Source organism: Triticum dicoccoides, chromosome 3B (assembly GCF_002162155.2).
Source record: "Triticum dicoccoides isolate Atlit2015 ecotype Zavitan chromosome 3B, WEW_v2.0, whole genome shotgun sequence".
Taxonomy (NCBI): Eukaryota; Viridiplantae; Streptophyta; class Magnoliopsida; order Poales; family Poaceae; genus Triticum; species Triticum dicoccoides.
The window spans coordinates 360,332,289-360,404,377 of NC_041385.1; positions in this window are offsets into that span (position 1 = coordinate 360,332,289).

A 72,089-nucleotide genomic window follows, 5' to 3' on the forward strand; every position below is an offset into this window, starting at 1 on the left:
GTCTGGAAAATTATGGCTAGGCAGTTTTTAGACCATTTGTAGACTTTTTCGAAAAAAATTTGTTGCGGAGCAAAAAAAAAGACGAAAAAAAAGTGCAAAAAAAAGAGAAAAAAAAATTCAGAGTGTGCTCCTCCCTTGTTTACGTGCCGCGCCGTGATTTTGTTGGTGTTCTAGGCTCGTGTCTCTAGCACAGTCTAGCCTAGGACCAACACAGTACCGTCGTTGAGCGTTTATTCAACTTTGCATCTCTGAATTGATTATTGCTGACCCTTTTTGCTACCATATTATAAGCCTTCCCAGCTCCACATACATCTACGTCGTGCGTTCGCTTGGATCATTGTGTGAGAAACACCGGGAACCATACATATATAGCATACTTGGGATAGAAAGTTTATCCATTTTGCATCTTAGAGGTTGTGCACAAGTGTCGTATCTGCCTATTGAGCAATCGTGCTAGCGTCTCTCTTGAGTTGTGCAACACTAGCGTTTTCTGTGGATTCCACATTCTGTGCTTATTCCTTGGTTGCCCTACCCCATTTATCTATCTGTGTGTGTGTTTCCGTGTGCCGCATATTGCTATTGGTCTACTTGTTTCGCTTGCGAATTTGTGAATCTCTTTCAACATTATTGACTCTTGCTAACATTTTGCATCAAATTTTTGTGCCACTATCCTCACCGACCTCTACCATAAGCTTTACTTGATAGGTGTGAGTGAACAAGTCTGGTACCAATTCCACTATTCTTTCATTCACATTGAGTGAAACGGGATACATCCTCAACTTTGGGAAAAGGTAACTTGGTATTGTTTATCTCATTTCCTACTCACCTCTACTCGAGTCTTGTGATGGATAGGCAAGGCATTTCACCTTCGGTCTACAACAACAACGACGCGTTCGATGCCAAAAACAACTCCGACGCCAAGATGCAAGCTTAAATGGAGGAGATCAAAGCCCTCATCAAGTCCTACAAGCGATCTTCCTCATCTTTGAGAAGACGCTCAAGAGCACATGCTTCCGAGCTACAATCTCCGGCAAGATCACATCGGCATCGACACCATCACCAACAAGAACGTGAAGGTTAAGAGCTCAACACCAACAACCACTCAATGACTTCTCCATCTCCCTTGGCATCTTGGCCAGGTGACTTCAAGGCATCTTCGCCAACAAGCACCCAAGACTACGCTCAAGAGAAGCTCCCCAAGCTCAAGTCCACGACTTCCATGAGCTACTAGGACCTCGACATCGACCATGCGATTCCTTTCTATGGGACTCACGAACCCGAGGAGTATCTCGAGTGGGAGCGTTTGATGGACGACAACCTCAAGCTACATCAAGTTCATCCCGAAGATCAAGTGAAGTGCGCCACAAGAAACTTCCACGACTACGCCTCGTCTTGGTGGCTTCACACACCTTCGGAGTACTACGACATGAGTTGGCCCAAGACGAAGAGAGCTTTGTGGCGAGAGTTCGTGCCTCCAACCTACACGGAACAACTTTGACGCCAACTGGAGAATACCATCCAAGGATCCAAGTCCATCGACAAGTACTTCAAGGAGATGAAGATTGCCTTGCGACGAGCCGGCGTGGACGACCCCATTGCGATGAAGTTCCACTTCATGATCGGATTGAACAACGACATCTCCAAGACTATCTTCCTCGAGAACTACAAGTCCATCGACGACTACTACATTGGTGCTCTCAAGGCGGAACATGAACTCATGAAGGCCAAGGCTTCTCCACCCCAAGCACACTTCGCGGCGACCAAGCTCTACGACAAGCATGAGGCTAGTACCACCACGATGTCCAAGCCCGACGAGCTCCAAGATGATGCTCCCAAGTTCGACTTCACCGCCATCCCTCTTTGTGGCATTGATGGTGCCGAGTCTACTTTGACTCTTTTTCAAGATGGTGCGGCGACGAGTATGACTACGGAGACCCTCAAGGACCAAGCTTTGGAGGCGAGCGACAAGGTGGCAAGCAAGGATGATGCTTCCATCTTTGGAGGCGAGAGTGATGATGCGCCATCTTCGGCCTTCATCCACGGCGACGGTGACGAGATGATCGAGCATGGGATTTTCCCTTCGGTCATGGAGGAGAGCGATGATGTGCCATCTTCGGCCTTCATCCACGGCGACAGCAAAGAAATGGTTGAGCATGGGATTTTCCCTTCGACCACGATGATGTATGATGACTTGAGTGACTTGTGCCATCATATTGAGAGTGAGAGTGACTTCACCACTAGCCCCATATATGATGTGTTGCCACAAATCCCATGTGAGGAGAGACACAACCCCCACCACTTGAGTGAGATGAGTGACGCCACCATATGTGACTTCGAGTGCACCTACTTTGAGGGAGTGAGTGAACCACCACATAGAGAGAGTGAGATAGTTGATAGGTCTCGTGAGGCCATTTGCATTTCTAACAACTTGACCTCTACCTCTATTGTGTCTTCTCATTTGGTGCTAGGTCCCATTTATGATGACGCGCCAATCCTCGACGACTTCGTCCTCCCTTTGGACAAGACGATGGCCATGGTGGAATATGATGCACCCCCCCACATGGTTCCATCAAGATGAAGATGACCACCATTCGGTCTTTCCCACCTAACCTACACCACTTAAGTGGAATGACAACGGTACCATAGGTGACGGTGATGCTCTAGTCCCACTAGTGGACATTCTTGACATTGATTGCGTGCATGATGTTGATCCACCTAGTACATTGCTTCATGCTAGTATGATTTCCCCATGTGATGATTTGCCCATTTATGATGAATATGATGATTCTCATGTGGAGTCTATTAGTAGTGATGCCATGTTACACAGGATTTCTTCTGACAATTCTTTAGGTCACATCATGTTTGATAATCCGCTTGACTTGTCATATGCTATGCATGAGATCCACCATATGTACTATTTGCAATCTCTTTGTAGTGACTATGCATATGCCATTAAAATGAACCCAATTTGCACATATGGCATAGATGACAAGCCCATGGTTATTGGCATTTGTTTTTATTGTGATGATATTGATATGCTCCCTTTGCATCATATATCTCATATGCCATGCCATGACCACCTAGCTTCGGATATGCATTGTTTTGGATGTTGCCCATTTTCTCCATATGATATTTCCACTATTGCTCATGAGGAGGCCCCCATAGTTTCCTCATACATTTTAGGAGATTTTGATATATCCCATTCATTGCATGATCCCAATACTTGTGTGCACCATATGCTTCCCATGAACAAACATGCTATTGATGTGCCATATACTTGCATTCTCAATTTGTGTCCACATCGTGTCATACACAATAACTATTCTTTCATGATGGATAACATGTTCTTATACCATGCATCAAATTTCTTTGAGCGATGCTTATCTTGTGCTAACTCACACGTGCACATACACATCATGATGGATGATGTCTACATTTACCATGTGCACAATTTCTTTGGTTTGTGTCTCTTTTGTGTAGGTACCCATGAATACTTGTCAACCTCGCAATCCCACGAGTTGACAAAACGAGCTCTAGAGAGCAACAATCATTTGGGATCTCATGGATTGTTCTTCCCACTGCTCTCTTCGCGCAAAGACTTTGCGCATTTCTTCTACATGGCCCTCACTTGGCTATGGGTTATTGTTCATTACATATCATATGCCCATCTTGCCATGTTCACTTTGCATGATATGCTCATTCCTATGCCTTTGACATGCATTTGTGACCCATGCTTTACATTACACATGATGATTGATTCTAGTACTTCTATGTATATTTGCAAGCTTGGTGGAGATATTGCTTGTTCTTGCCATGTTCCTTTTGTGCACCATTCCTATGATGATACTTCCATCTTGCTTTGTGTTCGTGCTTGCGATATGTCATGTGCACTCCCTATGCCTATTATTTTCTCACATGACATGATTGTCATGATTTATTCTAATGTGTTGCATCTTCGCTCCACTAGTTTGCACGACTTGATTACTATGCTTGCTTATGTTGCATCACCAATGACTCATACTTGCTCATTTCATGCCGTTGATGACAACCATCTATATGCTTTGCACATGATTGTTATTGCTTCTTGTCACATATCGCCATATGTTGCATCTCTCATTCTAGATGATTTCACATGTATTGAGTGCAACAATACTCTTATTCTTGCTCATGAGATTGCGCCAATAGCATTCTCGCATATATTTGCAGGTTTTGACATAATTCCCGTGAAGCATGCTTGTCTTACTTCTTTGCACCATATACCTAGTGCCATGAATATAGCCATTATTGCATCATATTATTCATGCACATGGGCTTCTAATGTTTTTGTGCAAAAGATGAGAACCATCATGATGGATGATATGTTTGTCTACCATGCGCATACGTTCATTGTTTTGTTTTGTACGTGTGTAGGATACTTGGACTTTGTGTCGACTTCCACTTCACTTGAGTTGACCATTCGAGCACTTGTCATCGAGCCTCTTACATTCTACCATGACTCGCTTCTACACCACATTTCCTACCACTTCGGCATTGTGAAGAATGCACAAGGACACTCCTTCAAGGTGACATCCTTCTTGAGCTTGGATATTGTGGATCATACTTCATGTGTTGCTTGCACCATTTGCACACATGTTCGAGATATTCCTTTCAACCATGTTTGCCACATTTCCATGCTCCATGACATATATACCTTGTGTGTTGCATCCAATTCTTGGACTACTTGCTACTATCATATGGTTGGTTGCACCAATATCATTTCTTCACATATGCCATGTCCCTTTACTTGTCACATGATTCACTTGATTGCCTCACACATGATGAACAATTGCTCTTTCTATTGTGTTGAGTGCCACACTATATTCACTACACCCTATGCACATTATGCTTGGATTGTCTTGCACTTGACCCATGTGTTTAGACATCTCATCTTATTTGGTGTTGTGAATGATTCCTATGCCTACCATCGACCATTTGTTGAGCGCTTTATGCATGCTTGCTATGACCTTGAGGTAGATGCTTATGCTCTTGTCACACATATTTGCATCTCTACCTCACATTTACATGCTTGTCCCCATGATATCTTTGCTTGTGCTCAACTTATGTGCTTACATGTCATGTCACAACCCTTTGTCAAACCATATGCTATGCTTGATGACAACACTTGTTTGGTGAATCACCTCTTGAATGCTTGGTTTTGCACTAATGCTAACCACATTTATTTTTCCAAGTGTTTGTTGTATTTGCTCATTTTGAAGGAATCACAAGACGGTGCGACATTGGAGAGTGCCCATTTCGAGTTACTAGACGATGAGTGCTTAGTGATCGACCACTTCTTTTCCAAGGGGGAGGGGATGATGCGGAGCATCCTACGGTCATCACCATGTCAAGAGTCCGTTTGGCAAGTGACACGTGCGACTTCTACTTCTCATACATAAAGGTGAATCTTCTCCTTTACACGTGCTCACTTGACCCCTTCGAGGATGGTGTACTACTTGACACTTCTGCCGTGTGCATGCATAGGTATTGTTGGAGCTTCACGGATGTCAAGGAGGAGTGCAAGCGCCAAGGAACAACTACACCATCCGCGAGGGAGGCATGGAAGCAAAGACGAAAGAAGAAGGTGTTGCAGAGTCTACAGCGACCGGACGACCAGAAGCCTCCGGACGTCTGACCCTCTACAGCGCCCAGACGACCGGCGTCCATCAGACGTCCGCTACCTGACGCATCCCAGAGTCCAGCCGACGAGATCTACAGCGACCGGATGACCGACCAAGGCCGGACGTCCGACACCTCCCAGGCCATGGACGACCGAACGCCTCCGGACGACCGGTGCCACGGCGACAGAACGATATTTACGAAAATCCGAAGACATTCGGACGTCCGGACCGTCCCGAGCTTACGTACATCCGACCCCCACCGAACGTCCTACTCCTGTGTGCGCAGCCACGGGCCTTTGGCCTTGTATCCCTCTCCCACTTACCCCTTCGTGGCTTAGACTATAAATAGACCACCTCCACCTCCTTTCTAGGGTAAGCAAAGAGATAGCTCATTTGTATGTGAGCTTTGCTCCTACCTATCTCTACTCTTGAGAGAGAGAGAGAGAGAGACCACTACTCCATTGGAGGCCAAGACCTCCATCTAGGAGAAGATCCCGCGGGATATCATCAAGCCCCCCTCGTGGGAAGATCCTTCTAGAATATCATCAAGACCTCCTGTTGGAGATGAACCTTACCTTGTATATTTCCCTTTGTTTTTCATGTACCTTGTGATCTTGTGTGTTTGATTGTCTAATGGATGTGTGATTGGACTTGTTATTGAGTGTTTCCCCTTGTGATTTCTCCCCGTTGTTCCCCGTGTTCTTCGTGTTCTTCGAGGGATCCCACTACAAACATGAAAGATCGGCCTACACCGGGTTAGCCCCGTATCACGCTTGGAGGTCCCTTCCCCTTATGTTCGGTGTTTAACTTACCGCACTGTTTAAAAACCCTAGCAATTTTGTTGGTGTGGTTAGCAGGCTTGTCGGGGGTACCATGAATCTGACAGGGCTTCTCGAAGATTTTGTCCAAGTTGGATGGACCATCCCTGTTGCCTTCGAAAGATTTCTTCCACTGACTGATTTAGAACCACTTAATCCAGCATTGACTATCCTCTTCGGTGATGTCATTGTTATTCTGTCGTTTGTTTTTTTGCCTCGTGCCCTGCCACTGCCGTCCCTGGCCTCAGAGGTGCCGGGATCGCTGGAACTATTACTTGTATGAGGTACTACCTATCTTCGCCTGCACAGAAGTGGGTCATAAGTGTTTATAAAGGCAAAGGTGTCCCGTCTTTCGATGAGCTGATGGATATCGCTTTGGTGGAAGTCTACTTTGACGATCCGACTACGAACATGCGAGGACGTCGCGCCTTAGCAATCGCTAAACCAACTCCGAGAGGTAATTGACCACGCCGGGGCACGATCAACCTGACCACGAAGGTCTGTTTCCTGCGAGCAAACAAAGAACAAGCAAGAAACTGAGATTGCAATCTCGATATTGCGAATATAAGATGAAAGCTTTATTGATCAAGGTGGGGTTCTGAGACGTCTTTGTCTGGTCGTTGAACACAAACGAAGTACGCGAAGTTGCAGCTATGGCGAACTTTAATCTAAACAAAACCCAAAGTCTAAATGACGCCCTAAGGGCTGTATATATGGAGAACAGGGGGAATTTCGTGGCCCTTGGGGAAGGGGTCCTAAACCAACCCTATCTCTTGTTTCCCCACACATACGGACTCTAAAAATGGCCTATACTCAAATATTTCGAAAATACATGGGCCTGGCCCAATAATGACGTGACGCAGCACCTAGAATAGCCTCTGGACGAAAGGTATGAAGTAGCATCTTGGATATTTCGTCCAAGGCTTCATGCACTCATTATGGTGGCTTCAACGTCCTGAAATCGTCACTTGTAACTCCGTTCTTGTTCCCCTTGCCCATGCCATCATCTCCATGCCTGTTCTTGCTCCAATGGTCATCCTTCTCCAAGCTAGGCCCTTCATTTGTAAGCAAAACAAAAGTATCCAATTTAGGCAACATCATATTTTCATGAACATTAGAATCATTACCAAGAAACGAAAGTGATGAGGAAATCAATACAATTGTTACACCCACAGCCCCTGCTGCTATACATACTGGACCAATTACTAGAGCTCGTGGATGCCAACTAAATTACCAGGTACTTTCGTTTCTTGGTAATGATTCTAATGTTCATGAGAATATGATGCTGCCTAAATTGGATACATTTGTTTTGCTTACAAATGAAGGGCCTAGCTTGGAGAAGGATGAACATTGGAGCAAGAACAAGCATGGAGATGATGGCATGTGCAAGGGGAACAAGAACGGAGTTACAAGTGATGATTTCAGGACTTTGAAGCCACCATAATGGGTGCATGAAGCCTTGGACGAAATATACAAGATGCCACTTCATAAATTTCGTCCCGAGGCTATTTTAGGTGCTGCGTCACCTTATTATTGGGCCAGGCCCATGTAATTTCGAAATACATAAGTATAGGCTATTTTTAGAGTCCGTATGTGTGGGGAAACAAGAGATAGGGTTGATTTCGGAACCCTCCACCAAGGGCCACGAAATTCCCCCCCCCCCTCTTCCTCCATATATACAGCCCGTAGGGCATCGTTTAGACTTTGGGTTTTGTTTAGATTAAAAGTTCGCCATAGCTGCAACTTCGCGTACTTCGTTTGTGTTCAACGACCAGACAAAGGCGTCACAGAACCCCACCTTGATCAATAAAGCTTTCATCTTATATTCGCAATATCCAGATTGCAATCTCAGTTTCTTGCTTGTTCTTCGTTTGCTCGCAGGAAACAGACCCTCGTGGTCAGGTTGATCGTGCTCCGGCGTGGTCAATAACCTCTCGGAGTTGGTTTAGCGATTGCTAAGGCGCGACGTCCTCGCACGTTCGTAGTCGAATCGTCAAAGTCGACTGCCACCAAAGCGATATCCATCATCTCATCGAAAGACGGGACACCTTTGCCTCTATCAAGTGGTATCAGATTTCCAGGTTGCTCGGTGAGATTTTACAGTTTTTCGTAGTTTAGATCGAGTCTGTTCTTCATACCTACAGTCCACGAAAAAACCACAAAAAAAATTAGGGTTAGTTCATCATATCCGAACCAATCTGAGCCTTTGCATAATCTTTTTAGGGTTTTGCTTTGTTGAATTTGCGGTTGCATCATCGTGTCTAGTTGCTGGTCTTAGAGTCTAGTCTTTTAGAGTTTCGAGTTCTAGTCATAAGTTGTCAGGCCGCCGCCGCACCATCATCATCGCCCCTGCCATCTACCACCCCCGCTTATCCGCCACCGCTTCGAATCCGTATCCATATACCACCACCGCTGTCATATACCACCACCGCTGCCATCTACTACCATATATCCACCACCAATCCGAGTTCTTGTCATATTAGGTTTGTTTTCGAGATCCATCTAGATTCCGATTCGTGTTTCCTTGCCGGAGTAGGTTTCGAAAAAAAAAGAGTCCGGAAACCACCCTCCGTTTAGGCCCAAAATTTTTTGAAAACGCATTTTTCGAAAAAATTTCTGGCAATCCTATTTTTAGATTTTTCTGAGTGTTTTGAGACAGGTGCCATTATGGGAAGTTTTTTTTGACCCGTTTCCAGTTTTTGGGTCTGGGCAGTCAAAAAAAAAATTGGTCGAAAAAATTTCGTGCCCATCCTGTCAGTTTGACCTAGGAAGAGTTTTGAGACACTCGCCATTATAGTGATTTTTCGCAAAAAAAGCAGCGCAAAAAAAAGAGCGAAAAAAAAAATTCCAGAGTGTGCTTTTCCCTTGTTTACGTGCCGCGCCGTGATTTTGTTGGTGTTCTAGGCTCGCGTCTCTAGCACAGTCTAGCCTAGGACCAGCACAGTACCGTCGTTGAGCGTTTATTCAACTTTGCATCTCTGAATTGATTATTGCTGACCCTTTTGCTACCATATTATAAGCCTTCCCAGCTCCACGTACATCTACGTCGTGCGTTTGACTCTCCATGGTAATCGCTCTATCCAAGCTTTGAGAGTTTTTGACTACAACGGTTGCCGATCACCGCCTGCTGCTGGGTAAGAACTGGTAAGAATTTGAGATTTGCTTGACGGATTTGTGACACCCACCACCACCTCTTGTTAGTAGTCTGTAGGATCATATTCTTTTGTGTTTCTATTGCTGCTAACCATGCCAGGATCACAAGCCGACGAGACTGACTGGGAGAACATGACGAATAAGGATTTGCAAGATAAATTTCAGCAAATGATGAGTGGACAGGTGCAAGACGTGCTAAACAGATTTGAAGAGGCCATGGAGAAGATAGATGGCATGGAGAAGACGTTTGAAACAAAGCTCGATAACAAGTTTAATGAATTGCTCGCGCGTCTTCCACCACCACCACCCGCTGCACCTAACGCACCTCTCCAACAACAACAACAACGACTACCTCCACGTCGCGAAATAGACCTCCGCCGAGCGAGCCGTGTTCCTCTTGCGTTTGGCCAAACTGTTGGTGCTGCTGTTGATACTTCTGTGGCTCCTGCTGCTGATGCGGAGTAGGATGATTATGTGGGAGATTATGAGGATGAGGTTGCTCAAAATCAGAACTACGTGCAACCACCAGCACCACCACCAGCAGGTCGACCTCAGGTATATATTCGTAATGGTAGGCCTGCACCACCACCTTAGGTACGAGATGATGTCCATATTCCTAAACTGAAATTGAATATTCCACCATTTGAGGGTAGATATGTTCCTGATATATATCTTACTTAGGAGTTAGAAACTGAAAAACGTTTTACATGTTTACAATATCCCGAGGAGAGACGGGTTGCTGCTGCTGTTTGTGCTTTCACTAGTTTTGCATGTGTCTGGTGGTCTGAACATTGTAGATTACATCCTATTCCAACTACTTGGGCTGCTTTGAAAACTGCTATGCGTACGCGTTGGGTTCCACCATATTATCAACGTGAATTGCTTCAAAAATTGCAGCGTTTAAGACAAGGAAAAAATTTTGTAGAAGAATATTATCAGGAATTACAAACTGGCATGATTCGATGTGGTATTGTTGAGGAGAATGAAGCTATGCTTGCACGTTTACTGGGTGGATTAAATAGAGAGATTCAGACCATTCTAGACTATAAGGAGTATACTAATATCACTCGTTTATTCCATCTTGCTTGTAAAGCTAAACGTGAAGTGTAGGATCGACAAGCATTGGCGCGAACTAACTTTTCTGCAGGCCAACCTTCATCATGGACACCGCGTGCATCTTCTACTTCAACTGCACCAGCACCTCAATCAGGTGCCTCCTACAGCCGTGATACAAGAAAACAGGAACAACCACCATTATCTGCCAAGAGCGCACCTGCCGGGCCTGCACAGAGTTCTTCTTCTTCCAGGGCATCAACAGGGCACACAAGTGATATTATTTGTCGTCGTTGTAAGGGAGGAGGTCATTATGCGAGAGAATGCAAATCTCTGCCTGTGATGATTGCTACCGAGGGTGGTGGATATGAGTCCGCTAGTGACTATGATGAGGAGACATTGGCTCTTATTACACGTGAAGAACATGGTGGAGATGATTCTGATCATGAGACGCAATACATGGCTCCTGAAGACGCTGACAGGTATGAATGTTTAGTTGCTCAACGTGTTTTGAGTGTGCAGATCACACAAGCTGAGCAAAATCAGAGGCACAATTTGTTCCATACCAAGGGAGTTGTGAAGGAACGTTCTATGCGTGTCATAATAGACGGAGGGAGCTGCAACAACTTGGCTAGCATGGAGATGGTGGAGAAGCTTTCTCTCACCACAAGACCACATCCACATCCTTACTACATCCAATGGTTCAACAACAGCGGCAAGGTTAAGGTAACACGTACTGTTCGTGTGCATTTTAGTATCTCTACATATGCTAATTATGTTGACTGTGATGTGGTACCTATGCAAGCATGTTCCTTATTACTTGGTAGACCATGGCAATTTGATAAAAATTCTGTACACCATGGTAGAAACAATCACTATACTCTTGTTCATAAGGATAAAAATATTACTTTGCTTCCTATGACTCCTGATTCCATTTTGAAAGATGATATTAATAGAGCTAATAAAGCAAAATAGGAGACGAATAAGAGTGAAAATCAGATTGTGGCAAAAGAATTTGAGCAACAAATGAAGCCTAATAATAAACCATCTAGTGTTGCTTCTGAAATTAAATTGAAAAGTGCATGTTTATTTGCCACCAAATCTGATATTGATGAGCTAGATTTCAGCAAATCTGTTTGCTATGCTTTTGTGTGCAAAGAGGCATTATTTTCATTCGAGGACGTGCCTTCCTCTTTGCCTCCTGCTGTCACTAACATTTTGCAGGAGTTCACTGACGTTCTTCCACAAGACGTGCCACCGGGATTACCGCCTATTCGAGGGATTGAGCATCAGATTGACTTAATTCCCGGTGCTTCACTGCCAAACCGTGCACCATACCGTACCAATCCAGAGGAGACGAAGGAGATTATGCGTCAAGTACAAGAGCTTCTCGACAAAGTTTATATACGCGAATCCCTTAGTCCTTGTGCTGTTCCTATTATTCTAGTGCCGAAAAAGGATGGTACATCACGTATGTGTGTTGATTGTAGAGGCATTAATAATATTACTATTCGTTATCGTCATCCTATTCCTAGGCTAGATGATATGCTTGATGAATTGAGTGGCTCTACAATATTCTCCAAAGTTGATTTGCGTAGTGGATACCATCAAATTCGTATGAGATTGGGAGATGAATGGAAAACAGCATTCAAAACTAAGTTTGGATTATATGAGTGGTTAGTCATGCCTTTTGGGTTAACTAATGCACCTAGTACTTTCATGAGATTAATGAACGAAGTTTTACGTGCTTTCATTGGACGATTTGTGGTAGTTTACTTTGATGACATATTGATTTATAGCAGATCTTTGGAAGAACATTTGGAACATTTACGTGCTGTTTTTATTGCTCTACGTGATGCACGTTTGTTTGGTAACCTTGGGAAGTGCACCTTTTGCACCGACCGAGTATCTTTTCTTGGCTATGTTGTTACTCCACAGGGAATTGAAGTTGATAAAGCCAAGATTGAAGCTATTGAGAGTTGGCCGCAGCCTAAAACGGTCACACAAGTGAGGAGTTTTCTTGGCCTCGCTGGATTCTATAGGCGTTTTGTGATGAGGACATCAATACAATTGTTACACCCACAGCCCCTGCTGCTATACATACTGGACCAATTACTAGAGCTCGTGCACGCCAACTAAATTATCAGGTACTTTCGTTTCTTGGTAATGATTCTAATGTTCATGAGAATATGATGCTGCCTAAATTGGATACATTTGTTTTGCTTACAAATGAAGGGCCTAGCTTGGAGAAGGATGAACATTGGAGCAAGAACAAGCATGGAGATGATGGCATGCGCAAGGGGAACAAGAACGGAGTTACAAGTGATGATTTCAGGACTTTGAAGCCACCATAATGTGTGCATGAAGCCTTGGACGAAATATACAAGATGCCACTTCATAAATTTCGTCCCGAGGCATTTTAGGTGCTGCGTCACCTTATTATTGGGCCAGGCCCATGTAATTTCGAAATACATAAGTATAGGCTATTTTTAGAGTCCGTATGTGTGGGGAAACAAGAGATAGGGTTGATTTCGGACCCCTCCACCAAGGGCCACGAAATCCACCCCCTCTTCCTCCATATATATAGCCCTTAGGGCATCGTTTAGACCTTGGGTTTTGTTTAGATTAAAAGTTCGCCATAGCTGCAACTTCGCGTACTTCGTTTGTGTTCAACGACCAGACAAAGGCGTCACAGAACCCCACCTTGATCAATAAAGCTTTCATCTTATATTCGCAATATCCAGATTGCAATCTTAGTTTCTTGCTTGTTCTTCGTTTGCTCGCAGGAAACAGACCCTCGTGGTCAGGTTGATCGTGCTCCGGCGTGGTCAATAACCTCTCGGAGTTGGTTTAGCGATTGCTAAGGCGCGACGTCCTCACACGTTCGTAGTCGGATCGTCAAAGTCGACTTCCACCAAAGCGAAATCCACCATCTCATCGAAAGACGGGACACCTTTGCCTCTATCACAATCCAGAGGAGACGAAGGAGATTATGCGTCAAGTACAAGAGCTTCTCGACAAAGGTTATATACGCGAATCCCTTAGTCCTTGTGCTGTTCCTATTATTCTAGTGCCGAAAAAGGATGGTACATCACGTATGTGTGTTGATTGTAGAGGCATTAATAATATTACTATTCGTTATCGTCATCCTATTCCTAGGCTAGATGATATGCTTGATGAATTGAGTGGCTCTACAATATTCTCCAAAGTTGATTTGCGTAGTGGCTACCATCAAATTCGTATGAAATTGGGAGATGAATGGAAAACAGCATTTAAAACTAAGTTTTGATTATATGAGTGGTTAGTCATGCCTTTTGGGTTAACTAATGCACCTAGTACTTTCATGAGATTAATGAACGAAGTTTTACGTGCTTTCATTGGACGATTTGTGGTAGTTTACTTTGATGACATACTGATTTATAGCAGATCTTTGGTAGAACATTTGGAACATTTACGTGCTGTTTTTATTGCTCTACGTGATGCACGTTTGTTTGGTAACCTTGGGAAGTGCACCTTTTGCACCGACCGAGTATCTTTTCTTGGCTATGTTGTTACTCCACAGGGAATTGAAGTTGATAAAGCCAAGATTGAAGCTATTGAGAGTTGGCCGCAGCCCAAAACGGTCACACAAGTGAGGAGTTTTCTTGGCCTCGCTGGATTCTATTGGCGTTTTGTGAGAGATTTCAGCACCATTGCTGCACCTCTCAATGAGCTTACAAAGAAAGATGTGCCTTTTCTTTGGGGTACTGCACAGGAAGAAGCCTTCACGGTATTGAAAGATAAGTTGACACATGCTCCTTTACTCCAACTTCCTGATTTTAATAAGACTTTTGAGCTTGAATGTGATGCTAGTGGAATTGGATTAGGAGGTGTGTTATTACAAGATGGCAAACCTGTTGCATACTTTTCTGAAAAATTGAGTGGGCCTAGTCTGAATTATTCTACTTATGATAAAGAATTATATGCTCTTCTTCGGACTTTAGAAACATGGCAACATTATTTATGGCCCAAAGAATTTGTTATACATTCTGATCATGAATCTTTGAAACATATTAAAAGTCAAGCTAAACTGAATCGTAGACATGCTAAATGGGTTGAATTCATTGAGACTTTCCCTTATGTCATTAAACACAAGAAGGGAAAAGAAAATGTTATTGCTGATGCTTTGTCTCGTCGCTATACTATGCTTTCACAACTTGACTTCAAAATATTTGGTTTGGAGACCATCAAAGATCAATATGTGCATGATGCTGATTTTAAAGATGTAATGCATAACTGTAAAGAAGGAAGAATGTGGAACAAGTTTGTTGTTAACGATGGATTTGTGTTTCGTGCTAACAAGCTATGCATTCCAGCTAGCTCCGTTCGTCTTTTGTTGTTGCAGGAGGCGCATGGAGGAGGATTAATGGGACACTTTGGCGTGAAGAAGACGGAGGACGTACTTGCTACACATTTCTTTTGGCCAAAGATGAGACGGGATGTTGAGCGTTTTATTGCTCGCTGCACTACATGTCAAAAAGCTAAGTCACGCCTCAATCCTCATGGTTTATATATGCCTTTGCCTGTACCTAGTGTTCCTTGGGAGGATATATCTATGGACTTTGTTTTAGGTTTACCTCGAACAAAGAAGGGGAGGGATAGCATATTTGTTGTCGTGGATAGATTCTCGAAAATGGCACACTTTATACCATGTCATAAAAGCGATGATGCTGTTAATGTTGCTGATTTGTTCTTTCGTGAAATTATTCGCTTGCATGGTGTGCCAAATACTATTGTTTCAGATCGTGATACTACATTTCTTAGCCACTTTTGGAGATGTTTATGGGCTAAGTTGGGGACTAAACTGCTTTTTAGTACTACTTGTCACCCCCAAACTGATGGACAAACTGAAGTAGTCAATAGAACGTTGTCTACTATGCTTAGGGCTGTTTTGAAGAATAATAAGAAAATGTGGGAGGAATGCTTGCCTCATATTGAATTTGCTTATAATCGTTCATTGCATTCTACTACTAAGATGTGCCCTTTTGAAGTTGTGTATGGTTTCCTACCTCGTGCACCTATTGATTTGTTGCCTCTTCCATCTTCGGAGAAGGTTAATTTTGATGCTAAACAACGTGCTGAATTGATTTTAAAAATGCATGAGTTAACCAAGGAAAACATTGAGCGTATGAATGCTAAATATAAACTTGCTGGAGATAAGGGTAGAAAACATGTTGTGTTTGCACCTGGAGATCTTGTTTGGTTACATTTGCGTAAGGATAGATTTCCTTATTTGCGCAAATCAAAGCTAATGCCACGTGCTGATGGTCCCTTTAAGGTGTTAGAGAAAATAAATGATAATGCATATAAACTTGAGCTGCCTGCAGATTTTGGGGTTAGTCCCACTTTTAACATTGCAGATTTGAAGCCTTATTTGGGTGAGGAAGATGAACTTCCGTCGAGGACGACTTCATTTCAAGAAGGGGAGGATGATGAGGACATCAATACAATTGTTACACCCACAGCCCCTGCTGCTATACATACTGGACCAATTACTAGAGCTCGTGCACGCCAACTAAATTACCAGGTACTTTCGTTTCTTGGTAATGATTCTAATGTTCATGAGAATATGATGCTGCCTAAATTGGATACATTTGTTTTGCTTACAAATGAAGGGCCTAGCTTGGAGAAGGATGAACATTGGAGCAAGAACAAGCATGGAGATGATGGCATGCGCAAGGGGAACAAGAACAGAGTTACAAGTGATGATTTCAGGACTTTGAAGCCACCATAATGGGTGCATGAAGCCTTGGACGAAATATACAAGATGCCACTTCATAAATTTCATCCCGAGGCTATTTTAGGTGCTGCGTCACCTTATTATTGGGCCAGGCCCATGTAATTTCGAAATACATAAGTATAGGCTATTTTTAGAGTCCATATGTGTGGGGAAACAAGAGATAGGGTTGATTTCGGAACCCTCCACCAAGGGCCACGAAATCCCCCCCCCCCTCTTCCTCCATATATACAGCCCATAGGGCACCGTTTAGACTTTGGGTTTTGTTTAGATTAAAAGTTCGCCATAGCTGCAACTTCGCGTACTTCGTTTGTGTTCAACGACCAGACAAAGGCGTCACAGAACCCCACCTTGATCAATAAAGCTTTCATCTTATATTCGCAATATCCAGATTGCAATCTTAGTTTCTTGCTTGTTTTCGTTTGCTCGCAGGAAACAGACCCTCGTGGTCAGGTTGATCGTGCTCCGGCGTGGTCAATAACCTCTCGGAGTTGGTTTAGCGATTGCTAAGGCGCGACGTCCTCGCACGTTCGTAGTCGAATCGTCAAAGTCGACTGCCACCAAAGCGATATCCATCATCTCATCGAAAGACGGGACACCTTTGCCTCTATCAGAAAGTACCTGGTAATTTAATTAGTGTGTGCGAGCTCTAGTAATTGGTCCAGTATGTAAAGCAGCAGGGGATGTGGGTGTAACAATGGTATTGATGTCCTCATCATCCTCCCCTTCTTGAAATGAAGTCGTCCTCGATAGAAGCTCATCTTCCTCACCCAATTAAGGCCTCAAATCTGCAATGTTAAAAGTGGGACTAACCCCAAAATCTGCAAGCAGCTCAAGTTTATATGCATTATCATTTATTTTCTCTAACACCTTAAAAGGACCATCAGCACGTGGCATTAGCTTTGATTTGTGCAAATCAGGAAATCTATCCTTACGCAAATGTAACCAAACAAGATCTCCAGGTGCAAACACAACATGTTTTATACCCTTATCTCCAGCAAGTTTATATTTAGCTTTCATACGCTCAATGTTTTCCTTAGTTAACTCATGCATTTTTAAAATCAATTCAGGATGTTGTTTAGCATCAAAATTAACCTTCTGCGAAGATGGAAGAGGCAACAAATCAATAGGTGCACGAGGTAGGAAACCATACACAATTTCAAAAGGGCACATCTTAGTAGTAGAATGCAATGAACGATTAAAAGCAAATTCAATATGAGGCAAGCATTCTTACCATATTTTCTTATTATTCTTCAAAACAACCCTAAGCATAGTAGACAATGTTCTATTGACTACTTCAGTTTGTCCATCAGTTTGGGGGTGACAAGTAGTACTAAAAAGCAGTTTAGTCCCCAACTTAGCCCATAAACATCTCCAAAAGGGCTAAGAAATTTAGTATCACAATCTGAAACAATAGTATTTAGCACACCATGCAAGCGAATAATTTCACGAAAGAACAAATCAGCGACATTAGCAGCATCATCGCTTTTATGACATGGTATAAAGTGTGCCATTTTTGAGAATCTATCCACGACAACAAATATGTTATCCCTCCCCTTCTTTGTTCGAGGTAAACCTAAAACAAAGTCCATAGATATATCCTCCCAAGGAACACTAGGTATAGGCAAAGGCATATATAAACCATGAGGATTGAGTCGTGACTTAGCTTTTTGACATGTAGTGCAGCGAGCAACAAAGCGCTCAACATCCCTTCTCATCTTTGGCCAAAAGAAATGTGTAGCAAGTACGTCCTCCGTCTTCTTCACGCCAAAGTGTCCCATTAGTCCTCCTCCATGCGCCTCCTTCAACAACAAAAGACGAACGGAGCTAGCTGGAATGCATAGCTTGTTAGCACAGAACACAAATCCATCATTAACGACAAACTTGTTCCATGTTCTTCCTTCTTTACAATTCTGCAATACATCTTTAAAATCAGCATCATGCACATATTGATCTTTGATGGTCTCCAAACCAAATATTTTGAAGTCAAGTTGTGAAAGCATAGTATAGCGACGAGACAATGCATCAGCTATAACATTTTCTTTACCCTTCTTGTGTTTAATGACATAAGGGAAATTCTCAATGAATTCACCCCATTTAGCATGTCTACAATTCAGTTTAGCTTGACTTTTAATATGTTTCAAAGATTCATGGTCAGAATGTATGACAAATTCTTTGGGCCATAAATAATGTTGCCATGTTTCTAAAGTCCGAACAAGAGCATATAATTTTTTATCATAAGTAGAATAATTCAGACTAGGCCCACTCAATTTTTCAGAAAAGTATGAAACAAGTTTGCCATCTTGTAATAACACACCTCCTAATCCAATTCCACTAGCATCACATTCAAGCTCAAATGTCTTATTAAAATCAGGAAGTTGGAGTAAAGGAGCATGTGTCAACTTATCTTTCAACACCGTGAAGGCTTCTTCCTGTGCGGTACCCCAAACAAAAGGCACATCCTTCTTTGTATGCTCATTGAGAGGTGCAGCAATGGTGCTGAAATCTCTCATAAAACGCCTATAAAATCCAGCGAGGCCAAGAAAACTCCTCACTTGTGTGACCGTTTTGGGCTGCGGCCAACTCTCAATAGCTTCAATCTTGGCTTTATCAACTTCAATTCCCTGTGGAGTAACAACATAGCCAAGGAAAGACACTCGGTTGGTGCAAAAGGTGCACTTCCCAAGGTTACCAAACAAACGTGCATCACGTAGAGCAATAAAAACAACACGTAAATGTTCCAAATGTTCCTCCAAAGATCTGCTATAAATCAATATGTCATCAATGTAAACTACCACAAATCATCCAATGAAAGCACGTAAAACTTCGTTCATTAATCTCATGAAAGTACTAGGTGCATTAGTTAACCCAAAAGGCATGACTAACCACTCATATAATACAAACTTAGTTTTAAATGTTGTTTTCCATTCATCCCCCAATTTCGTACGAATTTGATGGTATCCACTACGCAAATCAACTTTGGAGAATATTGTAGAGCCACTCAATTCATCAAGCATATTATCTAGCCTAGGAATAGGATGACAATAACGAATAGTAATATTATTAATGCCTCTACAATCAATACACATACGCGATGTACCATCCTTTTTCGGCACTAGAATAATAGGAACAACACAAGGACTAAGGGGTCCGCGTATATAACCTTTGTCGAGAAGCTCTTGTACTTGACGCATAATCTCCTTCATCTCCTCTGGATTGGTACAGTATGGCGCACGGTTTGGCAGTGAAGCACCGGGAATTAAGTCAATCTGATGCTCAATCTCTTGAATAGGTGGTAATCCCGGTGGCACATCTTGTGGAAAGACGTCAGCGAACTCTTGCAAAATGTTAGTGATAGCAGGAGGCAAAGAGGAAGGCACGTCCTCGAATGAAAATAATACCTCTTTGCACACAAAAGCATAGCAAACAGATTTGCTGAAATCTAGCTCATCAATATCAGATTTGGTGGCAAATAAACATGCACTTTTCAATTTAATTTCAGAAGCAACACTAGAAGGTTTATTATTAGGCTTCATTTGTTGTTCAAATTCTTTTGCCACAATCTGATTTTCACTCTTATTCTGCTCCTGTTTTGCTTTATTAGCTCTATTAATATCATCTTTCAAAATGGAATCAAGAGTCATAGGAAGCAAGGTACTATTTTTATCCTTATGAACAAGAGTATACTGATTATTCTACCATGGTGTACAGAATTTTTATCAAATTGCCATGGTCTACCAAGTAATAAGGAACATGCTTGCATAGGTACCACATCACAATGAACATAATCAGCATATGTAGAGATACTAAAATGCACACGAACAATACATGTTACCTTAACCTTGCCGTTGTTGTTGAACAATTGGATGTAGTAACGATGTGGATGTGGTCTTGTGGTGAGAGGGAGCTTCTCCACCATGTCCATGCTAGCCAAGTTGTTGCAGCTCCCTCCGTCTATGATGACGCGCACAGAATGTTCCTTCACAACTCCCTTTGTATGGAGCAAATTATGCCTCTGATTTTGCTCAGCTTGTGTGACCTGCACACTCAAAACACGTTGAGCAACTAAACATTCATACCTATCAGCGTCTTCAGGACCCATGTATTGCGTCTCATGACCAGAATCATCTCCAACGTGTTCTTCACGTGTAATAAGAGCCAACGTCTCCTCATCATAGTCACTAGTGGACTCATACCCACCATCCTCAGTAGCAATCATCACACGCTGAGATTTGCATTCTCTCGCATAATGACCTCTACCCTTACAATGACGACAAATAATATCACTTGTGTGCCCAGTTGATGCCATGGAAGAAGAAGAGCTCTGTGCAGTCCCGGCAGGTGCGCTCTTGGTAGATAGTGGTGGTTGTGCCTGCTTTCTTCTATCACGGCTGGAGGTGGCACCTAATGGAGGTGTTGGTGCAGTGGAAGTAGAAGATGCACGCAGTGTCCATGATGAAAGTCGACCTGCAGAAAAGTTAGTTCGCCCCAATGCTTGTCGATCATGCACTTCACGTTCATCTTTACAAGAAAGATGAAATAAACGAGTGATATTAGTATACTCCTTATACTCTAGAATGGTCTGAATCTCTCTATTTAATCCACCCATAAAACGTGCAAGCATAGCTTCATTCTCCTCAACAATACCATATCTAATCATGCCAGTTTGTAATTCCTGATAATATTCTTCTACAGAATTTTTTCCTTGTCTTAAACGCTGCAATTTTTGAAGCAATTCACGTTGATAATATGGTGGAACCCAATGAGTACGCATAGCAGTTTTTAAAGTAGCCCAAGTAGTTGGAATAGGATATTATCTGCAATGTTCAGACCACCATACACATGCAAAACTAGTGAAAGCACAAACAGCAGCAGCAACCCGTCTCTCCTCGGGATATTGTAAACATGTAAAACATTGTTCAGTTTCTAACTCCCAAGTAAGATATATATCAGGAACATATCTACCCTCAAATGGTGGAATATTCAATTTCAGTTTAGGAATATGGCCATTTTCTCGTACCTGAGGTGGTGGTGCAGGCCTACCATTGCGAATATATACCTGAGGTCGACCTGCTGGTGGTGGTGCTGGTGGCTGCACATAGTTCTGATTTTGATCAACCTCATCCTCGTAATAGTCCTCCACCTCTGCTATGGCAGTAGCGGCAGGAACTACAAAAGCACCAACATCAGTAGCAGCGGCACCATAATTTTGCCCAGGCTCAATAGGAATACACTATGCTCGCCCTACTATATCGCGGCGTGAGACTGGTGGTGGGAGACTTTTGAGTAATTCATCGAACTTGGCGTCCAACTTGGTGTGAATTGTCTTCTCAATGTTATCCATCTTCTCCATTTCCTTTCCAAAGCTGGCCATCACGTCTTCCACCTGTTGACCCAACATTTCATGAAACTTATCATGAAGCTCCTTGTTCGTCATGTTCTCCCAGTCAATCTCGTCGGCTTGTGAACCTGGCATGGTTAGCAGCAATAGAAACACACAAGAATATGATCCTATAGGCTACTAACAAGTGGTGGTGGTGGGTGTCACAAATCCGTCAAGCAAAACTCAAATTCTTGCCAGTTCTTACCCAGCAGCATGTGGTGATCGGTAACCGTTGTAGTCAAAACTCACAAAGCTTGGATAGAGCGATTACCAGGGAGAGTCAAACGCACGACGTAGATGTATGTGGAGCTGGGAAGGCTTATGATATGGTAGCAAAAAGGGTCAGCAATAATCAATTCAGAGATGCAAAGTTGAATAAACGCTCAACGACGGTACTGTGCTGGTCCTAGGCTAGACCGTGCTAGAGACGCGAGCCCAGAACACTAACAAAATCACGGCGTGGCACGTAATCAAGGGAGGAGCACACTCTGAATTTTTTTCTCTTCTTTTTTTCACTTTTTTTTGCACTTTTTTTCCTCTTTTTTTTTTGCTCCGTAACAATTTTTTTTCGAAAAAGTCTACAAATGTCCTAAAAACTGCCTAGCCAGAATTTTCCAGACTTAGTTTTTTTCAAACTCGAACTATTTTTCTTGTATGGGTAGCACGGAAGTTGAGGAATCCGACTTGTTCACGACTCGTAGTATCACGTGCTCTGGAACTCGAAGATAAAGGAACAAATACTAGACTCGGACTGGTGGCGGAGATGGATCTGGTGGCACTCGCACTGGTGATGGTATATGACGGTGGTATATGTGGACTCGTATTGGTGGTGGTATATGAACTCGGACTGGTGGTGGTATATGGACTCGAATCGGTGATGGTATATGGACTCGGATTGGTGCTGGTATATGGACTCGGATCAGTGGTGGTGGTGCGGCGGCGGCGTGACGAACTTGTGAACAGAACTTGAAACTCGAAGAACTAGACCTAAGACCAGCAACTTGACACGACGAAGCAATCGAAAATTCAACAACGCAAATACTGAAAAGATTATGCAAGGGCTCAGACTGGTTCAGATATGATGAACTAACCCCAAAAAAAAATTCTGGCTTTTTCGTGGACTATAGGTATGAAGAACAGACTCGATCTAAACTACGAAAAACTGTAAAATCTCACCGAGCAACCTGGAAATCTGATACCACCTGATAGAGGCAAAGGTGTCCCGTCTTTCGATGAGATGATGGATATCGCTTTGGTGGAAGTTGACTTTGATGATCCGACTACGAACATGCGAGGACGTCGCGCCTTAGCAATCGCTAAACCAACTCCAAGAGGTTATTAACCACGCCGGAGCATGATCAACCTGACCACGAGGGTCTATTTCCTGCGAGCAAACAAAGAACAAGCAAGAAACTGAGATTGCAATCTGGATATTGCGAATATAAGATGAAAACTTTATTGATCAAGGTGGGGTTCTGAGACGTCTTTGTCTGGTCGTTGAACGCCAACGAAGTACGCGAAGTTGCAGCTATGGAGAACTTTAATCTAAACAAAACCCAAAGTCTAAACGACGCCCTAAGGGCTGTATATATGGAGGAACAGGGGGAATTTCGTGGCCCTTGGGGAAGGGGTCCAAAACAAACCCTATCTCTTGTTTCCCCACACATACGGATTCTAAAAACAGCCTATAGTCAAGTATTTCGAAAATACATGGGCCTGGCCCAATAATGACGTGATGTAGCACCTAGAATAGCCTCTCGACGAAAGGTATGAAGTAGCATGTTGGATATTTCATCCAGGCTTCATGCACTCATTATGGTGGCTTCAACGTCCTGAAATCGTCACTTGTAACTCCGTTCTTGTTCCGCTTGCGCATGCCATCATCTCCATGCTTGTTCTTGCTCCAATGTTCATCCTTCTCCAAGCTAGGCCCCTCATTTGTAAGCAAAACAAAAGTATCCAATTTAGGCATCATCATATTCTCATGAACATTAGAATCATTACCAAGAAACGAAAGTACCTGGTAATTTAATTGGCGTGTGCGAGCTCTAGTAATTGGTCCAGTATGTATAGCAATAGGGGCTGTGGGTGTAACAATGGTATTGATGTCCTCATCAAGTGTTGTCAGGGCTGCCATGGTTTTCGGCTTTTCTTACCCGAGGTGTCGGGCTAGCCATTCACCACGGACGCTATGTTTAAAGGCCGCTAAGGCTTCGGCGTCCGGACAGTCCATGATTTGGTTCTTCTTAATGAGGAACCGATTCCAAAGTTTGTGGGCTAACTCTCTGGTTTGTTGGATTATGTGACTGAGGTCATCGTCATCCGGAGGCTGGACATAAGTGCCTTGAAAGTTGTCCAGGAAAGCGTCTTCTAAATCTTCCCAGCTCCCTATGAAGCTCTCTAGGAGGATATTTAACTAGTGTCGTGCTGGTCCCTTCAACTTCAAAGGGAGGTATTTGATGGCGTGGAGGTCATCTTGACGAGCCATGTGAATGTTGAGAAGAAAGTCCTCAATCCATACAACAGGGTCTATCGTTCCATCATATTGTTTGATGTTTACAGGTTTAAACCCTTCCGGAAATTGGTGCTGCATTACTTCATTAGTAAAGCACATAGGGTGTGTGGCACCTCTATACCTGGCTACATTGCGACGTAGTTCAGATGACATCTATGTTCGATGCTGACCTCGAACTTGATGATGTTGATCGCGCCAGGTTTGGTGGCCGTCATCTCGTGTCGGAGCATGTCCTCTGGATCCATAGATCGATCTAGTCTGGCCGGCTTTATTGGCCAGGTCCTGACGTAGGTCATAAGTGTAGTCCGGCGCACTGTCTCCTTGCCTCTACGGCGAGGTGGTGCGGGCTGGTGTTCGGCATGATAGGCCATTTTGCCCCGCCCACGTGGTGGTTGGTTTCACTGATTAGCATAATTGTATCTTGACGGAATTGGCTCGATGGCTTCATCGTCGAATTGTGGCAGTAGACTGTCCTTGGGTAACTTTCTACCGGTCGCTCAAGGCCGTACTCTTCGCCGGCTAGGACTTTAGTCCATCTATAGTTGAGCGTGTCCTATTCAACTTGAAGCTATTGTTGTTTCTTTTTCAGGCTCCGCGCAGTGGCGATGAGTTGTCGCTTGAAGCATTCATGTTCGAGGGGTTCCTCTAGGACGATGAAATCTTCGTCACCGAGGCTCACATCCTCTTCGGAGGCAGGTAAGTAATTGTTGTCCTCTGAGTTCTCGTGATCGGCATGCTCAGGGGTGTACTGACCCTCCTCTCTCTCGTCCTATACGGACGTGGGCTCGACATGGTGGTCTTCGGCATTGTCCACGGTTTCATTGTGTCCGGTGCCGGTAGTTCTATCCTTTGCCCGACGCGATCGTAAGTGGCGCCGCTGACGTTGGCGCTTTGGTGGTTCGTTGATGGGCTTGTCCTCGCCTAGATCTTGAACACCTTAGTCGTCCTTTTCCTTAGGAGTGTCCACCATGTATACGTCGTAGGTAGAAGTGGCTGTCCACCTCCCTGTAGTAGGCGGGTTTTGGCTTTGCTCGGCGTCGACATTGTCGTCCATGATGTCGATGTCTTCGGAGGCGTAGTCTAGCATGTCGGTTAAATCCTCGACAATGGTTATTAAGGGGGTGGTGGGTGGGGTGTAAAATTCCCCAACCTCAGCCCCCAGCTTGTGCTGGCTATATTTCAGAGACGAAGCTTCCGTAATGGCGAGAGATTGTATTAAGCCTAGGGCTTCATCTAAAAGCGAAAGATGGATGGGAGTCTGCAGATCTGCGGGGCCGGGCACTTGATCGAGTCCGGGGGCGCAGACCTCAATAGTCCAGAATTGTCTTCCAGAGGCGAGTCTGGCTCTCCAATGATTGGGAGAGTTCCATTTGACTTCGATGGCGCGATCGCGTCTGGTTCTCCGGTTGAGAGGTCCTTGGTAGAAGGGAGTCCGGCGGGGTCAATCCTCCCGTCGTCGAAAAACGTGTTCTGCTCCGGATTTAAGGCCGAGACAGTTGTGAGAATTGGCCCCTAGACAGGATGTGATAGCGGATCCGAAGGGCCCTCTTTATGAGAGTGGGGAGCAGCAGTCGGGGCCGCGAACCCCTTGAAGATCAAACCCCCTCGGATATCAATGACATAGTTCAAGTTCCCAAACTTGATCTGGTGACAAGGGGCGTAGATATCGACCTGCTCGAGGTGGCCGGTCGAGTTGGCGCATAGCACGAAGCCTCCGAACACAAAGACAAGTCTAGGGAGAAAAGTCTCCCTGGATACATGTATCATTGCTAGTGAGGATATGTGCCATCAATCCTTTTGTTGACAACACAGCAGAGCTCTCAATGAAAGCACCAATGTTGGTGTCAAAACCGGCAGATCTCGGGTAGGGGGGGCCAAGCTATGTGTCTAGGGATTAATGGTAACAGAGGACAGAGGGACATGATGTTTACCCAGGTTCGGGCCCTCTTAACGAAGGAAAAACCCTACATCCTGCTTGATTGTCTTCGATGAGTATAGCGGTTACAAGAGTTGATCTACCTCGAGATCAGGGTGGCTAAACCCTAGATTGTCTAGCCAATGAATGTTATGATCCTGCCTCCGGTCTAAGCCCTTCGGTTTATATAGATACCGGAGGGGCCGATGGTTGTACAGAGTCGGTTTATAGAGAAAGGAAATAGTATATCCGAGCACCCAATCTTTCCGTTCACGCATACAGGAGTCCCAACCGGACATGGGAGGTGGTCTTATTCCTTCATCTTTATGACCCATCAGTCCGGCCCATATCGAATAGACCGGACGCCCGAGGACCCCTTAGTCCAGGACTCCCACAAACTCCATGTCTCCTATCCTATTCAACATAGTAGCAGATATATTGGCCCTCTAATGCGGAGCATCCTACGATCATCACCATGTCAAGAGTCCGTTTGGCAAGTGACACGTGCGTCCTCTACTTCTCATACATAAAGGTGAATCTTCTCCTTTACACGTGCTCACATGACCCCTTCGAGGATGGTGTACTACTTGACACTTCTCCCGTGTACATGCATAGGTATTGTCGGAGCTTCATGGATGTCAAGGAGGAGTGCAAGCGCCGAGGAACGACTACACCATCCACGAGGGAGGCATGGAAGCGAAGTCGGAAGAAGAAGGTGTTGCGGAGTCTACAGCGACCGGACGAACGGAAGCCTCCGGACGTCCGACCCTCTACAGCGCCCGGATGACCGGCGTCCACCGGACGTCCGCTACCTGATGCATCCCAGAGTCTAGCCAACGAGATCTACAGCGATCGGACGATCGACCAAGACCAGACGTCCGACACCTCCCAGGCCACGGACGACCGAGCGCCTCCGGACGACCGGTGCCACAGCGACAGAACCATATTTACGAATGTCTGAAGTCTTCCGGACGTCCGGACCGTCCCGAGCTTCCGGACGTGCGACCCCCACTGGACGTCCGACGCCTGTGTGCGCAGCCGCGGGCCTTTGGCTTTGTATCCCTCTCCGACTTACCCCTTTGTGGCTTAGACTATAAATATATCACCTCCACCTCCTTTCTAGGGTTAGCAAAATGATAGCTCATTTGTATGTGAGCTTTGCTCCTACCTATCTCTACTCTTGAGAGAGAGAGAGAGACCACTACTCCATTGGAGGCCAAGACCTCCATCTAGGAGAAGATCCTACGGGATATCATCAAGACCCCCTCGTGGGAAGATCCGTCTATGATATCATCAAGACCTCCTCTTGGAGATGAACCTTACCTTGTATCTTTCCCTTTGTTGTTCATGTACCTTGTGATCTTGTGTGTTTGATTGTCGAGTGGATGTGTGATTGGACTTGTTCTTGAGTGTTTCCCCTTGTGATTTCTCCCCGTTCTTCCCCGTGTTCTTCATGCTCTTCGAGGGATCCCACTCCTAACGTGAAAGATCGGCCTACACCGGGTTAGCCCCGCATCATATGGTATCATGAGCCAGGTTGATCACGTTTTTGGAGCCCCTACCCTTCTTTTTCTAGCTTGATTTTGTTGTGTTCTTCCCCAATTTCGAAAATCCCCACCAAAAATAGCCCCAAATTTTTTTGTGATTTGTTGGTTTGATGATGTTTTATTGATTTTGATCCATGGATTTGCTTGGTTTCAAGTGGATCTAGCATCTCCCCAACTTTCCCCATCTTTCCTTCATAAAATCTCATCAATTTTGACCCAGAAATCTCCATTTTCCGCCCAAAATCTCATCCCGGATCTTGGATCTCGCGTTGACCCCGCCCACCGGCCGACCGGCGTTTTACGGATGTCCGGACCCCCACGAAGCCCGGGACGTCCGACCTTTCCCGGACGACCGGAACCCCAAACCCGAGCTGAATTTACGGCTTTCCGACCCGACCGGACGTCCGGCGACTGGACATCCAGCGATCGGACATCCGGCTACCGGACATCCGGTGATCGGACATCCGGCCATTTATGGACGTCCGTAACCTGTAGATATTGACTTCGGCCGATTCTTGTTTCGGCCATAACTAATTCATCCGAACTCCGATTTTGATGTTCTTTAGCTGGTTTTGAAGCTCTTGACATCCCCTTTCCCACAAAAATACCACCAACATCATTTGATTCCATCAAATTTTGTGAATTTTGTCATCTTTGCCTAGGCCCTCCACCACATCATCCGCATAGCCACCACCGACTTCCGCAATCTAACCCATTTTGTTCACCATAGCATTAGTGGTTTCTTGAGTAGTGATTCGAGTCTCCTAAGGTGTTTCGGCTACTTAGGGACGGTTACTTCTTCATCAACCACCACCACTACTTCCGCATTGCCTAGTGCAAAACCACCACCGCTTTTCGCTACCACCATTTGACATTTGTCATTTGAGATTTTGAGTTTGCGGTTTCCGTTTCCTAGGGTGTTTTGGCTAACTAGGAACGGGTCAACTTCGGCAACACCGCCTCTCATCATCACCAAGGACGGTAACCTCGATGACACCATTGTATAGTCCCCTTGCAATTGCATTGTTAACCCCTAGCCCATTTTGTGTTACTTGCCTATTGAGACTAGCCATTTGAGTATTGCCGGCAACGTGACTTATGCACATTAGTGGTCTATACCGTCCATTAGATACATACCATATCATCTTGGTATTATATCATCCATTGGGTCTCAAGTTTGTTCCCGCATATACACAATTGCTATCTTAGTTTGTGCATTGTGCAAAAGTGGCCATATAAAAAAAGAGAGAATAAGCTTTTAAGCAAAAGAGAGCAAAGAGCTTGTAAGCAATAGCCATAGCATCAAAATATATCATATGGTATCATACTTGATCATTTTGGATCATTTTGTGAGAAACACCGGGAACCATACATACATAGCATACTTGGGATAGAAAGTTTATCCATTTTGCATCTTATAGGTTGTGCACAAGTGTCGTATCCGCCTATGGAGCAATCGTGCTAGTGTCTCTCTTGAGTTGTGCAACACGAGCGTTTTCCATGGATTCCACATTTTGTGCTCATTCCTTGGTTGCACGACCCCATTTATCTATCCGTGTATGTGTTTTCGTGTGCCACATATTGCTACTGGTCTACTTGTTTCGCTTGCGAATTTGTGAATCTCTTTCAACATTATTGACTCTTGCTAACATTTTGCATCAAATTTTTGTGCCACTATCCTCACCGAGCTCTACCATAAGCTTTACTTGATAGGTGTGAGTGAACAAGTCTGGTACCAATTCCACAATTCTTTCATTTCACATTGAGTGAAACGGGATACATCCTCAACTTTGGGAAAAGGTAACTTGGTATTGTTTATCTCATTTCCTACTCACCTCTACTCGAGTCTTGTCATGGATAGGCAAGGCATTTCACCTTCGGTCTACAACAACAACGACGAGTTCGATGCCACGACCAACAACTCCGACGCCAAGATGCAAGCTAAAATGGAGGAGATCAAAGCCCTCATCAAATCCTACAAGAGATCTTCCTCATCTTTGAGAAGATGCTCAGGAGCACATCCTTCCGAGCTACCATCTCAGGCAAGATCACATCGGCATTGACACCATCACCAACAAGAACGTGAAGGTCAAGAGCTCAACACCAACAACCGCTCAACGACTTCACCATCTCCCTTGGCATCTTCGCCAAGCGACTTCAAGGCATCTTCGCCTACAGACATACGACATCTTCGCCAACAAGAACCTCAAGACTATGCTCAAGAGAAGGTCCCCAAGCTCAAGTCCGCAACTTCCACGAGCTACTACGACCTTGACACCGACAACGAGATTCCTTTCTATGGGACTCAAGAACCCGAGGAGTACCTCAAGTGGGAGCGTTTGATGGACGACTACCTCAAGCTACATCAAGTTCGTCCCGAAGATCAAGTGAAGTGCACCACAAGAAACTTCCACGACTACGCCTCGACTTGGTGGTTTCACACACCTTCGGAGTACTACGACATGAGTTGGCCCAAAACAAAGAGAGCTTTGCGGCGAGAGTTCGTGCCTCCAACCTACACAGAACAACTTCGACGCCAATTGGAGAACACCATCCAAGGATCCAAGTCCATTGACAAGTACTTCAAGGAGATGAAGATTGCCTTGCGACGAGCCAGCGTGGACGACCCCATTTCGATGAAGTTCCACTTTATGATGGGATTGAACAACGACATCTCCAAGACTATATTCCTCGAGAACTACAAGTCCATCGGCGACTACTACATTGGTGCTCTCAAGGCGGAACAAGAACTCATGAAGGCCAAGGCTTCTTGATGCGGAGCATCCCATGATCATCCCCATGAACGCATCTACATCCTCTACAACACCACTTGGACCTATGACTCGAGCACGTGCAAGAGCTCTCGAAACCGAGGTGACATCTCTCCTCTCTCAATTCCCTTTCGATTCACATGAGACGTGGTTACTACCTCAAACGGAAACGCTATGCATACTCAGGTGCCAAGGACGTCGCCGTGAAGAAGCCAGGGAGCAAGGAGAACCGGAAGCGGAAGACATACGTGAAGACGGAGAGGAAAAGCGCCAAGGACCAGACTGGCCGAACGATCCGGACGGCGACCCGGGTGATCCGGACAGAGCCCGGACGATCCGGACCCCCATCCGGACGATCCGGCTAATTCGACCGAAGACTACAGAAGCCTTCCCCCTGAAGCCGGATCATCCGGACCCCGTCCCGGATCATCCGGACCCTGCCCGGACGTTCGGACCGCCAGCCGGACATCCGGCCCTGCGCCTCCACCAGCCGAGTCTCCGGATCATCTGGGCCTCCACCCGGACCATCCGGACCAGCCCGGATCATCCGGCTTCGGACCCGGATCATCCGGCCAGCGCCTTTGTGCGCGTGTTGGGCTGAGCCCGTGTACCCCTTCGACCCCCTAGCCTATAAATAGGACTCCTCCTCCTCCTTTTGAGACTTAGCATTGGATTAGCTCATGTTTGTGTGAGAGCCTTTGCTCATCCACTTGGATACTTCTCCTCGGAGATCAGGACCTCTCCGGAGAAGATCCCCAAGCGGATTCAAGACCCCTCTTTAGGGAAGAACATCAAGGCCTCCTCTTGGAGAAGAACGGTTTCGTTGTATCCTTTCCCTTTGTTGATTGTGGATCATATGTTACTCTATGTATTCGGTGATCTAGCACTTGTGTGATCGATTCCTTGTTGGTTGAGTGATTCCCTCTCGTTTTCCCCCCGTGTTTCCCTTTGTGCTTCCGCGTGTTCTTCGTGTTTCCCCGTAGGATCCACTCCAAACGTGAAAGATCGATGCTATAGGGTTCCACCCTACATCATCTTGGTATCATGAGCCAAGTTGATCACGTTTTTGGAGCCCCTACCCCGTGATTTCTAGCTTGATTTTGTTGTTTTCGTCCTAAACCCGAAAATCCCCACCAAAAATAACCCCAATTTTTTTGTGATTTGTTAGTTTTCAGGATGTTTTGTTGATTTTGATCCGTGGATTCAGTGTGTAACTCGTGGATCTTGCTTTTCCCCACCTTCTCCACCTCGAAATCCATCCAAAATCCGTGAAATCGTCAAATTTCTCCCCGTTTTCGTGTTCTTCTCGAGCAGTTCCCGAGCGAGATTGACCTGCCCGGATCATCCGGACCCCGACCCGGATCATCCGGACACGCCCGGATCATCCGGCTCCTGGCCCGGATCATCCGGCTTCCTCTGCCGAAACTGCAGTTTTGCAGTCCTCCTCCACCACCCCAACCACCACCACTTCCACCTGCCAAACCCCAGCAACACAACCTCCGTACTACCATTCGATTTTGGGTTCGACAATTTGAGTGAGATTTTCGTGTCCTTTTGTGTTTCGGCTATTTAGGCACGGTGCGACATCAACAACTACCGCTCATTTTCGTCGACTACTCATCTTCGCTGCGGACGGTAACTTCGTCGACATCTTTGTCATACCTTGCAATTGCATTGATAACCATCATATACCATCTTTTGCGTTGCTTACCCATCGAGACTAGCCATTGAGTATTGTCGGCAACGTGACTTGTGCACATTAGTAAGCATACCCCATATCATACATATCATCGTGGTGCATATCTCGGAATCAACTTGTGTGTCACAAAGTTGTCATCGCATACACAATTGCTATCTTGGTTCGTGAAGTTTGCATAAGAAAAGAGCTCACAAGAGAAAGAGCCACTCAAGCTTTTAAGCAAAGAGGAAAGATAAGCAAAGAGCTTATGAACAAGAAGCATAACATCATACAACATTAAGATTGTCATATAAGATCATCTTGGATCATTGCACCGAAATACCATACATATAGCATACTTGGGATAGAGATTGTTGCATTTTTGCCTAGTAGGTTGTGCACAAGCTCCGTATCCGCCTATTGTGCAATCCTGCTAGCGTCTCTCTAGTATTGTGCAACAAGAGCATTTTCGTGGATTCCACATTTTGGCTCACTTTTGGTTTGCACAATCCCATTTATCTATTTGCGTGTGTGTTTCCGTGTACCACTACTTGCTTGGTCTACTTGTTACATTTGCGAATTTGCGAATCCTTTTCAACATTTTTGAGTCAAGCTAACAATTGCAATCAATTTTGTGCCACCATCCTAACCAAGCTCCACCAAAAGCTTTTACTTGTGTAGGTGTGAGAATCGACAAGGATTGGTACCAATAGTGCTATTTCATTGTCCACATTTGAGTGAACTTGATTCATCTTCAACTTAGGTAAAAGGTACATTGGTATTAGTTCTTCTCCTTCTACCACTCACAATTTTACTTGGTATGATGGATAGGCCAAGTTCTTCTACAAATCCACCTCTCATCGAGAACGGCGACGACATGTCATCATTCGTCACAAAGAGCCACCTCTTTGGTGCTCAAAGGGCGTTACACCAAGAGCAACAAGCTATGAGCGACCGCATCGACAACCTCGCCACCGACTTGCGACTCTCTGAGCAACATACAAGAGACTACTTCGATGACAAGTTCGACTCTCACAAGCAAGAAAATGATGCAAGAATGGACGAGATCCGCGCCTTGATGAGGAACCGGCATCATTCCACTTCTTCCTCCTCAAGACAGAGCCGCTCGAGTGGACACCCCGATGACACCTTCTCCGGCTCAAGTACACCGTCTTCGGCCATTCTTCGACGAGCCGCGCATCAAGACCGTCATGCACCTCGCAACCCGCTACATGACAAGCAGTCACAAGAGCAAGACAATGAGCAAGTCCCTTGTCATCAATCAAACCAAGTGGCTTTTGCTCAAGCTCAAGAACGACAATGACTTCGGCACCAAGAAGAAGAACGAGCGCGTCTACACCAAGAAGAACAAGACGCCGAGGCTCAACGTCTTCAACAACAACAACGAGAAGCGCAAGCGCTTGAGGCACAACGTGCCCTTCAAGAATCAAGTCGATCCATCGCCAACCGCAATTGCGAACGGCGCAATCAAGAGGAAGCCCTTCGAGAAGAAATCCAAGAGAGGAACTACCATCCGCGTGCGCAACGACAAGCTCCACAAGCCCCTCCTCAAGCTCGTCAAGCTCCCCTTCAACCTCAAGTTCAACAAGAGCAAGTTGATCATGGACTTCCTCCGCGCCAAGAGCAACATGAGGATGACTACCCTCCACGCCAAGGACGTCATCATCACCATCGCCAACAACACAATGAAGAGCAACGCTATGGCAAGCTCAAGTTCACAATGCCCAAGTTCAAGGGAAGCAATGATCTGGAAGAGTACCTCTCATGGGCATTGAAGGTCGACAAAATCTTTCGTTTGCACAACTATGAGGAAGAGAAGAAGATCGCTATGGCATCACTTGAGTTCCAAGACTATGTGCTCATATGGTGGGAACAAGTCCTTGAACGCCGGGAAGCAAGAGGTGAACCTCCAATCACCACTTGGGCTCAAATGAAGGATGTCATGCGAGCACGTTTTGTGCCAACCTACTACAACCGCGATCTCTTCAAGAAGCTACAACTCCTCAAGCAAGGAACAAAGAGTGTAGAAGAATACTACAAGGAAATGGAGATTGCCATGATTCGAGCCAATGTCACGGAAGATGATGAGCAAACACTGGCACGATTCTTGAATGGACTCAATCATCCCATCAAGAAGATCGCCGACTTCCAACCCTACTCCAACCTCATTGAGCTCGTGCATCAAGCTACAAAGGCGGAACGTCAAGTGCAAGATGACTTCAAGTACGCCAAGTACTCACGGCTTCTCCAACAACCAAGCTTCAACAACTACTCCAACTTCGACATCAACCAAGCCTTCTCCAAGCAACGACGACAAGTCAAGTTACAAGAAAACTTCCACAAGTTCAAGTCGTCTTCCTCCTACTACGAGCAACCTCAAGCCGCGTGCTTTACCTTCTACTCCAACCGATGAGACCGTCAAGACAAGCTCCTTTAAGTGTTTCACTTGCGGCGGCCGAGGCCACAAGTCCTACGAATGCACCAACAAGCGCACCATGATCCTCAACGACGACGGCACCTACGACTCAATGAGTGAAGATGAAATGGAAGCTATTGAGCAAGTGGCCATGCAACGGCGCGTGAACGAGGATGAAGATGATCAAGTCTTTTGTGATGAAGATACGAGCCCCGCTCTTGTTGTCTCCAAGGTCTTGACACTTCAACATGAACAAGAAGAAGACCAATTGATGAGGACATCAATACAATTGTTACACCCACAGCCCCTGCTGCTATACATACTGGACCAATTACTAGAGCTCGTGCACGCCAACTAAATTATCAGGTACTTTCGTTTCTTGGTAATGATTCTAATGTTCATGAGAATATGATGCTGCCTAAATTGGATACATTTGTTCTGCTTACAAATGAAGGGCCTAGCTTGGAGAAGGATGAACATTGGAGCAAGAACAAGCATGGAGATGATGGCATGCGCAAGGGGAACAAGAACGGAGTTACAAGTGATGATTTCAGGACTTTGAAGCCACCATAATGTGTGCATGAAGCCTTGGACGAAATATACAAGATGCCACTTCATAAATTTCGTCCCGAGGCTATTTTAGGTGCTGCGTCACCTTATTATTGGGCCAGGCCCATGTAATTTCGAAATACATAAGTATAGGCTATTTTTAGAGTCCGTATGTGTGGGGAAACAAGAGATAGGGTTGATTTCGGACCCCTCCACCAAGGGCCACGAAATCCACCCCCTCTTCCTCCATATATACAGCCCTTAGGGCATCGTTTAGACCTTGGGTTTTGTTTAGATTAAAAGTTCGCCACAGCTGCAACTTCGCGTACTTCGTTTGTGTTCAACGACCAGACAAAGGCGTCACAGAACCCCACCTTGATCAATAAAGCTTTCATCTTATATTCGCAATATCCAGATTGCAATCTCAGTTTCTTGCTTGTTCTTCGTTTGCTCGCAGGAAACAGACCCTCGTGGTCAGGTTGATCGTGCTCCGGCGTGGTCAATAACCTCTCGGAGTTGGTTTAGCGATTGCTAAGGCGCGACGTCCTCGCACGTTCGTAGTCGGATCGTCAAAGTCGACTTCCACCAAAGCGAAATCCACCATCTCATCGAAAGACGGGACACCTTTGCCTCTATCAAGATGATGAGGACATCAATACAATTGTTACACCCACAGCCCCTGCTGCTATACATACTGGACCAATTACTAGAGCTCGTGCACGCCAACTAAATTACCAGGTACTTTCGTTTCTTGGTAATGATTCTAATGTTCATGAGAATATGATGCTGCCTAAATTGGATACATTTGTTTTGCTTACAAATGAAGGGCCTAGCTTGGAGAAGGATGAACATTGGAGCAAGAACAAGCATGGAGATGATGGCATGCGCAAGGGGAACAAGAACGGAGTTACAAATGATGATTTCAGGACTTTGAAGCCACCATAATGGGTGCATGAAGCCTTGGACGAAATATACAAGATGCCACTTCCTAAATTTCGTCCCGAGGCTATTTTAGGTGCTGCGTCACCTTATTATTGGGCCAGGCCCATGTAATTTCGAAATACATAAGTATAGGCTATTTTTAGAGTCCGTATGTGTGGGGAAACAAGAGATAGGGTTGATTTCGGACCCCTCCACCAAGGGCCACGAAATTCCCCCCTCTTCCTCCATATATACAGCCCTTAGGGCATCGTTTAGACCTTGGGTTTTGTTTAGATTAAAAGTTCGCCATAGCTGCAACTTCGCGTACTTCGTTTGTGTTCAACGACCAGACAAAGGCGTCACAGAACCCCACCTTGATCAATAAAGCTTTCATCTTATATTCGCAATATCCAGATTGCAATCTCAGTTTCTTGCTTGTTCTTCGTTTGCTCGCAGGAAACAGACCCTCGTGGTCAGGTTGATCGTGCTCCGGCGTGGTCAATAACCTCTCGGAGTTGGTTTAGCGATTGCTAAGGCGCGACGTCCTCGCACGTTCGTAGTCGGATCGTCAAAGTCGACTTCCACCAAAGCGAAATCCACCATCTCATCGAAAGACGGGACACCTTTGCCTCTATCACCAATGATGCCACATCTTCCACACAAAGGCCGGCATCAATGGACGATCCGTCAAGGTCATCATCGATGGAGGTAGTTGCCATAACTTGGCAAGCGAAGAACTATGCTCCAAGCTTCAATTGATCAAGAAGAAGCACCCGCACCCCTACAAGGTTCAATGGCTAAGTGACTCCGGCACTATACGAGTCGAGCATACGGTCCAAGTCTCTTTCAAAATAGGTGCTTATGAAGACACTTTGGAATGTGATGTGGTCCCAATGACCGTTTGCCACCTCCTTCTTGGTCGACCATAGCAATTCGACCGTGGTGTCATCCACAATGGGCGAACCAATCACTATAGCTTCAAGATGAAAGGGAAGGAGTATGTGCTACGACCTATGTCTCCTAGTCAAGTGATAGCCGACAAGCAAGCCACCCACCATGGAGAGAAGAGTGAGAAAGTCACCCACCCAAAAGTGAGTGAGAGCCACAAGCCAAATATGAGCGCCTCTTCGCCTAGAGAGAAAAACCTCATCCTATTTGCCACCAAAAGTGAGATAAGAGAAGTGTGTGAGAACCCATCGAGTGTGATGCACTTTGTCCTTGTGTGCAAGGATGGAGAACCAAAAACTAACACTTCTCACGAGCTACCTTTAGTGTTTCAATCTCTTTTGCAGGAATTCCAAGATGTTTTCCCCGATGAGCTACCTCCGGGTCTACCTCCTCTACGAGGCATTGAGCATCGAATCGACCTCATCCCCGGAGCGCCACTTCCAAACAAAGCTCCATACCGAGTCAATCCCGAAGAAACCAAGGAGATTCAACGGCAAGTATAACAACTCATCGACAACGGTCATGTACGTGAAAGCTTAAGCCCTTGTGCCGTTCCCGTTATACTTGTGCCTAAGCCCGATGGAAGTTTCCGCTTGTGTTCCGATTGTAGACCTATAAATGCTATTACCGTTTGCTATAGGCATCCCATTCCTCGCTTAGATGATATGCTTGATGAACTTAGTGGAGCCAACTTTTTCTCAAAAATAGATCTTAAAAGTGGCTATTATCAAATTCGCATTCAAGAAGGTGATGAATGGAAAACTGCTTTTAAAACCAAATTTGGCTTATATGAGTGGTTAGTTATGCCTATGGGTTTATCGGAAGCTCCCGGTACTTTCGTGCGTCTTATGCATCATGTGCTTAGACCTTACATTGGAGTATTTGTTGTGGTTTACTTTGATGACATTCTTGTGTTTAGCAAAACAATGAAAGACCATATTAATCATGTTAAATCTGTTTTGCAAACCCTTCGCAAGGAAAGCCTTTATGCAAATTTGAAAAAATGCACGTTTGGTGTTGACAAAGTGGTTTTCTTGGGATTTGTTGTCTCTTCAAAAGGTGTTCATGTTGACGAAACTAAAATTGAGGCAATTAAAACTTGGCCCCAACCAACCAATTTGCAACAAGTGCGTAGTTTCCTTGGCCTTGCAGGATTTTATCGCCGATTTGTGAAAAACTTTAGCACAATAGCCGCTCCTTTGCATGCTTTGAGCAAGAAGAATACTCCTTTTGTTTGGGGAACTTTGCAATCAACCGCTTTTGATGAGCTCAAGTCTTTGCTTACTCATGCTCAGATTCTTGCTTTGCCCAATTTTGACAAAACTTTTGAGGTTCATTGTGATGCAAGTGGTACCGGAATTGGCGGAGTTTTGATGCAAGAAAAACGAGCCATTGCTTATTTTAGTGAAAAACTCTCCGGTGCTCAACTTAACTATCCCGTATATGACAAAGAATTGTATGCTTTAGTGCGTGTCCTACATGTTTGGGAACATTATCTTAGACCTCATGAATTTGTCATCCATACCGATCATGAAACGCTTAAGTACTTAAAAGGTCAAACTAAATTGAACAAGCGTCATGCAAAATGGAGTGAATTTATTGAATCTTTCCCATATGTGATTAAGTACATTAAGGGTAAGGAAAATGTAGTTGTCGATGCACTTTCTCGCATATGCACGCTTGTCACCCAACTTGAGTTGAATGTTATTGGCTTTGAGCACATAAAAAAGATTTGTATGCTAATGATCCATCTTTTGCATCTCATTATGCTAAATGTTTGACGCATACATCTTGGGAACAATATTACCTCAAGGATGGTTATCTTATGAGAGCTAACAAACTATGCATTCCCGAGTCTTCTCTTCGTTTGCTCCTTTTGCAAGAGGCTCATGGAGGCGGACTCATGGGACATTTTGGACGCGATAAGACCTTCGCCACGCTCTCCAAGAACTACTTTTGGCCCAAGATGTTTCGAGACGTCTCACGCTTCACCACCTGATGCTCTACATGCCGCAAAGCTAAGTCAAAAGCTCAATCTCATGGTCTTCACATGCCTCTTCCTATCCCTTATCAACCTTGGGAAGACATTAGCATGGATTTTGTACTTGGTTTGCCTAGAACTCAAAATGGAAAGGATTCCGTTTTTGTTGTTGTGGATAGATTTTCTAAGATGGCACATTTCATTCCTTGCAACAAGGTAGACGATGCTTCACATATTGCAAATCTCTTTTGTAGGGAAATCTTGCGCCTCCATGGAGTACCAAAGACAATCGTCTCCGACCGCGATGTCAAGTTCTTGAGTTACTTTTGGAAGACCCTATGCACCAAGCTAGGAATCAAGCTCTTGTTCTCTTCCGCATACCATCCTCAAACCGACGGCCAAACGGAGGTGACGAACCGGACTCTCTCCACTCTACTTCGCGTGTTAATCAAGAAGAACATCAAGGAGTGGGAGGCGTGTCTACCCATCGCCGAGTACGCTTACAACCGTGCAAGACATTCGACCACCGGCAAGTCCCCCTTCGAGGTCGTCTACGGCTTCAACCCATTGTCCCCATTGGACATACTACCTCTTCCTCTACAAGAGAGCACCAACCTTGACGCAAGTGCCCGTGCAAGCTACATCAAGAAGATGCATGAAGATACAAGAAACACAATCAAGCGCCAAGTACAACGACTAGCGTCCAAGCTCAACATCAACAAGCAACCCATGTTATTCAACATCGGAGACCTAGTGTGGCTGCACCTTCGCAAGGACCGCTTCCCCAACGAACGCAAGTCCAAGCTTCTCCCTCGAGCCGACGGACCATTCAAGGTGCTAGCACGCTACAACAACAACGCTTACAAGATCGACCTCCCACGCGACAAGTACGACGTGAGCGACATCTTCAACATCTCCGATCTATCCCCGTACCATGGTGATGAAGATTTCGATCCGAGGTCGGATCTTTCACAAGGGGGGGGGGAGGAGATGATGCGGAGCATCCCATGATCATCCCCATGAACGCATCTACATCCTCTACAACACCACTTGGACCTATGACTCGAGCACGTGCAAGAGCTCTCGAAACCGAGATGACATCTCTCCTCTCTCAATTCCCTTTCGATTCACATGAGACGTGGTTACTACCTCAAACAGAAACGCTATGCATACTCAGGTGCCAAGGACGTCGCCGTGACGAAGCCAGGGAGCAAGGAGAACCGGAAGCGGAAGACATACGTGAAGACGGAGAGGAAAAGCGCCAAGGACCAGACTAGGCGGACGATCCGGACGGCGGCCCGGATGATCCGGACAGAGCCCGGACCATCCGGACCCCCATCCGGACGATCCGGCTAATTCGACCAAAGACTACAGAAGCCTCCCCCCTGAAGCCGGATCATCCGGACCCCGTCCCGGATCATCCGGACCCTGCCCGGACGTCCGGACCGCCAGCCGGACATCCGGCCCTGCGCCTCCACCAACCGAGTCTCCGGATCATCCGGGCCTCCACCCGGACCATCCGGACCAGCCCGGATCATCCGGCTTCGGACCCGGATCATCCGGCCAGCGCCTGTGTGCACGTGTTGGGCTAAGCCCGTGTACCCCTTCGACCCCCTAGCCTATAAATAGGACTCCTCCTCCTCCTTTTGAGACTTAGCATTGGATTAGCTCATGTTTGTGTGAGAGCCTTTGCTCATGCACTTGGATACTTCTCCTCGGAGATCAGGACCTCTCCGGAGAAGATCCCCAAGCGGATTCAAGACCCCTCTTTAGGGAAGAACATCAAGGCCTCCTCTTGGAGAAGAACGGTTCCGTTGTATCCTTTCCCTTTGTTGATTATGGATCATATGTTACTCTATGTATTCGGTGATCTAGCACTTGTGTGATCGATTCCTTGTTGGTTGAGTGATTCCCTCTCGTTTTCCCCCCGTGTTTCCCTTTGTGCTTCCGCGTGTTCTTCGTGTTTCCCCGTAGGATCCACTCCAAACGTGAAAGATCGACGCTATAGGGTTCCACCCTACATCACTTCTCCACCCCAAGCACACTTCACGGCGACCAAGCTCTAAGACAATCATGAGGCTAGTACCACCACGATGTCCAAGCCCTACGAACTCCAAGACGATGCTCCCAAGTTAGAATTCACCGCCATCCCTCTTTGTGGCATTGATGATGCTGAGTCTACTTCGACTCTTTTTCAAGACGGTGCGACGATGAGTACGGCTACGGAGACCCTCAAGGACCAAGCTTTGGAGGCGGGTGACAAGGTGGCGAGCAAGGATGATGCTTCCATCTTTGGAGGCGAGAGTGATGATGTGCCATCTTCGGTCTTCTTCCACGGCGACGATGACGAGACGATCGAGGATGGGATTTTCCCTTCGGTCATGGAGGAGAGTGATGATGTCCCATCTTCGGCCTTCATCCACGGTGACGAGGACGAGATGGTTGAGCATGGGATTTTCCCTTCGACCACGGTGACGTATGATGACTTGAGTGACTTTTGCCACCATATTGAGAGTGAGCGTGACTTCACCACTAGCCCCATATATGACGAGATGCCCCAATTCCCATGTGAGGAGAGCCACAACCCCCACCACTTGAGTGAAATGAGTGAGTCCACCATATGTGACTTTGAGTGCACCTACTTTGATGGAGTGAGTGAACCACCACATAGAGAGAGTGTGATAGTTGATAGGTCTCGTGAGGCCATTTGCATTTCTAACAACTTGACCTCTACTTCTATTGTGTCTTCTCATTTGGTGCTAGGTACCATTTATGATTACGCGCTGATCCTCGACGACTTCGTCCTCCCTTTGGACAAGACGATGGCCATGGTGGAATATGATGCACCCCCCACATGGTTCCATCAAGATGAAGATGACCACCATTTGGTCTTTCCCACCTCACCTACACCACGTGAGTGGAATGACAAAGGTAACAAAGGTGACGGTGATGCTCTAGTCCCACTAGTGGACATTCTTAACATTGATTGCTTGCATGATGTTGATCCACCTAGTATCGTGCTTCATGCTAGTATGATTTCCCCATGCGATGATTTGCCCATTTATGATGAATATGATGATTCTCATGTGGAGTCTATTAGTAGTGATGCCATGTTACGTAGGATTTCTTGTGACAATTCTTTAGGTCACATCATGTTTGATAATCCGCTTAACTTGTCATATGCTATGCATGAGATCAACCATGTGTCTTATTTGCAATCTCTTCATAGTGACTATGCATATGCCATTAAAATAAACCGAATTTGCACATATGGCATAGATGACAAGACCATGGTTATTGGCATTTGTTTTTCTTGTGATGATATTGATATGCTCCCTTTGCATCATTTATCTCATATGCCATGCCATGACCACCTAGCTTCGGTGATGAGGACATCAATACCATTGTTACACCCACAGCCCCTACTGCTACATATACGGGACCAATTACTAGAGCTCGTGCACGCCAATTAAATTATCAGGTACTTTCGTTTCTTGGTAATGATTCTAATGTTCATGAGAATATGATGCTGCCTAAATTGGATACATTTGTTTTGCTTACAAATGAAGGGCCTAGCTTGGAGAAGGATGAACATTGGAGCAAGAACAAGCATGGAGATGATGCCATGCGCAAGGGGAACAAGAACGGAGTTACAAGTGATGATTTCAGGACTTTGAAGCCACCATAATGGGTGCATGAAGCCATGGACGAAATATACAAGATGCCACTTCATAAATTTCGTCCCGAGGCTATTATAGGTGCTGCGTCACCTTTTTATTGGGCAAGGCCCATGTAATTTCGAAATACATAAGTATAGGCTATTTTTAGAGTCCGTATGTGTGGGGAAACAAGAGATAGGGTTGATTTCGGACCCCTCCACCAAGGGTCACAAAATTCCCCCTCTCTTCCTTCATATATACAGCCCTTAGGGCACCGTTTAGACTTTGGGTTTTGTTTAGATTAAAAGTTCGCCACAGCTGCAACTTCGTGTACTTCGTTTGTGTTCAACGACCAGACAAAGGCGTCACAGAACCCCACCTTGATCAATAAAGCTTTCATCTTATATTCGCAATATCCAGATTGCAATCTCAGTTTCTTGCTTGTTCTTCCTCGTGGTCAGGTTGATCGTGCTCCGACGTGGTCAATAACCTCTCGGAGTTTGTTTAGCGATTGCTAAGGCGCGACGTCCTCGCACGTTCGTAGTCGGATCGTCAAAGTCGACTTCCACCAAAGCGATATCCATCATCTCATCGAAAGACGGGACACCTTTGCCTCTATCAAGTGGTATCAGATTTCCAGGTTGCTCGGTGAGATTTTACAGTTTTTCGTAGTTTAGATCGAGTCTGTTCTTCATACCTATAGTCCATGAAAAAGCCAAAAAAAAATTAGGGTTAGTTCATCCCATCCGAACCAATCTGAGCCTTGCATAATCTTTTCTGTATTTGCTTTGTTGAATTTGCGGTTGCATCGTCGTGTCCAGTTGCTGGTCTTAGCGTCTAGTCTTTTAGAGTTTCGAGTTCTGTTCACAGGTTATCACGTCGCCGCTGCCATATATCAGCACCGCATCATCATCGCCGCCGTTGCCATATACCACCACCACATATTCACCGCCAATCCGAATCCATATACGCCACCACATATCCACCGCCATCACGCCAATCCGAGTTCACCTGCAACATATATCCGCCACCTGTCCGTGTTCCACCAGATTCATCTCCGCCACCAGTCCGAGTTCCACCAGATTCATCTCCGCCACCAGTCCTAGTCCGAGTCCAGTAATTGTTGCATTGTTCTCGATTTCCAGATCACGCGATACTCCGAGTCGTGACAGAGAAGGACTCCCCAACTTCCGAGCCATCCGCAGAAGAAAAATAGTTCCAATTTCAAAAAAAAACTAAGTCTGGAAATTCTGGCTAGGCAGGTTTTAGACCATTTGTAGACTTTTTTTGAAAAAAATTTGTTGCGGAGCAAAAAAAAAGAGGAAAAAGAAGTGCAAAAAAAAAGAGAAAAAAAATTCAGAGTGTGCTCCTCCCTTGTTTACGTGCCGCGCCGTGATTTTGTTGGTGTTCTAGGCTCACGTCTCTAGCACAGTCTAGCCTAGGACCAGCACAGTACCGTCGTTGAGCGTTTATTCAACTTTGCATCTCTGAATTGATTATTGCTGACCCTTTTTGCTACCATATTATAAGCCTTCCCAGCTCCACATACATCTACGTCGTGCGTTTGACTCTCCCTGGTAATCGCTCTATCCAAGCTTTGAGAGTTTTTGACTACAACGGTTGCCGATCACCGCCTACTGCTGGGTAAGAACTGGTAAGAATTTGAGATTTGCTTGACGGATTTGTGATACACCACCACCACTTCTTAGTAGTCTGTAGGATCATATTCTTGTGTGTTTCTATTTGCTGCTAACCATGGTAGGATCACAAGCCGATGAGACTGATTGGGAGAACCTGACGAACAAACAGCTACATGATAAATTTCAGCAAATGATGACTGAACAGGTGCAAGATGTGCTGAACAATTTTGAAGAGGCCATGGAGAAGATCACTGGCCTTGAGAAGACGTTCGAAACAAAGCTCGATAACAAGTTTAATGAATTGCTCGCGCGTCATCCACCACCACCACCCGCTGCACCTAACGCACCTCTCCAACAACAACAACAACGACTACCTCCACGTCGCGAAACAGACCTTCGCCGAGCGAGCCGTGTTCCTCTTGCGTTTGGCCAAACTGTTGGTGCTGCTGTTGATACTTCTGTGGCTCCTGCTGCTGATGCGGAGGAGGATGATTATGTGGGAGATTATGAGGATGAGGTTGATCAAAATCAGCACTACGTGCAGCCACCTGCACCACCACCAGCAGGTCGACCTCAGGTATATATTCGTAATGGTAGGCCTGCACCACCACCTCAGGTACGAGATGATGTCCATTTTCCTAAACTGAGAATATTCCACCATTTGAGGGTAGATATGTTCCTGATATATATCTTACTTGGGAGTTAGAAACTGAACAACGATTTACATGTTTACAATATCCTGAGGAAAGACGAGTTGCTGCTGCTGTTTGTGCTTTCACTAGTTTTGCATGTGTATGGTGGTCTGAACATTGTAGATTATATCCTATTCCAACTACTTGGGCTGCTTTGAAAACTGTTATGCGTACTCGTTGGGTTCCACCATATTATCAACGTGAATTGCTTCAGAAATTACAGCGCTTAAGACAAGGAAAAAAATTCTGTAGAAGAATATTATCAAGAATTACAAACTGGCATGATTAGATGTGGTATTGTTGAGGAGAATGAAGCTATGCTTGCATGTTTTCTGGGTGAATTAAATAGAGAAATTCAGACCATTCTAGACTATAAGGAGTATACTAATATCACTCGTTTATTCCATCTTGCTTGTAAAGCTGAACGTGAAGTGCAGGATCGACAAGCATTGGCGCGAACTAACTTTTCTGCAGGCCGACCTTCATCATGGACACCGCGTGCATCTTCTACTTCAACTGCACCAGCACCTCAATCAGGTGTCTCCTCCAGGCGTGATACAAGAAAACAGGCACAACCACCATTATCTGCCAAGAGCGCACCTGCTGGGCCTGCACAGAGTTCTGCTTCTTCCATGGCATCAACAGGGCACACAAGTGATATTATTTGTCGTCGTTGTAAGGGAGGAGGTCATTATGCGAGAGAATGCAAATCTCCGCGTGTGATGATTGCTACCGTGGATGGTGGATATGAGTCCGCTAGTGACTATGATGAGGAGACTTTGGCTCTTATTACACGTGAAGAACATGGTGGAGATGATTCTGATCATGAGACGCAATACATGGCTCCTGAAGACGCTGACAGGTGTGAATGTTTAGTTGCTCAACGTGTTTTGAGTGTGCAGGTCACACAAGCTGAGCAAAATCAGAGGCACAATTTGTTCCATACCAAGGTAGTTGTGAAAGAACGTTCTGTGCGCGTCATCATAGACGGAGGGAGCTGCAAGAACTTGGCTAGCATGGAGATGGTGGAGAAGCTTTCTCTCACCACAAGACCACATCCACATCCTTACTACATCCAATGGTTCAACAACAGCAGCAAGGTTAAGGTAACACGTACTGTTCGTGTGCATTTTAGTATATCTACATATGCTGATTATGTTGATTGTGATGTGGTACCTATGCAAGCATGTTCCTTATTACTTGGTAGACCATGGCAATTTGATAAAAATTATGTACACCATGGTAGAAACAATCAGTATACTCTTGTTCATAAGGATAAAAATATTACTTTGCTTCCTATGACTCCTGATTCTATTTTGAAAGATGATATTAATAGAGCTAATAAAGCAAAACAAGAGAAGAATAAGAGTGAAAATCAGATTGTGGCAAAAGAATTTGAGCAACAAATGAAGCCTAATAATAAACCATCTAGTGTTGCTTCTGAAATTAAATTGAGAAGTGCATGTTTATTTGCCACCAAATCTGATATTGATGAGCTAGATTTCAGCAAATCTGTTTGCTATGCTTTTGTGTGCAAAGAGGCATTATTTTCATTCGAGGACGTGCCTTCCTCTTTGCCTCCTGCTATCACTAACATTTTGCAGGAGTTCGCTGACGTCTTTCCACAGGACGTGCCACCGGGATTACCACCTATTCGAGGGATTGAGCATCAGATCGACTTAATTCCCGGTGCTTCACTGCCAAACCGTGCGCCATAAAGTACCAATCCAGAGGAGACGAAGGAGATTATGCGTCAAGTACAAGAGCTTCTCGACAAAGGTTATATACGCGAATCCCTTAGTCCTTGTGCTGTTCCTATTATTCTAGTGCCGAAAAAGGATGGTACATCGCGTATGTGTGTTGATTGTAGAGGCATTAATAATATTACTATTCGTTATCGTCATCCTATTCCTAGGCTAGATGATATGCTTGATGAATTGAGTGGCTCTACAATATTCTCCAAAGTTGATTTGCGTAGTGGATACCATCAAATTCGTATGAAATTGGGGGATGAATGGAAAACAGCATTTAAAACTAAGTTTGGATTATATGAGTGGTTAGTCATGCCTTTTGGCTTAACTAATGCGCCTAGTACTTTCATGAGACTAATGAACGAAGTTTTACGTGCTTTCATTGGACGATTTGTGGTAGTTTACTTTGATGACATATTGATTTATAGCAGATCTTTGGAAGAACATTTGGAACATTTACGTGCTGTTTTTATTGCTCTACGTGATGCACGTTTGTTTGGTAACCTTGGGAAGTGCACCTTTTGCACCGACCGAGTATCTTTTCTTGCCTATGTTGTTACTCCACAGGGAATTGAAGTTGATAAAGCCAAGATTGAAGCTATTGAGAGTTGGCCGCAACCCAAAACGGTCACACAAGTGAGGAGTTTTCTTGGCCTCGCTGGATTCTATAGGCGTTTTGTGAGAGATTTCAGCACCATTGCTGCACCTCTCAATGAGCTTACAAAGAAAGATGTGCCTTTTCTTTGGGGTACCGCACGGGAAGAAGCCTTCTCGGTATTGAAAGATAAGTTGACACATGCTCCTTTACTCCAACTTCCTGATTTTAATAAGACTTTTGAGCTTGAATGTGATGCTAGTGGAATTGGATTAGGCGGTGTGTTATTACAAGATGGCAAACCTGTTGCATACTTTTCTGAAAAATTGAGTGGGCCTAATCTGAATTATTCTACTTATGATAAAGAATTATATGCTCTTGTTCGGACTTTAGAAACATGGCAACATTATTTATGGCCCAAAGAATTTGTTATACATTCTGATCATGAATCTTTGAAAAATATTAAAAGTCAAGCTAAACTAAATCGTAGACATGCTAAATGGGTTGAATTCATTGAGACTTTTCCTTATGTCATTAAACACAAGAAGGGAAAAGAAAATGTTATTGCTGATGCATTCTCTCGCCGCTATACTATGCTTTCACAACTTGACTTCAAAATATTTGGTTTGGAGACCATCAAAGATATGTGCATGATGTTGATTTTAAAGATGTAATGCAGAATTGTAAAGAAGGAAGAATGTGGAACAAGTTCGTCGTTAACGATGGATTTGTGTTTCGTGCTAACAAGCTATGCATTCCAGCTAGCTCCGTTCGTCTTTTGTTGTTGCAGGAGGCGCATGGAGGAGGATTAATGGGACACTTTGGCGTGAAGAAGACGGAGGACGTACTTGCTACACATTTCTTTTGGCCAAAGATGAGACGGGATGTTGAGCGTTTTATTGCTCGATGCACTACATGTCAAAAAGCTAAGTCACGACTCAATCCTCATGGTTTATATATGCCTTTGCCTGTACCTAGTGTTCCTTGGGAGGATATATCTATGGACTTTGTTTTAGGTTTACCTCGAACAAAGAAGGGGAGGGATAGCATATTTGTTGTCGTGGATAGATTCTCGAAAATGGCACACTTTATACCATGTCATAAAAGCGATGATGCTGTTAATGTTGCTGATTTGTTCTTTCGTGAAATTATTCGCTTGCATGGTGTGCCAAATACTATTGTTTCAGATCGTGATACTAAATTTCTTAGCCACTTTTGGAGATGTTTATGGGCTAAGTTGGGGACTAAACTGCTTTTTAGTACTACTTGTCACCCCCAAACTGATGGACAAACTGAAGTAGTCAATAGAACGTTGTCTACTATGCTTAGGGCTGTTTTGAAGAATAATAAGAAAATGGGGGAGGAATGCTTGCCTCATATTGAATTTGCTTATAATCGTTCATTGCATTCTACTACTAAGATGTGCCCTTTTGAAGTTGTGTATGGTTTCCTACCTCGTGCACCTATTGATTTGTTGCCTCTTCCATCTTCGGAGAAGGTTAATTTTGATGCTAAACAACATGCTGAATTGATTTTAAAATGCATGAGTTAACTAAGGAAAACATTGAGCATATGAATGCTAAATATAAACTTGCTGGAGATAAGGGTAGAAAACATGTTGTGTTTGCACCTGGAGATCTTGTTTGGTTACATTTGCGTAAGGATAGATTTCCTGATTTGCGCAAATCAAAGCTAATGCCACGTGCTGATGGTCCCTTTAAGGTGTTAGAGAAAATAAATGATAATGCATATAAACTTGAGCTGCCTGCAGATTTTGGGGTTAGTCCCACTTTTAACATTGCAGATTTGAAGCCTTATTTGGGTGAGGAAGATGAGTTTCCGTCGAGGACGACTTCATTTCAAGAAGGGGAGGATGATGAGGACATCAATACCATTGTTACACCCACAGCCCCTACTGCTACATATACGGGACCAATTACTAGAGCTCGCGCACGCCAATTAAATTATCAGGTACTTTCGTTTCTTGGTAATGATTCTAATGTTCATGAGAATATGATGCTGCCTAAATTGGATACATTTGTTTTGCTTACAAATGAAGGGCCAAGCTTGGAGAAGGATGAACATTGGAGCAAGAACAAGCATGGAGATGATGCCATGCGCAAGGGGAACAAGAACGGAGTTACAAGTGATGATTTCAGGACTTTGAAGCCACCATAATGGGTGCATGAAGCCATGGACGAAATATACAAGATGCCACTTCATAAATTTCGTCCCGAGGCTATCACCTTTTTATTGGGCCAGGCCCATGTAATTTCGAAATACATAAGTATAGGCTATTTTTAGAGTCCGTATGTGTGGGGAAACAAGAGATAGGGTTGATTTCGGACCCCTCCTCCAAGGGCCACAAAATTCCCCCTCTCTTCCTCCATATATACAGCCCTTAGGGCACCGTTTAGACTTTGGGTTTTGTTTAGATTAAAAGTTCGCCATAGCTGCAACTTCGCGTACTTCGTTTGTGTTCAACGACCAGACAAAGGCGTCACAGAACCCCACCTTGATCAATAAAGCTTTCATCTTATATTCGCAATATCCAGATTGCAATCTTAGTTTCTTGCTTGTTCTTCGTTTGCTCGCAGGAAACAGACCCTCGTGGTCAGGTTGATCGTGCTCCGACGTGGTCAATAACCTCTCGGAGTTGGTTTAGCGATTGCTAAGGCGCGACGTCCTCGCACGTTCGTAGTCGGATCGTCAAAGTCGAGTTCCACCAAAGCGATATCCATCATCTCATCGAAAGACGGGACACCTTTGCCTCTATCATTCGGATATGCATTGTTTTGGATGTTGTCCATTTTCTCCATATGATGTTTCCGATATTGCTCATGAGGAGACCCCCATAGTTTTCTCATACATGTTAGGTGATTTTGATCCATCCCATCCATTGCATGATCCCAATAATTATGTGCACCATATGTTTACCTTGAATGAAAATGCTTTTGATGTGCCATATACTTGCATTCTCAATTTGTGATAGAGGCATAGGTGTCCCGTCTTTCGATGAGATGATGGATATCGCTTTGGTGGAAGTCGACTTTGACGATCCGACTACGAACGTGCGACGACGTCGCGCCTTAGCAATCGCTAAACCAACTCCGAGAGGTTATTGACCACGCCGGAGCACGATCAACCTGACCACGAGGGTCTGTTTCCTGTGAGCAAACGAAGAACAAGCAAGAAACTGAGATTGCAATCTGGATATTGCATGATAATGGCGAGGGTGTCCCGATCTTTCGATGAGATGATAACTATCGATTTGGTGGAGACGACTTTGACGATCCGACTACAAACGTGCACGACGTTGCGCCTTAGCAATCGCTAAACCAATCTCCTGAGGTTACTGACGATGCCGGAAGCACGGTCAGCCTGACCACGAAGGTCTATTCCTGCAAGCAATGGAAGAACGAGCAAAAATATGATAAAGCAATCTGAATATTGCAAATATATATGACGTATTGATAATAGTGGGGATCCGGAAGCGGTCTTGGTCTGGTCGTTGGACACAAACGAAGTACACGAAGTTGCAATGGCTAACTTTTAACTAAACAAATCCCAAGGAAAAGCTACTAGATGGATCTACTTATATAGGAGCAAGGGGTGGCGGCCAAGGAGGTGGGAGGACGTCCCAAGGCAGCCTAAAATTAAATCTAGGTCGTACAAGGCCAATGGGCCCAAGTGGAGGTGATGTAACACCTTTGGACTTGTAGTTTGACTCGGATTCTGCTGCAGCATCAGATTGTTTCGTCCACAAGCCAACGCTCCGGACGAATTTGAAGGTGATTCCAATTGGGTTGGAAAGTGCACGAAATCTAGTTTCCAACAAAAAAAGAATCACCCAATTCGGAGTCCGTATGAAAAACTTGTGTGCATTTTGAGTCAGGTGTGTCTGTGTAGTCCGAATCTGAATTCAGAACGTGAGAGACTTGGACTCTATCTTCTCTTGGGCCAAAAGTGACGTGAGAGAACTTTTTGGACAGCAAATAAACATCTCTTTCTTCCTTATCTTCATATGTGGATTGTACAAATGTCCCATACACCTGCAATTAGACAAAACACAAAAGTGTGTGAAGTATTTTTGTTCTGGATAACATAAATAGATTATTGAATAGTTTGCACTAGAAATCACCTGACAAATATGCATATATGCAATATTTTTGGTCATATCCAAGGTAGTCATGTCCTCATCATCCTCCCCTTCTTGAAAATAAAGCCGTCCTCGGCGTTGCTTAATCTAAAATGTGGCTAACAAAAAAGACAAGGTGTACATGTTGTATATGTATATGTCATCCATTTTTACTTCCCTTGATTTTTGCATATATGACACATGAATAGATGAGTAACTTGCATAGTTCATAAAATCTAAAGCCAAAAAGTTAGCACAAGAAGTAGAAGGCATGAAAATATTGCAACTCAGTTTGCACATATAAGTGAAGCTCTTATTCATTTCAAAAGATTGACAATGTTCATCATTAAACCATCCCAACATTGGTGAATAAACCTTACTTGCATCAAATTTACATGCTACAACATGCTTAAATAAGCAAACATGCAATAAGTCATTCAACACAGAATCATCACCAAGATTAGAGGTCATATCAAAATGATTAAACATTGGTTCTTTTGCATCAATAGTTAATTCAATGGGTGCACTCAAAATTGTTGGTATTTCAGTTGTTTGATCACATGGCAAAGTCAGATTATCAACGTAGTCCTCTAAAATAGGTGGTGTGATCAAAGTAGTGGGTAGCTCATCAGATGGTGCATTCAAATTGACAAGGCATTCATCATTCTTATGTAGAGATGGAAGATCAGTACCTTTGTCATTACCTCTTATGATCAACTCAGATGATGTAGCCACTCTCGGGGGCGATGTGTCACATGGTGGAGGTGATGTAGTCTTGACAACAACGGATGTGGTTGTCATAGTATGCCTAGTAGTTGAAGGAACAATGATATCAACTCTTGGAATGTGCACCGTGCTCTTGTTCTCCTCGTGGCCAACACGTCGTTTTATTTCCTGTTCAGCTTTGCAAGCAAGATGAAACAAATGGTCCATAGGATAACACTCTTCATGAATTAGTATCTCTTGAATATCACGGTTTAATCCTCCCCAAAATCTATCCATAAAATCATCTTCACTTTCTTCTAAAGAGGAATGCAACAAGGTAGTTTGTAAATCATCATAATATTTTATTACAGTTTCACTACCTTGTTTTAAGTGTTGCAACTTCTTAATCATGTCACGAGTATAATAAGCAGGGACGAAAGTATGTCGCATGGCAAGTTTCAAATCATCCCAAGTAGTAGGTATATAATCACGGTGTAACCGACAATATTCACTCCACCAAACCAAAGCATAACCAGTGAAAGAACCAACCGCAACCTTAACCTTTTTATGTTCATCGAAACTATGGGAAGCAAATATATTTTTTATGTCGAACTCCCATTCAATATATAAAGCAGGTTTAAAACGGCCATTAAATGGTGGTATAGATACATTAACCTGATCATGTGCATTTGGATGTTTGTGCACCTCTCGTGACGGTTGTGGTATTTGCAAAGGTGGTGGCACGTCTCCCGCGATCGACAAAGCCCATGAATTGACTCTGGATCCTGTCATGATTAGTAGAACAAGAAACAAAACCTAAAAATAATGTTCCTATAACTACTAGGATGTGGTGGTAAAACGCTCACAGTAAAGCAAATATCAATGTCTTACAAGTTCTTACCATGCAGCAGGCGGTGATCGGCAACCAGCGGTGTCAAGTAACTCCCAATATTGAGTAAAGCGATTGCCAGGGGAGCGTACGTATACACGGTGTAGAAATATGTGGAGCTGGGTTGGCTATATATGGTAGCAAAAGATTAGCAATAATCAATTCAAAGATGCAATGTTGAATAAACGCTCAACGACGGTACTGTGCTGGTCCTAGGCTAGACCGGACTAGAGACGCGAGCCTAGAACACTAATAAGGTAACGGCGTAGCACAACTAGCATCAATGAAGGATACTAAGTAGCTCTTGACAGCAAGATATAAGTGAAGATCACAACGGCAGTGAAGATAATGATGAAAAATAACTGCCAAGCAGGATATACAACAACTCTCTCTCCAACTTTCCTCTTGAAAAGTTTGAGACAATTTTCTGATAAATTCTTTCAAAGAATGCTACTAACTCAAGCTTTCCAATGCAAAAAGAATCACTCAATTCCGAGTTGATATGAGGAGTCAAAGAATTCTAAAACTGGCCTGAAAAATTGGAACAAGCTGTGTTCACGAACTTCGGAGGGAAAAAAGACCTATTTAGAAGCCGATTTTGAGGTGTCAAATATTGAACTAGCTTATGCAACTATTTAGATGCGGCTGGTCGCTATCTTCAATTTGAGTACTCACGGAGCCAAAACGGACTTCGTATGAGGAAGATACACCTGTTTTACTGAACAGTGCGCAAAACAGATTCCAATCCGAATTCAGGTACGAGATTGAGTCTAGATAGATCCAATTTTTTTTCTTCTCTCTTTTTTTTTCACGCTTTTTTTTCTTTTTCTTTTTTTTTCTTTCCTTTTTTCTCTCTTTTTTTTCTTTATCTTCATATGTGGATTGTACAAATGTCCCATACACCTGCAATTAGACAAAACACAAAAGTGTGTGAAGTATTTTTGTTCTGGATAACACAAATAGATTATTGAATAGTTTGCACTAGAAATCACCTGACAAATATGCATATATGCAATATTTTTGGTCATATCCAAGGTAGTCATGTCCTCATCATTGCAAATATAAGATGAAAGCTTTATTGATCAAGGTGGGGTTCTGTGACGCCTTTGTCTGGTCGTTGAACACAAACGAAGTACGCGAAGTTGCAGCTATGGCGAACTTTAATCTAAACAAAACCCAAAGTCTAAACGGTGCCCTAAGGGCTGTATATATGGAGGAAGAGAGGGGGAATTTCGTGGCCCTTGGTGGAGGGGTCCGAAATCAACCCTATCTCTTGTTTCCCCACACATACGGACTCTAAAAATAGCCTATACTAATGTGTTTCGAAATTACATGGGCCTGGCCCAATAAAAAGGTGACGTAGCACCTATAATAGCCTCTGGACGAAATTTATGAAGTGGCATATTGTATATTTCGTCCAAGGCTTCATGTACTCGTTATGGTGGCTTCAAAGACCTGAAATCATCACTCGTAACTCCGCTCTTGTTCCCCTTGTGCATGCCATGATCTCCATGCTTTCTCTTGCTCCAATGTTCATCCTTCTCCAAGCTAGGCCCTTCATTTGTAAGCAAAACAAATGTATCCAATTTAGGCAGCATCATATTCTCATGAACATTAGAATCATTACCAAGAAACGAAAGTACCTGGTAATTTAGTTGGCGTGCGCGAGCTCTAGTAATTGGTGCAGTATGTATAGCAGCAGGGGCTGTGGGTGTAACAATGGTATTGATGTCCTCATCAATTTGTGTCCCCATCATGTCATACATAATAACTATTCTTTCATGATGGATGACATGTTCATATAACATGCATCAAATTTCTTTGAGCGATGCTTATCTTGTGGTAACTCACACGTGCACATACCCATCATGATGGATGATGTGTACTTTACCACACGCACAATTTCTTTGGTTTGTGTCGCTTTTGTGTAGGTACCCATGAATACTTGTCAACCTCGCAATCCCACGAGTTGACAAAATGAGCTCTAAAGAGCAATGATGATTTGGGATCTCATGGATTGTTTTTCCCACCACTCTCTTTGCGCAAAGACTTCGCGCATTTCTTCTACATGGCCCTCACTTGGCTATGGGTTATTGTTCATTATATATCATATGCCCATGTTGCCATGTTCACTTTGCATGATATACTCATTCCTATGCCTTTGACATGCATTTGTGACCCATGCTTTGCATTACACATGATGACTGATTCTAGTACTTATATGTGTATTTGCAAGCTTGGTGGAGATATTGATTGCTCATGCCATGTTCCTTTTGTGCATCATTTCTATGATGATACTTCCATCTTGCTTTGTGTCCGTGCTTGCGATATGTCATGTGCATTCCCTATGCCTATTATTTGCTCACATGGCATGATTGCCATGATTTCCCCTAGTGTGTTGCATCTTCGCTCCACTAGTTTGCACGACTTGATTACTATGCTTGCTTATGTTGCATCATCATTTGATGCGGTTGATGACAACCATCTACATGCTTTGCACATGATTGTTATTGCTTCTTGTCACATATCTCCATATGTTGCCTCTCTCATGCTAGATTTGCCATGTATTGAGTGCAACCATGCTATCAGTCTTGCTCATGAGTTTGCCCCCATAGCATTCTCACATATGTTTGGAGATTTTGACATATTACTTGTGTAGCATACTTGTCTTACTTCTTTGCACCATATACCTAGTGCCATGAATATAGCCATTGTGGCATCATATTATTCATGCACTTGTGCTTCTAATGGTTATGTGCAAAAGATGAGAACCATCATGATGGATGATGTGTTTATCTACCATGCACATACATTCTTTGTTTTGTTTTGTACATGTGTAGGATACTTGGACTTTGTGTCGACTTCCACTTCACGTGAGTTGACCATTCGAGCTCTTGCGAGCGAGCCTCTTACATTCTACCACGACTCGCTTCTACACCACATTTCCTACCACTTCGGCATTGTGAAGAATGCACAAGGACACGCCTTCAAGGTGACATCCTTCTTGAGCTTGGATATTTTGGACATACTTCATGTGTTGCTTGCACCATTTGCACGCAGGTTCGAGATATTTCTTTCACCCATGATTACCACATTTCCATTCTTTATGACATATGTACCTTGTGTGTTGCATCCAATTCTTGGACTACTTTCTACTATCATATGGTTGGTTGCACCAATATCATTTCTTCACATATGCCATGTCCCTTTACTTGTCACATGATTCACTTGATTGCCTCACACATGACGAACAATTTCTCTTTCTATTGTGTTAAGTGCCACACTATATTCACTACACCCTATGCACATTATGCTTGGATTGTCTTGCACTTGACCCATGTGTTTAGACATCTCATCTTATTTGGTGTTGTGAATGATTCCTATGCCTACAATCGACCATTTGTCGAGCGCTTTATGCATGATTGCTATGATCTTGAGGTAGATGCTTATTCTCTTGTCACACATATTTGCATCACTACCTCACGTTTACATGCTTGTTTCCATGATGACCTTGATTTTGCTCATTTCATATGCTTACATGCCATGTCATAATCCTTTGTCACACCCTATGCTATGCTTCATGACAACACTTGTTTGGTGAATCACCTCTTGAATGCTTGGTTTTGCACTAACGCTAACCACATTTGTTTTTCCAAGTGTTTGTTCTATTTGCTCCTTTTTAAGGAATCACAAGATACTGCGACATTGAAGAGTGCCCATTTTGAGCTTCAAGATGATGAGTGCTTGGTGATCGACCGCTTCGACACGGCAACACCATCTGTTTCCCATGGTGATTTGGTTTTTGATCCGAGGTCGGATCTTTTCCAAGGTTGAGTGATAGAGGCGAGGTGTCCCGTCTTTCGATGAGATGGTGGATTTCGCTTTGGTGGAAGTCGACTTTGACGATCCGACTACGAACGTGCGAGGACGTCGCGCCTTAGCAATCGCTAAACCAACTCCGAGAGGTTATTGACCACGCCGGAGCACGATCAACCTGACCACGAGGGTCTGTTTCCTGTGAGCAAACGAAGAACAAGCAAGAAACTAAGATTGCAATCTGGATATTGCGAATATAAGATGAAAGCTTTATTGATCAAGGTGGGGTTCTGTGACGCCTTTGTCTGGTCGTTGAACACAAACGAAGTACGCGAAGTTGCAGCTATGGCGAACTTTTAATCTAAACAAAACCCAAAGTCTAAACGATGCCCTAAGGGCTGTATATATGGATGAAGAGGGGGGGAATTTCGTGGCCCTTGGTGGAGGGGTCCGAAATCAACCCTATCTCTTGTTTCCCCACACATACGGACTCTAAAAATAGCCTATACTTATGTATTTCGAAATTACATGGGCCTGGCCCAATAATAAGGTGACGCAGCACCTAAAATAGCCTCGGGACGAAATTTATGAAGTGGCATCTTGTATATTTCGTCCAAGGCTTCATGCACCATTATGGTGGCTTCAAAGTCCTGAAATCATCACTTGTAACTCCGTTCTTGTTCCCCTTGCGCATGCCATCATCTCCATGCTTGTTCTTGCTCCAATGTTCATCCTTCTCCAAGCTAGGCCCTTCATTTGTAAGCAAAACAAATGTATCCAATTTAGGCAGCATCATATTCTCATGAACATTAGAATCATTACCAAGAAACGAAAGTACCTGGTAATTTAGTTGGCGTGCACGAGCTCTAGTAATTGGTCCAGTATGTATAGCAGCAGGGGCTGTGGGTGTAACAATTGTATTGATGTCCTCATCACCAACTTCCTGAGTTTAATAAGACTTTTGAGCTTGAATGTGATGCTAGTGGAATTGGATTAGGAGGTGTGTTATTACAAGATGGCAAACCTGTTGCATACTTTTCTGAAAAATTGAGTGGGCCTAGTCTGAATTATTCTACTTATGATAAAGAATTATATGCTCTTGTTCGGACTTTAGAAACATGGCAACATTATTTATGGCCCAAAGAATTTGTTATACATTCTGATCATGAATCTTTGAAACATATTAAAAGTCAAGCTAAACTGAATCGTAGACATGCTAAATGGGTTGAATTCATTGAGACTTTCCCTTATGTCATTAAACACAAGAAGGGAAAAGAAAATGTTATTGCTGATGCATTGTCTCGTCGCTATACTATGCTTTCACAACTTGACTTCAAAATATTTGGTTTGGAGACCATCAAAGATCAATATGTGCATGATGCCGATTTTAAAGATGTAATGCAGAATTGTAAAGAAGGAAGAATGTGGAACAAGTTTGTTGTTAACGATGGATTTGTGTTTCGTGCTAACAAGCTATGCATTCCAGCTAGCTCCGTTCGTCTTTTGTTGTTGCAGGAGGCGCATGGAGGAGGATTAATGGGACACTTTGGCGTGAAGAAGAAGGAGGACGTACTTGCTACACATTTCTTTTGGCCAAAGATGAGACGGGATGTTGAGCGTTTTATTGCTCGCTGCACTACATGTCAAAAAGCTAAGTCACGACTCAATCCTCATGGTTTATATATGCCGTTGCCTGTACCTAGTGTTCCTTGGGAGGATATATCTATGGACTTTGTTTTAGGTTTACCTCGAACAAAGAAGGGGAGGGATAGCATATTTGTTGTCGTGGATAGATTCTCGAAAATGGCACACTTTATACCATGTCATAAAAGCGATGATGCTGTTAATGTTGCTGATTTGTTCTTTCGTGAAATTATTCGCTTGCATGGTGTGCCAAATACTATTGTTTCAGATCGTGATACTAAATTTCTTAGCCACTTTTGGAGATGTTTATGGGCTAAGTTGGGGACTAAACTGCTTTTTAGTACTACTTGTCACCCCCAAACTGATGGACAAACTGAAGTAGTCAATAGAACGTTGTCTACTATGCTTAGCGCTGTTTTGAAGAATAATAAGAAAATGGGGGAGGAATGCTTGCCTCATATTGAATTTGCTTATAATCGTTCATTGCATTCTACTACTAAGATGTGCCCTTTTGAAGTTGTGTATGGTTTCCTACCTCGTGCACCTATTGATTTGTTGCCTCTTCCATCTTCGGAGAAGGTTAATTTTGATGCTAAACAACGTGCTAAATTGATTTTAAAAATGCATGAGTTAACTAAGGAAAACATTGAGCGCATGAATGCTAAATATAAACTTGCTGGAGATAAGGGTAGAAAACATGTTGTGTTTGCACCTGGAGATCTTGTTTGGTTACATTTGCGTAAGGATAGATTTCCTGATTTGCGCAAATCAAAGCTAATGCCACGTGCTGATGGTCCCTTTAAGGTGTTAGAGAAAATAAATGATAATGCATATAAACTTGAGCTGCCTGCAGATTTTGGGGTTAGTCCCACTTTTAACATTGCAGATTTGAAGCCTTATTTGGGTGAGGAAGATGGACTTCCGTCGAGGACGACTTCATTTCAAGAAGGGGAGGATGATGAGGACATCAATACAATTGTTACACCCACAGCCCCTGCTGCTATACATACTGGACCAATTACTAGAGCTCGTGCACGCCAACTAAATTACCAGGTACTTTCGTTTCTTGGTAATGATTATAATGTTCATGAGAATATGATGCTGCCTAAATTGGATACATTTGTTTTGCTTACAAATGAAGGGCCTAGCTTGGAGAAGGATGAACATTGGAGCAAGAACAAGCATGGAGATGATGGCATGCGCAAGGGGAACAAGAACGGAGTTACAAGTGATGATTTCAGGACTTTGAAGCCACCATAATGGGTGCATGAAGCCTTGGACGAAATATACAAGATGCCACTTCATAAATTTCGTCCCGAGGCTCTTTTAGGTGCTGCGTCACCTTATTATTGGGCCAGGCCCATGTAATTTCGAAATACATAAGTATAGGCTATTTTTAGAGTCCGTATGTGTGGGGAAACAAGAGATAGGGTTGATTTCGGACCCCTCCACCAAGGGCCACGAAATTCCCCCCTCTTCCTCCATATATACAGCCCTTAGGGCATCGTTTAGACTTTGGGTTTTGTTTAGATTAAAAGTTCGCCATAGCTGCAACTTCGCGTACTTCGTTTGTGTTCAACGACCAGACAAAGGCGTCACAGAACCCCACCTTGATCAATAAAGCTTTCATCTTATATTCGCAATATCCAGATTGCAATCTTAGTTTCTTGCTTGTTCTTCGTTTGCTCGCAGGAAACAGACCCTCGTGGTCAGGTTGATCGTGCTCCGGCGTGGTCAATAACCTCTCGGAGTTGGTTTAGCGATTGCTAAGGCGCGACGTCCTCGCACGTTCGTAGTCGGATCGTCAAAGTCTACTTCCACCAAAGCGAAATTCACCATCTCATCGAAAGACGGGACACCTTTGCCTCTATCAGAAAGCATAGTATAGCGACGAGACAAAGCATCAGCAATAACATTTTCTTTTCCCTTCTTGTGTTTAATGACATAAGGGAAAGTCTCAATGAATTCAACCCATTTAGCATGTCTACGATTCAGTTTAGCTTGACTTTTAATATGTTTCAATGATTCATGATCAGAATGTATAACAAATTCTTTGGGCCATAAATAATGTTGCCATGTTTCTAAAGTCCGAACAAGAGCATATAATTCTTTATCATAAGTAGAATAATTCAGACTAGGCCCACTCAATTTTTCAGAAAAGTATGCAACAGGTTTGCCATCTTGTAATAACACACCTCCTAATCCAATTCCACTAGCATCACATTCAAGCTCAAAAGTCTTATTAAAATCAGGAAGTTGGAGTAAAGGAGCATGTGTCAACTTATCTTTCAATACCGTGAAGGCTTCTTCCTGTGCGGTACCCCAAAGAAAAGGCACATCTTTCTTTGTAAGCTCATTGAGAGGTGCAGCAATGGTGCTGAAATCGCTCACAAAACGCCTATAGAATCCAGCGAGGCCAAGAAAACTCCTCACTTGTGTGACCGTTTTGGGCTGCGGCCAACTCTCAATAGCTTCAATCTTGGCTTTATCAACTTCAATTCCCTGTGGAGTAACAACATAGCCAAGAAAAGATACTCGGTCGGTGCAAAAGGTGCACTTCCCAAGGTTACCAAACAAACATGCATCACGTAGAGCAATAAAAACAGCACGTAAATGTTCCAAATGTTCCTCCAAAGATCTGCTATAAATCAATATGTCATCAAAGTAAACTACCACAAATCGTCCAATGAAAGCACGTAAAACTTCGTTCATTAATCTCATGAAAGTACTAGGTGCATTAGTTAACCCAAAAGGCATGACTAACCACTCATATAATCCAAACTTAGTTTTAAATGCTGTTTTCCATTCATCTCCCAATTTCATACGAATTTGATGGTAGCCACTACGCAAATCAACTTTGGAGAATATTGTAGAGCCACTCAATTCATCAAGCATATCATCTAGCCTAGGAATAGGATGACGATAAAGAATAGTAATATTATTAATGCCTCTACAATCAACACACATACGTGATGTACCATCCTTTTTCGGCACTAGAATAATAGGAACAGCACAAGGACTAAGGGATTCGCGTATATAACCTTTGTCGAGAAGCTCTTGTACTTGACGCATAATCTCCTTCGTCTCCTCTGGATTGGTACGGTTTGGTGCACGGTTTGGCAGTGAAGCACCGGGAATTAAGTCGATCTGATGCTCAATCCCTCGAATAGGCGGTAATCCCGGTGGCACGTCTTGTGGAAAAACGTCAGCGAACTCCTGCAAAATGTTAGTGACAGCAGGAGGCAAAGAGGAAGGCACGTCCTCGAATGAAAATAATGCCTCTTTGCACACAAGAGCATAGCAAACAGATTTGCTGAAATCTAGCTCATCAATATCAGATTTGGTGGCAAATAAACATGCACTTTTCAATTTAATTTCAGAAGCAACACTAGATGGTTTATTATTAGGCTTCATTTGTTGCTCAAATTCTTTTGCCACAATCTGATTTTCACTCTTATTCTTCTCCTGTTGTGCTTTATTAGCTCTATTAATATCATCTTTCAAAATGGAATCAGGAGTCATAGGAAGCAAAGTAATATTTTTATCCTTATGAACAAGAGTATAGTGATTGTTTCTACCATGGTGTACAGAATTTTTATCAAATTGCCATGGTCTACCAAGTAATAAGGAACATGCTCGCATAGGTACCACATCACAATCAACATAATCAGCATATGTAGAGATACTAAAATGCACACGAACAGTACGTGTTACCTTAACCTTGCCGCTGTTGTTGAACCATTGGATGTAGTAAGGATGTGGATGTGGTCTTGTGGTGAGAGAAAGCTTCTCCACCATCTCCATGCTAGCCAAGTTGTTGCAGCTCCCTCCGTCTATTATGACGCGCACAGAACGTTCCTTCACAACTCCCTTGGTATGGAACAAATTGTGCCTCTGATTTTGCTCAGCTTGTGTGACCTGCACACTCAAAACACGTTGAGCAACTAAACATTCATACCTGTCAGCGTCTTCAGGAGCCATGCATTGCGTCTCATGATCAGAATCATCTCCACCATGTTCTTCACGTGTAATAAGAGCCAATGTCTCTTCATCATAGTCACTAGCGGACTCATATCCACCATCCGCGGTAGCAATCATCACACGCGGAGATTTGCATTCCCTCGCATAATGACCTCCTCCCTTACAACGACGACAAATAATATCACTTGTGTGCCCTGTTGATGCCATGGAAGAAGAAGAACGCTGTGCAGGCCCCGCAGGTGCGCTCTTGGCAGATAATGGTGGTTGTGCCTGTTTTCTTGTATCACGGCTGGAGGTGGCACCGGATGGAGGTGCTGGTGCAGTTGAAGTAGAAGATGCACGTGGTGTCCATGATGAAGGTCGGCCTGCAGAAAAGTTAGTTCGCCCCAATGCTTGTCGATCCTGCACTTCACGTTCAGCTTTACAAGCAAGATGGAATAAACGAGTGATATTAGTATACTCCTTATAGTCTAGAATGGTCTGAATCTCTCTATTTAATCCACCCAGAAAACGTGCAACCATAGCTTCATTCTCCTCAACAATACCACATCTAATAATGCCAGTTTGTAATTCCTGATAATATTCTTCTACAGAATTTTTTCCTTGTCTTAAGCGCTGTAATTTTTGAAGCAATTCACGTTGATAATATGGTGGAACCCAACGCGTACGCATAGCAGTTTTCGAAGCAGCCCAAGTAGTTGGAATAGGATACAATCTACAATGTTCAGACCACCATACACATGCAAAACTAGTGAAAGCACAAACAGCAGCAGCAACTCGTCTCTCCTCAGGATATTGTAAACATGTAAATCGTTGTTCAGTTTCTAACTCCCAAGTAAGATATATATCAGGAACATATCTACCCTCAAATGGTGGAATATTCAATTTCAGTTTAGGAATATGGACATCATCTCGTACCTGAGGTGGTGGTGCAGGCCTACCATGACGAATATATACCTGAGGTCGACCTGCTGGTGGTGGTGCTGGTGGCTGCTCGTAGATCTGATTTTGATCAACCTCATCCTCATAATCACCCGCATACTCATCATCCTCCTGGGTACCAGCAGGAGCAGTAGCAGGAGCCAAAGAAGCACCAACAGCAGTAGCAGCGGCACCAGAAGTTTGTCCTGTCTCAATAGGAACATGCTGTGCTCGTCCATACTGATTCGGAAGGGGGCGTAGTTGTTGTTGTTGCAGAGGTGCGACAGGTGCAGCCGGTGGTGGAAGACGCGCAAGCAGTTCATTAAATCTGTTATCGAGCTTTGTTTCGAACGTCTTCTCAAGGCCAGTGATCTTCTCCATGGCCTCTTCAAAATTGTTCAGCACATCTTGTACCTGTTCAGTCATCATTTGCTGAAACTTATCATGAAGCTCCTTGTTCGATAAGTTCTCCCAGTCAATCTCGTCGGCTTGTGAACCTGGCATGGTTAGCAGCAATAGAAACACACAAGAATATGATCCTACAGACTACTAAGAAGTGGTGGTGGTGTATCACAAATCCGTCAAGCAAATCTCAAATTCTTACCAGTTCTTACCCAGCAGCAGGCGGTGATCGGCAACCGTTGTAGTCAAAAACTCTCAAAGCTTGGATAGAGCGATTACCAGGGAGAGTCGAACACACGACGTAGATGTATGTGGAGCTGGGAAGGCTTATAGTATGGTAGCAAAAAGGGTCAGCAATAATCAATTCAGAGATGCAAAGTTGAATAAACGCTCAACGACGGTACTGTGCTGGTCCTAGGCTAGACTGTGCTAGAGACGCGAGCCTAGAACACCAACAAAATCACGGCGCGACACGTAAACAAGGGAAAAGCACACTCTGAATTTTTTTTTCGCTCTTTTTTTTCCCGAAACCTACTCCGGCAAGGAAACACGAATCGGAAACTAGATGGATCTCGAAAACAAACCTAATAAGCAAGGAAATCGGATTGGTGGTGGATATATGGTGGTGGTATATGGCAGCGGTGGTGGTAGCGGTGGTAGTATATGGATATGGATCGGTGGTGGTATATGGACACGGATTGGTGGTGGTATATGGATACGGATTCGGAGCGGTGGTGGTAGATGGCAGGGGCGATGATGATGGTGCGGCGGCGGCGTGACAACTTATGACCAGAACTCGAAACTCTAAAAGACTAGACTCTAAGACCAGCAACTAGAAACGACGATGCAACCGCAAATTCAACAAAGCAAAACCCTAAAAAGATTATGCAAAGGCTCAGATTGGTTCGGATATGATGAACTAACCCTAATTTTTTTTTGTGGCTTTTTCGTGGACTGTAGGTATGAAGAACAGACTCGATCTAAACTACGAAAAACTGTAAAATCTCACCGAGCAACCTGGAAATCTGATACCACTTGATAGAGGCAAAGGTGTCCCGTCTTTCGATGAGATGGTGGATTTCGCTTTGGTGGAAGTCGACTTTGACGATCCGACTACGAACGTGCGAGGACGTCGCGCCTTAGCAATCGCTAAACCAACTCCGAGAGGTTATTGACCACGCCGGAGCACGATCAACCTGACCACGAGGGTCTGTTTCCTGCGAGCAAACGAAGAACAAGCAAGAAACTGAGATTGTAATCTGGATATTGCGAATATAAGATGAAAGCTTTATTGATCAAGGTGGGGTTCTGTGACGCCTTTGTCTGGTCGTTGAACACAAACGAAGTACGCGAAGTTGCAGCTATGGCGAACTTTTAATCTAAACAAAACCCAAAGTCTAAACGATGCCCTAAGGGCTGTATATATGGAGGAAGAGGGGGGAATTTCGTGGCCCTTGGTGGAGGAGTCCGAAATCAACCCTATCTCTTGTTTCCCCACACATACAGACTCTAAAAATAGCCTATACTTATGTATTTCGAAATTACATGGGCCTGGCCCAATAATAAGGTGACGCAGCACCTAAAAGAGCCTCGGGACGAAATTTATGAAGTGGCATCTTGTATATTTCGTCCAAGGCTTCATGCACCCATTATGGTGGCTTCAAAGTCCTGAAATCATCACTTGTAACTCCGTTCTTGTTTCCCTTGCGCATGCCATCATCTCCATGCTTGTTCTTGCTCCAATGTTCATCCTTCTCCAAGCTAGGCCCTTCATTTGTAAGCAAAATAAATGTATCCAATTTAGGCAGCATCATATTCTCATGAACATTAGAATCATTACCAAGAAACGAAAGTACCTGGTAATTTAGTTGGCGTGCACGAGCTCTAGTAATTGGTCCAGTATGTATAGCAGCAGGGGCTGTGGGTGTAACAATTGTATTGATGTCCTCATCAGCTAACCATGCCAGGATCACAAGCCGACGAGATTGACTGGGAGAATTTATCGAACAAGGAGCTTCATGATAAGTTTCAGCAAATGATGACTGAACAGGTGCAAGATGTGCTGAACAATTTTGAAGAGGCCATGGAGAAGATCACTGGCTTTGAGAAGACGTTCGAAACAAAGCTCGATAACAAGTTTAATGAATTGCTCGCGCGTCTTCCACCACCACCACCCGCTGCACCTAACGCACCTCTCCAACAACAACAACAACGACTACCTCCACGTCGCGAAGTAGACCTCCGCCGAGCAAGCCGTGTTCCTCTTGCGTTTGGCCAAACTGTTGGTGCTGCTGTTGATACTTCTGTGGCTCCTGCTGCTGATGCGGAGGAGGATGATTATGTGGGAGACTATGAGGATGAGGTTGATCAAAATCAACACTACGTGCAGCCACCTGTACCACCACCAGCAGGTCGACCTCAGGTATATATTCGTAATGGTAGGCCTGCACCACCACCTCAGGTACGAGATGATGTCCATATTCCTAAACTGAAATTGAATATTCCACCATTTGAGGGTAGATATGTTCCTGATATATATCTTACTTGGGAGTTAGAAACTGAACAACGATTTACATGTTTACAATATCCTGAGGAGAGACGAGTTGCTGCTGCTGTTTGTGCTTTCACTAGTTTTGCATGTGTATGGTGGTCTGAACATTGTAGATTGTATCCTATTCCAACTACTTGGGCTGCTTCGAAAACTGCTATGCGTACGCGTTGGGTTCCACCATATTATCAACGTGAATTGCTTCAAAAATTGCAGCGTTTAAGACAAGGGAAAAATTCTGTAGAAGAATATTATCAGGAATTACAAACTGGCATGATTAGATGTGGTATTGTTGAGGAGAATGAAGCTATGCTTGCACGTTTTCTGGGTGGATTAAATAGAGAGATTCAGACCATTCTAGACTATAAGGAGTATACTAATATCACTCGTTTATTCCATCTTGCTTGTAAAGCTGAACGTGAAGTGCAGGATCGACAAGCATTGGGGCGAACTAACTTTTCTGCAGGCCGACCTTCATCATGGACACCACGTGCATCTTCTACTTCAACTGCACCAGCACCTCCATCCGGTGCCACCTCCAGCCGTGATACAAGAAAACAGGCACAACCACCATTATCTGCCAAGAGCGCACCTGCGGGGCCTGCACAGCGTTCTTCTTCTTCCATGGCATCAACAGGGCACACAAGTGATATTATTTGTCGTCGTTGTAAGGGAGGAGGTCATTATGCGAGAGAATGCAAATCTCCGCGTGTGATGATTGCTAAAGTGGATGGTGGATATGAGTCCGCTAGTGACTATGATGAGGAGACTTTGGTTCTTATTACACGTGAAGAACATGGTGGAGATGATTCTGATCATGAGACGCAATACATGGCTCCTGAAGACGCTGATAGGTATGAATGTTTAGTTGCTCAACTGATAGAGGCGGGGGTGTCCCGATCTTTCGATGAGATGGTGGATTTCGCTTTGGTGGAAGTCGACTTTGACGATCCGACTACGAACGTGCGAGGACGTCGCGCCTTAGCAATCGCTAAACCAACTCCGAGAGGTTATTGACCACGCCGGAGCACGATCAACCTGACCACGAGGGTCTGTTTCCTGCGAGCAAACGAAGAACAAGCAAGAAACTAAGATTGCAATCTGGATATTGCGAATATAAGATGAAAGCTTTATTGATCAAGGTGGGGTTCTGTGACGCCTTTGTCTGGTCGTTGAACACAAACGAAGTACGCGAAGTTGCAGCTATGGCGAACTTTTAATCTAAACAAAACCCAAAGTCTAAACGATGCCCTAAGGGCTGTATATATGGAGGAAGAGGGGGGAATTTCGTGGCCCTTGGTGGAGGAGTCCGAAATCAACCCTATCTCTTGTTTCCCCACACATACGGACTCTAAAAATAGCCTATACTTATGTATTTCGAACTTACATGGGCCTGGCCCAATAATAAGGTGACGCAGCACCTAAAATAGCCTCGGGACGAAATTTATGAAGTGGCATCTTGTATATTTCGTCCAAGGCTTCATGCACCCATTATGGTGGCTTCAAAGTCCTGAAATCATCACTTGTAACTCCGTTCTTGTTCCCCTTGCGCATGCCATCATCTCCATGCTTGTTCTTGCTCCAATGTTCATCCTTCTCCAAGCTAGGCCCTTCATTTGTAAGCAAAACAAATGTATCCAATTTAGGCAGCATCATATTCTCATGAACATTAGAATCATTACCAAGAAACGAAAGTACCTGGTAATTTAGTTGGCGTGCACGAGCTCTAGTAATTGGTCCAGTATGTATAGCAGCAGGGGCTGTGGGTGTAACAATTGTATTGATGTCCTCATCATTGAGGGGATGATGCGGAGCATCCTACGATCATCACCATGTCAAGAGTCCGTTTTGGAAGTGACACGTGCATCCTCTACTTCTCATACATAAAGGTGAATCTTCTCCTTTACACGTGCTCACTTGACCCCTTCGAGGATGGTGTACTACTTGACACTTCTCCTGTGTGCATGCATAGGTATTGTCGGAGCTTCACGGATGTCAAGGAGGAGTGCAAGTGCCAAGGAACGACTACACCATCCACAAGGGAGGCATGGAAGCGAAGACGGAAGAAGAAGGTGATGCGGAATCTACAGCGACGGAATGACCGGAAGCCTCCGGACGTCCGACCCTCTACAGCGCCCGGACGACTGGCGTCCATCGGATGTCCGCTACCTGACGCATCCCAGAGTCCAGCCGACGAGATCTATAGCGACCGGATGACCGACCAAGGCCGGGCGTCCGACACCTCCTAGGCCACGGACGATCGAGTGCCTCCGGACGACCGGTGCCACGGCGACAGAACAATATTTATGTAAGTACGAAGTCTTCCGGATGTCCGGACCGTCCCGAGCTTCTGGACGTCCGACCCCACCGGACGTCCGACGCCTGTGTGCGCAGCCGCGGTCCTTTGGCCTTGTATCCCTCTCCCACTTACCCCTTCGTGGCTTAGACTATAAATAAACCACCTCCACCTCCTTTCTAGGGTTAGCAAAGTGATAGCTCATTTGTATGTGAGCTTTGCTCCTACCTATCTATACTCTTGAGAGAGAGAGACCACTACTCCATTGGAGGCCAAGACCTCCATCTAGGATAAGATCCTATGGGATATCATCAAGACCCCCTCGTGGGAAGATCCATCTAGGATATCATCAAGACCTCCTCTTGGAGATGAACCTTACCTTGTATCTTTCCCTTTGTTTTTCATGTACCTTGTGATTTTGTGTGTTTGATTGTCTAGTGGATGTGTGATTGGACTTGTTCTTGAGTGTTTCCCCTTGTGATTTCTCCCCGTTCTTCCCCGTGTTCTTCGTGCTCTTCGAGGGATCCCACTCCAAACATGAAAGATCGGCCTACACCAGGTTAGCCCTGTATCACCGTCCTTATTGGTTGGGCTAAAGAGAATCGCCAAGTAGGAGGAACCTAGTAGAGGGGGATATCTCCATTTCACAATATGCTGATGACACTACTATTGTCATGGAGCATGACCTTGCGAAAGCCAGGAATATGAAGCTTGTGTTATGCCTATTTTAGCAATTGTCTGGACTAAAGATAAACTTTAACAACAATGAATTGTTCTGCTTTGGAAGAGTGAAGAGGACCAAGATGAGTAGAGACAATTGTTCGGATGTGAACTGGGATCCTTACCGTTTAGTTATCTAGGAATCCCAATTCATCATAGGCGTTTAACGAATAAGGAATGGAAATGTATAGAAGATAGATTTGAAAAAAGACTAAGCTGCTGGAAGGGAAAGTTAATGTCTTACGGAGGTCAGCTGATTTTGATAAATTTGGTTTTGACGAGCCTGACGATGTTGCTTTTATCTTTCTTTGAAGTGCCAGTAGGGGTATGGAAAAGATTAGACTTCTATCGACCCCGCTTCTTTTGGCAAAGTAATGAGGCTAAGAAGAACTACCGATTGGCTTGATGGGATATTATTTGTGGACCAAAGGACCAAGGTGGGCTAGGGATCGAGAATTTAGAGGTAAAGAATAGATGCTTGCTTAGCAAATGGCTATATAGGTTATCGGTTGAGACCGAGTGTATGTGGGTACGGAATAAGTACTTACGTACCAAGACTTTGGCCCAGGCTACAGCTAGGCCTACGGACTCGCCTTTTTGGAAGGGGTTAATCAGGATAAAGGTAACCTTCTTCCAACAGGTAAAGTCTGGAGTAGCTAATGGTACCAATACTAGATTCTAGGAAGATGCATGGGTAGGGGAGATGCCCTTGGCTTTGCAATATCTGTCCCTATATAATATTGTGCAATGTAAGGAAGACCATGTCACCATAGTATTAAATTCAATACTGCTTAATATCCAATTTAGGAGATCTCTAGTGGGGAACACTGGAATGATTGGTTGCACCTGGTCTGCAGCTTGATGGATGTTCAACTATCGGACCATGAGGATACGATTCGCTGGAAGTTAGTTGCGAATGGATCCTTTTGAGTGAAATCTATGTATCTGGACCTAATTAATTCTGAGCCATTGTCTAGATCATTGCACATATGGAATATTAAAGTTCCGCTCTGAATTAAAATATTCATGTGGTTCGTTCACAAAGGAGTCATACTGACCAACGATAACTTGCTAAAAAGAAGTTGGGTTGGTAATTCCAGATGTTGTTATTGCGATCGAAATGAAATGGTTAAACCCCTCTTTCTCGACTGTCCACTTGCAAAATTATTATGGCGCTCCATGCATATAGCTTTCAAAGTTCATCCCCCAACGAGCATCAACTCGTTATTTGGGACGTGGCTTAATGGTGTTGACATACATATAGCCAAACATATTCGGATAGGTATATGTGCACTATTTTGGGCGATATGGAATACTAGAAATGATTTGATTTTTAATGAGACAAACTTCACTAATTTTTTGCAGGTTATCTAGAGAGCTACAACTTGGATCCGTATGTGGTCATTACTCACACGTGCAGACTACAGGGAGATTTTGGTTATTTGGTGCAATCATAGGGAGACGGTAGCACGAGCTATCCTCAGCCAATTTGGATGGCGAGCTAATAATAGGCTAGGTGTATAAACATTGTATCATGTTCTTTATCGCCGGATGTGCCATCTTCTTTTATGTTATCTTCCATTTTGCACTTAGATTGTGAAACTTTTGTGAATCTCAAACTTTCTTACACTTTTCTTAATAATATGGCTGCACACATCGATTGATGTAGAGGCCGGGGGTTTTCCTCCTTTTCAAGAAAAACATAGCGCCAATCCTGGGGCACCACAACACCCACAAGATTCCACATGACACGGACGCGGGTGTGTTCTGGATTGTAACACAAATACAATGGTGTTTTCGAGTATCTATTGAGTGCCGCCAGTCTGGAGCCACTCTTGTTAGTACTCTCTACCACAATAAACTCTTGCACATGAGGGTCCTGGACCGTTCCGGCCAACATGACCCACGTGCTTGTCGTGTCCTCTTCGGCCTCTTTGTGTTCGTCGAAGTTTTCATCATGTCCCACCTCTTGGTGCTCCATCCCTTGTTCTGGCTCTCCATGACTTGCTTCTTCATTTTACAACCCATCTTCCTCATCACCATGACTTATCCATCTTGTATAACTAGGCATTAAATCAGGCGACAACAAGTGCCAGTACAACGTCTCAGACTCGTATGTGTACATAATCAAGTTTTTGCATTTAACACATGAAAATAGTTGATCCTCCCCCTCCCCCGTCGAAATGGATCATGAAGGGGACGAATAGATACTCCAGAAACTCATCCAGAAGGCATAACCCTAGCCTCTGGAGTCCATTCGAAGGGAGGATCGGCCAGGAGAAGAAGGGGATTCGTCTCAGTGCGGGGAACAACATCATCATCAACATCATCACCACCTTCATCGTCATCATCATCCACATCCTTACCATTTGCAACATCAACAACCATAGTGGATCCTTTGGTGTATCGGTACAATCATTCACCCATGTATTCCATTACAATCACCACAATGATTGTTGTTCTTATGCGTTAGTAGACCCCTAGTTCTCGGGGATATGGATGAACCTTTGTATGTGTAGGATCTGAAATGTTTATTATAGGTATGGGATCCTCTATTGAATGCTTAGTTTAATAACTTGGTGAATGTTGT